A 72,089-nucleotide genomic window follows, 5' to 3' on the forward strand; every position below is an offset into this window, starting at 1 on the left:
CTCGTCCTTATATAACTTCCACTGCGATTTGTAGCCCGGTTTAAATATTTCACATAATATAAAAATGCGAGGATCTCGTCCTAAACTCTGAATCACAAGTATTTTGAACATTATGCCAACTGAAATTTCAATTTCTTTTCTTTCTTTTATTCAACAAATTTCGTAAATATTTTTCATAACACATAATGAACCCTTATACCGGTAGGGCATATAATTCATAAAATTGGAATCAATTATTCCGAAACACATAAAACCCATTGTAATGAATAATAAAAATTACTTTTGGACTTATAGCCCTCAATGGTGCCCAAAAATAAAAATGACAGGCACGGGGTCACATCTTCAAATCTCCCAACAGGGATAAACATATAAGTGGGTCACAAAATTACGGAGCTCACCCATAAGCGGAGCATAATAGGAGGACTCACCTCAATATTCAAATCCGAATCAAATTAAGAGAAAATATTCTTTTATAACAAATCGGGATCGTACCTGTAACGATACCATCTGCTGTATCGGCCTCAGCCAAATCATAGCGGTTATATCAACGGGTCGCCAGGGGCGACCCGACCAATTTCGTGGCCTAAAGCCAAACTTTATGAGGGGCCTTAACTTTTTTATTAATAAAATTATTTTATTTTTATTTGAAGTCTATTTTTCTAACATTGTTTAGATGCAAAGTTATTATTAATTTTTTATAATCAATTTCTCCTAATAAGTCTTTCTCAATTGACAATATAGCTAATTCATTTAATATCTTTGAGACATTGTTGATATTAGGTAAGGTTTTATCAATTTTAATTTTAAAATACTTTTTTTCGCTGAAGCAACGGTAATATGAGTTATTAACATTATTCTATAAGTAATATAGATATTTGGAAAATAATCAAACCTTTTTATTTGATTGAGTATATCAATTAAATTGTTATCTTCTAATTGTACTATTTTTCGTAATATTTTTTATTAAGAAAATAAATCTAAACTATCAATATCGGGTTGATTATTATGATTTAAGGAGCTTTCAAGATGAAGGTAATATGTTTTTCAAATTTCCATCAACTGGTGATCTCAGTTTGACCACTAAATAGAAAACCAAAAATATTTTCATATGCCTCTAATTGTTCAAATCTATTTTAAAGTGAAAAGATAACCTTGTCTAGTACTCTCTCCAGTCCATAATAAGTGATTTTTTTGCTTTTATTTTGGTCCAAAATAAGTGTCATTTTATATAATCTAGAAAGAATTAACTTTATTTTTCCAAACTTTGCCCTTATTTACATATCTCAATCTGTCAAGTTAACAACATATAAATTTTAATTAAGGATAATTCAGTCAAAATATATTTTTGTTCTAGGAGTTAGTATTTTCTTAAGGGGTACAACAAAGGTTAAAAAGTCATTTATTATGGACCCATGGGAGTATGTATAAAAAATAATCAACTCTAAAGGACTCTTCGGTAGATTTTGAGATTTCACTATTAACATTCTCCTCAAATTGTTTCTTCCTATATATTACATGTTTCTTATGAAATTCGGGTTCGATATTAATTTCAAATGTAATTTTCTTGGCAGAAATCAAAGCAGTTGCAAATCCTGCATCTCTTTATTTGTTAAATAAAGAAATCAAACTTTTTCACTTCACATATCTTTTTTTAAAAATTTATATATAGCCTATTAGGTATAAAAAAAATGGGGCCTCCACAAATGTGGGGCCTAAAGCAGTTGCTTTACCATCTTTATGGACGGGTCGCCCCTGCGGGTTGGGCCTCCACCTCTTAGGCGCCCTCTACCCGTCTGTCCTCCACCCCTAACTGGCTCTGTACGTAGAGTAGTAACTATATTGGGGCCCACAGCCTGAGTGTTCTGATGAAATACACCTCTCCCAAGTCTGGGACAATCTCTCATGATATGCCTAGTATCACCACACTCATAACAACCCCTCTTAGGTCGCGGCTGCTCGTACTGAGTCTGTGCCGGATAACTGGAATAACCATCGTAAGAATCTCGTGTCGGTAGTGCACTATAAGAACTTACTGGAGCAACTCGAGTAATCTGATGTGCGGACTGAGCTGGTCGACTGCTCGAGCCTCCGTCATAATGGGTCATAGCTAAAGAGTAAAATCCATTGAACCCTCCAGAGCTTCGAGACCTTTTGGCCTCCTTAGACTCCATTTCAGTACTATGGCTAACCTCAATCTTCCTCGCAATCTCCACTACTTGTTGAAATGGAGTATCAGTTTGCAACTCTCGAGCCATGCATATTTTAATATCATAATCGAGCCCCTCAATGAATCTGCGGACCCGCTCTCTGATTGTAGAAACCAAGATAGGTGCATGACGGGCTAACTCACTGAACCTGATAGCATATTCTGACACTGTCATAGTGCCCTGACGCAACCGTTCAAACTCTGTGCGCCATGCATCTCGGAAAGCTTGGGGAACAAACTCTTTCAAGAACATTTCCGAAAATTGAGCCCAAGTTGGTGGTGTTGCATCGACTGATCTACCTTCTTCATAGATTTGCCACCACTGATACGCTGTGCCTGACAGTTGAAATGTAGTAAAGGCAACTCCGCTTACTTCCACAATACCCATGGTGCGGAGAATACGGTGACAATTTTCTAGAAATTCTTGGGCATCCTCTGTAGTTGTGCCACTGAAAGTAGGTGGACTATACCTCTTAAACCTCTCAAGTATCTTTTGTTCTTCTTCTGATGCCTCTGGCCTGACCTCAGGCCGAACCAAAATAACAGGTTGTACCGGTACTACACTCGGAACCTGACCAACATGAACCTGCTCCTCTGGAGTCATGGTAGGAGTTTGAGCTACTCCCGTAATCTGCGAAATATTTGGTACAACAGAGATCAATCCCGCCCGAGTTAATATACCAAACATACTCAGGAACTGTGCTAAAGTCTCCTAAAGTCCGAGGGTAACAACGGGTGCTTCTGGTACCTGTCCCCTAACTGGAGCTATTGGCAGCTCCTCAACTGCTGCTCTGACAGGTGCTCCACTCGCAACATGTGCCCTTCTGCGGCCTCTACCTCGGCCCTGGCCTCTTGCAGCCCTAACAGTATATGCGGATACCTGCTCAGCTAATCCGGTAGCACGTGTCCTCACCATCTGTAAGAGAATAGAGATACAAAGGCTCAAAGTCCAAATTAACCAAATTCCGCATGACAGGAATGAAAGAAGTGGAAATTTATTAACAGTATTGTAGCCTCTCGAAGATAAGTACAGATGTCTCCGTATCGATCCGCAAGACTCTACTAGACTCATTTGTGACTCGTAGAACCTATGAACCTAGAGCTCTGATACCAACTTGTCACGACCCAAAATCCTACCTCAGGCGTCGTGATGGCACTTAGTCTCTAAGACTAAGTAAGCCGATTTCTATTACATTTCAAGCCATTTTATTTTATTTTATAAGTAATCAAAACTAACAGCGGAAACAAATATGAATACAACAACCAACCAAGATTGGTAATATTAAGTCACAAACTCTAACTGAATACATGGAATGATCTCAAGGATCGAATACTCAATACTGTTTGATTAATAATTAATAGTACAATAAAATGAAAAGATTTCAAGGGACTCCAACGACCAAGAAGCTCTACCTAGAATCCTTATAACCACACTTTAACTATGTCCGAGTCCAATAGCTCCAATACCTGGCTCTGCAAAAAAAATGTGCAGAAGTGTAGTATGAGTACACCACAGTGAGTACCCAATAAGTATCAAGACTAACCTCAGTGGAGTAGAGACGAGGTACAGTCAAGACACTCACTAGTCTAATAACCTGTGCAATATACAACAACAACAACAATAACCTAGTAAAATCCCACTAATGGGGTCTGGGAAGGGTAGTGTGTACACAGACCTTACCCCTACCCCGAAGGGTAGAGAGGATGTCTTCGAAAGACCCTTGGGTCAAGAAAACAAAAATACAAAAGGACAAAAGGAGACAATATTAGTATCACAACAGCAATCATAGGAAAAATAGGAACAACATGAAATCCAAATGAAAGATGCAAAGCAAAGCGATAGCTAGTAAATAGGTCATGCACTGAAAAGCGAAAAAGTAAGACACAACATTGCCAATAGCTATCTTAGACAAAAACCCTACCTAGCTAGTCCCACAATGGTACGAAGTAAGGCAAGACTCAACTACCTCCTAACCTACAACCCTAATACTCGACCTCCACATCTTCCTATCAAGTGTCATGTCCTCAAAAATCTGGAGCCTCACCATATCCTTCCTGATCACCTCTCCACAATACTTTTTAGGCCGCCATCTACCTCTTCTCCTTTGAACATGTCTGAACCATCTAAGCCTCGCTTCCCGCATCTTGTCATCAATGGGAGCCACGTGCACCTTCTCCCGAATATCATCATTCCTAATCTTATTTATCCTAGTGTGCCCGCACATCCACCTCAACATCCTCATCTCTGCTACTTTCATCTTCTGGATTCGTGAGTTCTTAACAAGTCAACACTCAGCCCCATACATCATGGCAGGTCTAACCACCATTTTATAGAACTTACCTTTGAGTATCGGTGACACTCTGTTGTCACACAGGACTCCAGATGCTAACCTCCACTTCATCCATCCTACCGCAATACGGTGTGTGGCATCCTCATCGATCTCCCCTCCCCCCTGGATAACCGAACCAAGGTACTTGAAGCTGCCTCTAGTTGGAATAACTTGTGATCCAAGCCTCACATCCATGCCCACTTCCCCCAGATCAGCGCTGAACTTACACTCCAAGTATTCCGTCTTCATCCTGCTCAGCTTGAAACCCTTAAACTTAAGAGACTGTCTCCAAACCTCCAGCCTCTCGTTAACTCCAGCTCGCGACTCATCAATCAGAACTATGTCATCGGCGAATATCATCCACCATGGTACCTCCCCTTAAATATGGTATATTAACGCGTCCATCACCAGGGCGAATAAGAACGAACTAAGCACAGAACCTTGGTGTAACCCCATTACAAACGAAAACTGCTCAAAGTCGCCTCCTACTGTCCTAACCCGAGTCTTAGCCCCATCATACATGTCCTTAATCGCCATAATATAAGAAACCGATACACCTTTTTCCTCCAGGCATCTCCAGAGAACTTCTCTAGGAACCTTGTCATACGCTTTCTTTAGGTCAATAAACACCATGTGCATATCCCTCTTCCTCTCTTTGTACAGTTCCACCAACCTTCTTATAAGGTGTATATCTTATGTGGTCGAACGTCCCGACATGAACCCGAACTGGTTGTTGGATACAGACAGTGTCATCCTCACCCTCGCTTCAACCACCCCCTCCCACACTTTCATGGTATGACTCAGTAATTTGATACCCCTATAATTGTTACAACTCTAGATATCACCTTTGTTCTTATACATTGGAACCACCGTAATCCAACTCCACTCATTCGGCATCCTCTTCGCCATAAAAATAACATTAAACAACCTAGTCAGCCACTCCAAACCTGATTTCCCCACACATTTCCAAAATTCCACCGGAATCTCATCTGGCCCGGTCACTCTGGCCCTACACATCTTACGCATAGCTCCCACGACCTCCTCAACCTCGATACGCCTGCAGTACCCAAAGTCACGGTGACTCTCGGAATGCTCCAATTTGCCTAGCACAATATCTCGATCCCCTTCTTCATTCAGAAGTTTATGAAAGTAAGTCTGACATCTCCTCTTAATCTGGGCATCTTCCATCAATACTCTACCATCTTCATCCTTGATGCATCTCACTTGGTCCAAACCCCGAGCCTTCCTCTCTCTCAACTTGGCCAGCCGGAATAACTTTTTCTCCTTGCCTTTTTTCCCTAGTTCCTCATACATATGACCACAAGCCGCAGTTTTAGCCTCCGTGACTGCCAGCTTAGCCTCTTTCCTAGCTACCTTATACCTGTCCATGCACGCTCTCCTCTCCTCCTCACCTATGCTCCCCACTAACTTTAGGTACGCCGCCTTCTTCGCTTCCACTTTACCTTGGACCACTTCATTCCACTACCAGTCTCCTTTGTGCCCACCAGAGATGCCCGTCGAGACCCCTAACACCTCTCTCGTAAACTCCCTAATGCAGTCTGTTGTCGCTGACCACATAGTGCTCGCGTCACCACTGCTCATCCATGCTCCCATAACCAACAACCGCCCCTCCAACTCTTGGGCTTTATCCTTAATTAAGGCTCGCCACCTGATTCTCGGTCTTCCTCGAGCAGACCTATTCCTCCTCTTTAACATAATACCAACGTCCATCACCAAGAGCCCATGCTGCGTCGCGATTATCTCACCCGGAATAACCTTACAATCCTTGCACAGCCCTCTATCACACCTCCTGAGGAGGAGATAGTCAATTTGAGTCTTCGCCACCACATTTTGAAAAGTAACCAAATGCCCCTCCCTCTTCGAAAAGCTAGAGTTCGCAATCACCAACAAAAAAGTCTTAGCGAAGTCAAACAGTAATGTACCTCCTCCGTTCCTCTCCCCAAAACCGAAGCCTCCATGCACCTTGCCATAACCACCTGTGGTCGACCCAATATGCCCATTGAAATCCCCTCCTATGAATAGCTTCTCAGCAGGCGGAACCTGGCACACAATCTCATCTAACCCCTCCCAGAAGCGCTGTTTAACCTCCTCATCTAGGCCCGCATGCGGCGCATAGGCGTTAACGGCGTTTAGGGTGCACTCTTCGACCACCAACTTAATAACCATGAATCTATCATTCACTCGTCTAACCTCAACAACAGACTCTCTAAGTTCCCTATCTACCAAGATGCCCACTCCATTCTTACCTTTCTGGACTCATGAGTACCAAATTTTATACCCGTCTACATCATTGGCCCTCGACCCTACCCGCCTTGTCTCCTGGACACATGCTATATTGACCCTCCTCTTTTGGAGGATCATCGCCAACTCTATAGACTTACCCGTCAATGTACCTACATTCCATGACCCAATTCTCAACCTACAGACACCCTTATTCCCTTTACCTCCCTTGCATCCTGCCCCACCCCCTAACCCCTGCCCTACCTCCTGCCCCACCCCCCGTTCCCCCTGAGAACATGACCTCACTCGACCATTCAAGACCACAGCCACTATATCTACGACAGAGTAAGGGAATCACTATCACACACAAGGCAACAGACCAAACTAGAAGAAGACAAGTTGCAACTACAGGCACACTAATACGGTGAATCAACTAATATGAACTAAGATGGCATTAATTTAACTAACACAACAAAGGGAAACTATAAAACGGGAGGTACCAACTCCCGCGAGTAGAACCTTGGAATTATCTTGGTATATACAACGATGTTGCAGCAACCTAGCACATTCGTGTCCAACTCCCGCCGCCCCTTGCTGACACTTGCCCGGGTTGTTCTTCAATGTTTGCACACGCACGTCGCTTTCGCCGCTAATTGCCACAGACCATGACCTGAAATACACACAAAACACCACCAAGCCAAAGAAAGAGGGAAGGGGTTGTCACTGCTACCACTGGTGAGGCCCCACCCGTAGCAAAGGAGCGCAAAAAAGGATGAAATAAAACCTTAAGTTGATTTTTAAAAAAATAGTCAATTCAAAATAATCACAAGAAAAATGACTAACCCGAAAGCTAAAAAAAATCATTAGAAAAAAGTTCATACACTTTTAGTTGTTAAGAAAATACAAAACTAATAAGCCCAGAAGATGTACAATTAATGAACCCTGATATTCTAATTTGTGTGAAATTTATCCTAAGTCCTAAGCTAGATCTATATTTACTCTATGTATGTTAAGAAGATATTTGGTCAGTACTATTAAGTAGGTAAATCAGGTAAATCTACATGTAAGTAAATCACAGATCTTCTAAAACAAATTATTTCAAAATCTAACAAACTATTCAGCTCAGTAAATCAATAACAGTAAATTTCCAAACTATATTGCACAAAACAGAGAAAATAAGATACAACTTTCACAAGGAAATCCACCAAAAAAGATAATTTTTCCCCGGTAAGTTTTGGTAGAAAAATCAAAACTTGATGATCGAAACCCACATACAAATTTAAAACACTATAGGCAGCAACACGCAATCCAACAACCTCGAATGAAAGGCCAAATTAATTCAAGCAAAGGGACTGAAATTGAAACCCTGAGATTGCGAAGAGCGGCGAGCAGTAGTCGCTCTAGAGCTTAAAAAGGCGATTAAATAAAGATAGGAGAGAATGGAGATTAGGTTCTTACCTGGGCTCGCCCGCAGTGGGGTGCGGCGGTGAAGAGGAAACGAAGAAGAAGATAAGGTGAGTTACCATTAGTTTGGAGAGAGAGAGAGAGAGAGGGAGGGAGGGAGAGGGAGAGGGAGAGAGAGAGAGAGAGAGAGAGAGAGAGAGAGAGAGAGAGAGAGAGAGAGAGAGAGAGAGAGAGAGAGAGAGAGAGAGAGAATTCAGAAGGTCCAACAACCTGTGCAGTTTAGTATACAAAAATAATAGGAAATAAATAACAATAAGGGCAACATAAATCAACTAGTGATATGCCCGGCATGGCAACAAGAACACTATTAATATTCCTCAATAAATAATAAATACAAGTACACCCAATTAAATCAAGTTCTTCAAATAAATATCTTTCACATATAATTCTTCCAAATAACTCTCTTTCAAATATAATTTTCTCAAATAAATATCTTTCAAATATAATTCTTTCAATAAATCTTTTTCAAATATAATTTTCTCAAATAAATATCTTTCAAATACTACTTTTTGAATAAAAATCCTTCCAAATAATTATTTTGAATATAATTCTTTCAATTAAAAGTCACCATGTGACACCTCATTTCATAATCATAAAAGTACGGGTTTCAGCCCTTTTCATATTTTCACGGCACTTCATGCCCATAATTAAATCATCATATTTTTCCGGCACCTCGTACCCATTTTTCATATCACATATGCACGGACAGTTCACGTGCGAATAATAAAACCATCATATTTTTCCTGACACTTCGTGCCCACGTTTCATATCTTAACTACACAGACAATTCACGTGCCAATATCATCGTTATTTACTCACGACACCTCGTGCCTATATTGCTTTTCATAATCCGCCTAGCAATAGCCACCGGCTCCCAATTTAAACATAAATCAGACTATTATCAATTTACCAACAAATACATAAATTGCACAAGGTAGAAAAATAAAACACAAGAAAAATCACAACATCACATAAAATCACCAGTGCAACTACTGCACATCATCACATATCATCCCTGACAATAACCACCCTTATCTCTCCTATAGCCACCCTTATCACTCCTATAATAGCCTCCCTTATCCCTCCGCCCTGACAATAATAATAGCTTCCCTTATTGCTCATATTGCCACCTTTATTTCTCCTATAGCCACCCTTATCACTCCGTCCAAATAATATTCCAACACACATAACAATAGTGAAATGCCACCCTTATACCCGCATGATATCGGCTGTGAAATGCCACCCTTATGTCCTCAAATAAATAACTCAAATAACACAATAATTTATACGGAATATTATCACGGCAACATACAAAATCAATTCATATCATGATTTTCCCAATGGTCACAACCAATTCCAAAGATATAACAAAATTAATTAATTTCACAACAAATAGCCCAAGGCTCCACACAATGTGTATAGAATCTCAAAAATAATCAACAGAGATAGAAATTAATCAGCCTAGGGCAACGCCTTTATTAATCTAAATTTTGCTAATTATATTAACACTTCTTCTTAAGCTTGTTTAATTAATTATTTGCATAGGAAAAATTCATAATGAAATTAAATTCGAAGAAATATCAAACCATCGAACTCACGGAATTCACATAAATATACAAGTAATAATTTCATCGAACTGTCATATAACAATAAGTTCAATAAATGTAATTCGAGGCATGGCAATTAGATGATTAAATATATGCCAATAATTATTCAATTTACTACACAATATGCCTATGACTTTAACTCAATAAAATTTGCACATATATGCCCGGGTACGTACTCATCACCTCACGTACATGGCTTTTCACATTTCATAAATGGCACATAAGATTCGATGCCTAAGGGGTAATTCCCCCACTCGAGGTTAGGCAAGACACTTACCTTTTTGAAGTTATGCCGATATTCCAAAAATCTCCTTCTTGCTTGAATTGACCACCGAACAGCTCAAATCTATCAAAATTAATTGTACAACTTCATTAATATTCATCGAAAATAATTTCGGATAATAAAACGTCGACTTAAAAATTTATTCCAAAAAGTCAACAAAAGTCAACGCGGGGCTCGCCTCTCAGAACCCGACATAATTTTCATGAAATCCGAACACCCATTCCGATACGAGTTCTACCATACCAATTTTATCAAATTCTGATAACAACTCGACCTCCAAATCTTAAATTAAACCAAGAGGATTTTCATAAATTTTCCAACTTAATTCACCGATTAAATGTTAAAAACAACTACGGATTCGGGTAATTTAACCAATATTGAGTTAAGAACACTTACCCCGTTATTTTCTATATCCCAAAAATCGCCTCTTCCCGAGCTCCAAATCAGTAAAAATTGTAAATGGGAAGAATTCCCATTTTCAGAACTTAAAGTCTCTGCCAGTGATTTCTTCTACGCGATCGCGAACTTCCTCACGCGATCGCGAAGCACAATTTCAACACTGTCAAAATTAAATCTACGCGATCGCAAAAAGTCTCACGCGATCGCGAAGCACTCACTCCGCAAACCTACGTGATCGCGAACCTTGTCATGTGATCGCGAAGCATTAAGCGTGCGTGGCCCAGCTCCTCCCTCCGTTCCTCTTCGCGAACGCGGCCTTAGCCACGTGTTCGCATAGCACAGCTCGCTCAAACCTACGTGATCGCATAGAATAAATTTCCAGCTGCCCCATTAAACCTACGCGATCACAACCCCATTCACGTGATCGCGTAGAACAAATTTGCCTCTGCCCAAATTACCCTATGCGATCGCAGACGGACTTGATCTCGTATAAGGAAATCAAAAGAAAATACCAGCAGCTATCAGCAATCTCCCAAAAGCCAAAAATGATTCGTTAGCCATCTGAAACTCACCCGAGCCCCTCGGGACCTCAACCAAATATACCGACAAGTCCTAAAATATCATACGAGCTTAGTTGAATCCTCAAATCACCTCAAACAATACTAAAACCACAAATCATACCCCAATTCTAGCCTAATGAATTTTAAAACTTTCAATTTCTACAAATAACTCCGAAACCTATCAAATCACGTCCGATTGACCTCAAATTACGCACACAAGACATAAATCACGTAATGGAGCTATTCCAATTTCCGGAATCGAAATCCTACCTCGTTATCAAAAATTCAACCTTCAGCTGGACTTTCCAAAAATCTTCTATTTTTCAACTTTCGCCAAAATGCAACGAATTGTCCTACGGACTTCCAAATCCAAATCCGAACATACGCCTAAGTCTGAAATTATTATACAAAACTATTTCCATCATCAAAATTCTATTCCGGGGTCGTTTGCTCAAAAGTCAACTCTCCGATCAACTCTTTCCATTTAACCTTCTAAATAAGAATTGTTCTTTTAATTAAATTCTGAATTCTCCGAAAATCAAACTCGACCACACCCGCAGGTCATAATACATATTACAAAGTTGCTCGTACCTTAAGTCGCTGAACGGGGCATTAATTTTTAAAATAACAAGTCGGGTCGTTACAGTACCAAGTTCAGAACCGAGGTACCTATCGAGATCGAGGTTAGTAGTGATCGAAGCCAAACGAGACAGACATCGAGCAAGATCAAAGATAGTGCAATAATAGAAAGACGAGATATCCGTGACTAGTCGAGGACACGGCATAAACCTCGGTGACTGGTCGAGGATCATGGCATAAATCTCGGAAAGAGTCAAATCAGAAACGGTTAATTAGCTAATCATGGGATTTTCTTCTGTAATTAGAATTATACCATAAGTAGAACTCCTCTACTATATAAAGGGGAGTACTAACCATTTGTAAGACGCATTGTTCTCGCATAAAAATGTCAATATAACTCTCTCTCTCTCTCTCTCTCTCTCTCTTTAGCTTATACTCTCTTGTCCATCAGCTTGCTTTATTCTTAACTATTTTGGTATCAATCAATTTGAGGGCCTCCTAGCTTGAGGGTCAAATTCCATTTCAACATTGATTCGCTTTACTTTATAGTTCATTTCTGTCATTAATCTTCATATTTATCTATTGGTATTAAGTGAAATCACATAAACTTAGAACCTCATTATAAGTTTAATTGTTATCCAATTTTAAGGGTAAACATAAGTCTTGAATTTCAAATATAAAAAATTAGTTTAAATCAAGTGGATATTGTTGGAAAAGCTAGAAACATTAAAAGTGATGAAGATTGGCTTATAAACTACTTTCAGTTTGCCATATTATCAATGTCTTTGATATTTCGTACAAGAGGAAAAAGAATATTTGAGAGACGCTATGAGATTCCTGAAGTTCTGCTTGAACTTCATGCAAAATATTTAAAGCTTGCCTAGATTCAAATTATCTGAAGTTGGGCTTTACCAAGCCAAACTTTAGACAATCAAGTATGTCTGAACTTCAAATTCGTACATCTGAATTTGATTTAAAGAGGATAAACTTACAAAAACTAAGCAATTTCATCTATGACTTAAATGAAGGTCTTACAATCTGCTAATTGTGCACTTCGTCCGTTAGTTTTGAAGCTTCACTTCCTATTTGAAATTAATAGTACTTTTAACTATTTTAAAATAATGTCCGCCATATCTTACCTTTTTTTAAAAAATTATATTGAAAATTTGCGAAATAATGTCAAATGATACAGCTGATGACCAAAAGGTATCTCCATCAACGAGGGCAATAGGTGGAGGGGTGGAGGGGGGAAGGGGTTGGTTCTTGAATTTATGTACAAAGGCTATCATGATAAATTATTGTATTGATTAAAAGTATCAGAAAGCGAGAATTACATTAGTGTTTTTAACGCCCATAACAAAGATTTTGGGGAATAAGTCTAGTGCTAGATCTTTAAGTAAGCTCGCTTCTAGCAAGTTATGGTAATTGTCAGGTTCTACGGAAAAATATTGATGGTCACCAAGTCATAATACTGAAAATATATGGTGATTGTCAAAACTTTGCCTCAAATCTTGATGGACAATCAAAAGATTTCGACATTATAGTAGAATTCCTAGTGCTTCAAATTCTAACGATTGTGAGATCACTTTCCAATATTCTGACCAGCGTGCTTCAAATTCTGGCCGGAAGCTATTTTTCCAAGATTTTTCTTAACGATGTCAAAATTTAAATGGTGTTCCTAAAAAGTCCATCCACCATAATATTTTGGAAATTTTACACCCTATAGCTAAATACTACACCATATATATTATAAACCAAAATACTTTAAAAATATTATTATTTATAGCTGATTTTTATATTTTATAGCAAAATATAAATATATACAACTGATCCCTCAATTTTTCCCTCAACCCTCTCTCTCTTCTCCCTCAAATCTCTCTCCCTTTTCCATCACTCTTCGGCAAGGTCTCCATCTTCTCCAGCGAGTCTCTATCATGGCCAGATTTGTTCGTATTTTCAGTGACTCTGCTTCAGATTTCCTTCTTCTCGGGCTACTCATCATCAGATTTCCAAAAGCTCAATCCGTAACCATGGGCTAATCTGTTCTCCTACTCCCTCTTCGCTTCAAATGTATTCTCTTCGCTTCAGATCTATCCATGGCGCGATGGAAGATTTGATACACTGTATCCAATTTACTCAAAACTAAAAGTTTCAGATCTATGTATCATTTGAAAAGTCAGAGGCGCGATGGAAGATTTGAGGGCCGGATTTTTGTTCGTGTCCATATTTAGTTCTAATACAATGTATACAGTATATTGCTTGGTGATAAGTGGGGCTTTTAACTAATTATTAGCGCCTTTTAGCTTTTTTTTTATAGTCTAAAAGGCATTGAATTGTGTTTCCGAAACTGATAATATGTGCAAAATTGCACGAATGTTGGCAGTTGGACTCCCGAGATGAAATCCGACTCAAAAAGGAGTAATCTAAACACAAGGCGATAAAAGGCACAGAAGCTTAAAAAGTATGAACTGCAGAATTCCATATGTGGCCGCAAAGAACGAAGGAAATCCAGCAGGCTTTCTAGCAAACTACGGACCGCATAGGAATTGTGTGGCCGCAAAATAAGAGCTTGAGATCAACTTCAGAGGATGTGCAAATTTTCAATTTTGAAGTCCCTCAGAATTACCGACCACACAAGAATTGACGAGTTTCACAAAATTAGGTCAACCTTTGACATCAGCAAGTCCTATAGCCGATTTTCTTTGCCTCTTTTGGAAGTTTTCTATATTTTGGAGTATTTTACTATAGCTTTTATCATTTTAACTTTACAATATGAGTTTAATTAGTATTTATTCTTCTATTTCTTCAATTTCAAGCATGAGTAGCAAAACGTTTACTAGGGTTGTGACCCAACCCTAGTGTGTAAACCTTATGGGTATCTAATTTAGTGCTTGTTTTTGATTAAGTGTTTATTATTTAGCCTTGTTCATGCTTTAATTTGTAGAATTAATGGTTGCAAATATTAGTTCATGCCTATTTGACTTAGTCTCTACTTGAGAAAGAGAGACTTAGTATAGGAAAAGTTGGCTAACAAGAAATTGGGTCAATCGAGAGATTGATTAACCCAATTAAAGGGCTCAACTAGAGATAGTAATAACCCGACTTGAGCTTTTATCAACCATTTTGTATGATACCCATTTGGACTTGGGAAAGCCAAATTGGACAAAATCACTCTCTGACCGAGAGGTATTGAGTAGGTAATTGAGAGTTGATAGCTATAATACACCCCGATCAGCAAAACAAGCATTAAGGTTTTTATCCCATTAGGTGAACACCTAGGTGATGGTCATAGCCCTAGGCTTTTTACAAACTTGAAAAAACAACAAAAATAATTATCCTAGTCTTATTTCTTTACTTTGCAATCTTTAGCCTTAAAATAGAAATAGCAACAAAACCATTTTGTGGAAGTAAAAATTAAGATAGCTCAAATTCACGCATTAGAATATATACTCCTAACTCCCATCTAGCTCCCTGTGGATTCGATCCCGACTCTTCATTGGGTTAATATAATTTCAATCGACCGTTTCATACCTTGTTTTGAGGTGTGCATTATGTGCGATAGCCAATTTTTGGCACCGTTGCCGGGGATTGAACCAGGGTAACCCTTGTGACAGGCGGGAATGTGTTAGCTATATATTTGGTGTGTTTTTGGAATATCTTCTTTTCTTTTCGTGTTACTAATGTGTTGGGAAATTGTAGGTGCAACCATGGCAAACAATGAGCTCAGAAATATTGCTTTGGGGGATGTAGAGATTGACGATGATCAAGTGGATGAGGTTCCTCTATAACCTCAAGCCAATAGAAGAGGCCGAGTGCCTCATGACAATGTGCTTGTTCCACCCCCATCTCCACCAAGAGCGACTCCATACCAGGTGTTACCCAATAAAGGATATGCAAGAGCAATAGTCCCTCCCCATATTAGGGCGGGAAGCTTTCCAATAACCAATGTGATGCTCACTTTTCTAGAGCAACGAGGCTTCTTTATCAATGCTCCAGGTCAAAATGCATACAGATATTTGAAGGTGTTTGTGGACACGTGTTGGGGGAGTAAACAAACAAATGTCTCTAAAGATGCTTTGAGGCTAAGGCTTTTTCCCTTCTCTTTAAGGGGGAAAGCTTTATATAGGTTGTAATATTTGCTGAACCATTCCATTCACACTTGGGATGACTTGGCAGAAAAGTTTATTTCTAAGTACTTCTCTCCGGGGCACATGGCTACCCTTAGAGATGAGATTCTAGCATTCAAGAAAGAGCCCAATGAACCACTACAAGAGATATGGGAGCGATATAGAACAATGGTTAAAGAATTTCCCAACAACGATATGATGGAGAACATGATTCAACAAACTTTCTATCATGGGATCAACATGACCAACCAATGTATAGTGAATCAACTTATCGGTAAGAACTTCATGGCTATGCCTTATGCAGAGGCTTGTGAGATCTTAAATGAAATGGCAAACACATCATCGGTATGGAAATCTCGTGCTAATATTCCACAAGGTGATCCTAACGTAATTCACCTCCACAAAGAGTTGCATTACCATAGGCAAGCCATAGCCGAATTGACTACCACCATGAATCAACTACCAAAGGCTCAACTTCAACAAGTGCAAAATCCTAGGTAAGTCAATGCTATAGAGAGAGTAAACTTGATGGTGAACAAACGGAAAACCAAGGGTGCACAAGTGCAAAATTGAGTGAAGAATTATGTGCAAGAGGATAGTGGTTTTCATCAAGATGATTCTTACAATGAACAAGAAGAGGAGGTGCAATATGTGAACAACTTTCAAGGGCAAAGAAACAACTTCCAAGGCCCAAACAAACAATAATGGCGACCTCAAAAAAATCAAGGCAATTGGAATTCTAACAACCAAGAAAATTGGAGTGGTGGCAACAATCAAGGGAATTGGCATAACAACAAAAATCAAGGGAATTGAAATGGCAATAATCAAGGTAATTGGGGAGGTAACAATCAAGGTGGATGGAACAATAATCAAGGCAATCGGGGGTCGGGTTTTAAAGGCCCCCCATGTATCAACAACCGAGCAATCCGCCTCCTTATCCTTCCCATGTTCCTAGTTCTTCCAACAATGAAATGGGGCATATTGAGAGCATGTTCAAGCAAATGATGGAGAAGAATGCGGATTCTGATGCTCAACTTGCCTCCCACTACACATCGATCAACAACTTAGAAGTTCAAATGGGGCAAATCTCTCAAGCTCTAAATTCTCGTCCTAAGGGGGCACTACCAAGTGACACGGTGGTGAATCCAAATGGTGTAAACAAGACAAGGAATGCCATGGTCGTTACTACAAAAAGTGGAAGAGGTGGGAAAGCACCCACCTCAAGTCAAAGACAACTTGTGGATGATGAGAAAGTGATACAAGAAGAAGAGGTCCCGAGCATTGGGATGCAATCAAATAATGAAGTTCGGATTGATATTGATGACAATGTGGAAGACACTCAAGAGAAATTGAACCCGTCTAGGGATCATGTTATTGACATACCGGAACTGGTAGTGTAAAAGGCTAAGGCACCATTACCTAAGCCTCCTCCTCTATATCTTTAAATGCTTGCCAAGCAAAATGGCGAGAATCAATTCAAAAAGTTCATTGACATGATGAAGAGTCTCTCAATCAATGTGCCATTAGTTGAAGCTTTGGAATAAATTCTCGGTTATGCAAAGTTTATGACGGATTTTTTGACAAAGAAGCGGTCAATGAATTTTAAAACTATCAAAGTAACTCATCAAGTGAGTGTAATTGTGCATTCAATGGCCCTTAAATTGGAAGATCCCGGCGCTTTTACAATCCCTTGTACCATTGGAAGTGCCGAGTTTGCTAAAGCTCTTTGTGATCTTGGGGCAAGTATCAATTTGATGCCCTATTTGGTTTTCAAAACTTTGGGAATTGGGCAACCAAGACCCACATGTATGGGATTACAAATAGCCAATCATACCATGAAGAGACTGTTGGGAGTGATTGAAGATGTATTGGTTAGTGTTGATAAATTCTTTCTTCCGGTGAATTTTGTCATTCTTGATTGTGAAGTGGACTATGATGTGTCGATTATTCTTGGAAGACCTTTACTTGCTACGGGGAAGGCTCTTGTTGATGTGGAAACCCTAGAACTCACTTTCTGGGTGGGTGATGAAAAGGTGGTATTTCACGTATGTCAAATCTATGCGGCAACCTAATAGAAATGAAGTGTGTTCTTTTGTGGACTTGGTGGCCGATGTGATTGTTGATGATACAAGTGCCACGATCAATGTGGGTGATATGTTGGAGGCCGTCTTACTCAACTTTGATGATGATAAAATGGATGGCTTCATGGAATGTGTGAATTCTTTGCAGGGAATGGGGTCGTACAACTATGCACCCCGGAAACTCTCCTTGGATCTTGAAAATAGGAAAACTCCTCCTACAAAGACTTCAATTGAAGAGCATCCGACCTTGGAGTTGAAGCCATTGCCTCAACATTTTCGGTATAAATATCTTGGCCCTTGTTCTACTTTACCGGTTATTCTTTCATGCTGTTTGATTGACATGCAAGTTGACCCTACATTTGCGGTGCTACATAGGAGGAGGAAGGCTATTGGATGGACATTGGCATATATTCAGGGGAATAAGCCCCAAACTTTTGCATGCACAACATAAACTTGGAGGAAGATGCCAAACCATCTATTGAACATCAAAGGAGACTCAATGAGGCTATGCAAGAAGTGGTCAAAAAGGAGATCATCAAGTGGTTGGATGTCGGGGTTGTCTACCCCATTTCCGATAGTTCGTGGACTTCTCTGGTGCAATGTGTCCCAAAGAAAGAGGGCATGACGATGGTCACCAATAATAAGAATGAGTTGATTCCTACAAGAACGGTGACCGGGTGGAGAGTGTGTATGGACTATCGCAAGCTCAACAAAGTCACAAGGAAGGATCATTTTCCACTTTCCTTCCTTGACCAAATGCTTGATAGGTTGGCCGGCCGTGCTTTCTATTGCTTTCTAGATGGATATTTGGGCTACAACCAAATCCTTATTCCTCTGGAAGATCAAGAGAAAATAACTTTTACATGTCCTTATGGTTTATGTAATGCACCGACGACTTTTCAAAGGTGTATGATGGCCATCTTTACGGATATGGTGAAGGACGATCTTGAAGTTTTCATGGATGACTTCTCAATGGTTGGGGATTCCGTTTATGATTGCTTTGCAAATTTGGATAAAGTATGGGAAAGATGTGAAGAAATGAAGTTGGTGCTAAATTGGGAGAAGTGTCATTTCATGGTTTAGAAAGGCATTGTACTTGGCTATAAGATATCAAAGAATGGCATTGAAGTCGACAAGGCAAATATTGAGGTGATTTCTAAACTTCCACCTCCATCTTTGGTGAAAGACGTGCGGAGTTCGTTAGGCCACGCGGGATTTTACCGGCGTTTCATCAAGGATTTCCCTAAAGTGGTGAACCCGTTGTGCAAGATTTTAGAGATAGATGCCAAGTTCACTTCAATGATGATTGCATGAGATCCTTTTAATTGTTAAAGTTCAAGTTGACAACCACTCCCATTATCACCGCTCCTAATTGGAGAAGCCCTTTTGAGCTCATGTGCGATACTAGTGACGTATTGGTTGGAGCTATTTTGGGGAAATGCATCAAAAAGATTTTTTATCCGGTCTACAATGCTAGTAAGACCATGAATGGTGCCCAAGTCAACTACACATTTACGGAGAAAGAGCTCCTATCCATTTCGTTCGCAATTGAGAAGTTTCGCCCGTACTTGATGGGTGCGAAAGTTATTGTCCACACGAATCATGCGACACTTCGCTATCTTATGAGCAAGAAAGATTCCAAAGCTCGGTTGATGAGATGGGTGCTTTTGTTGCAAGAGTTTGATATTGACATCCAAGATTGAAGAGGGAGTGAAAATCAAGTGGCGAACCACTTGTCTCGTTTGGAGGAGGAGGGGAGGTCGTATGATGGCCTTGAAATCAATGACTCCTTCCCCGATAAGCAACTCTTGGCTATTTCAATGAAGGAGGTGCCATGGTTCGTGGATCTAGAAAATGTCCTTGTGTGTGGAATTATCCTGGATGAGTTCTCTTCCAACCAAAGGAAGAAGCTCAAATGGGATTATCAACACTATTATTGGGATGAGCCATACCTTTTCCGCATTTGTACAAAAGGGTTAATTAGAAGATGTGTACCGGAAGAAGAGCAAAGTGATATTCTTGGGGCTTGTCATTCTTTGCCATATGGTGGTCATCATGGTGGAGCAAGAACGGCGTCCAAAGTGCTAAGTTACGGTTTCATTGGCCCACTCATTACAAAAGATACAAGTGATGTAGTTAAAAGATGTGATGAATGTCAAAGGGCCGGTGCAATCTCGAAGAAGAATGAAATGCCTCTCACTACTATTTTAGAGATTGATATCTTTGATGTGTGGGGTATTGACTTCATGGGTCCTTTTGTGAGTTCTTGTGGAAACACCTACATCTTGGTCGCAGTTTATTATGTGTCTAAATGGGTTGAGGCCAGTGCTCTACCCAACAATGAAGCGAGAAGTGTGGTGGAATTCTTGAAGAAGAATATTTTCACAAGGTTTGGTACTCCGCGGGCTATCATAACCGATGGGGGGTCATATTTTTGCAACAAGGCTTTTGACACTTTACTTAGCAAGTATGGTATTAATCATAAAGTTACGACTCCCTATCATCCACAAGCTAGCGGTCAAGTGGAAGTCTCCAACCGGGAAATAAAGAGTATCTTGTCCAAAACAGAGAATGCTAACCGGACGGATTGGTCCAAGAAGCTCGATGATGCATTATGGGCTTATCGTACGGCTTACAAAACACCAATCGGAATGTCTCCATACCTATTGGTGTTCAGAAAATCTTGTCATCTTCCGGTGGAACTTGAGCACAAAGCCATGTGGGCTCTAAAGAAGTTGAATCTTGATTGGGATGTAGCCGCTAATTTGACGGTTGCACATTTGAATGAATTGGATGGGCTCCGGTACCATGCTTATACAAGTTTGTCCTTGTACAAAGAAAAGATGAAATATCTGCATGACCAATACATTTGGAGCAAAGAGTTCAAGGTGGGCGATCTTGTTTTCCTGTTCAACTCACGATTGAGGATGTTTTTCGGAAAGCTAAAGTCTAAATGGAGTGGTCCCATTGAAATTGTGGGTGTGATGCCACTTGGTGCATTGGACTTGAAGAACAAAAACAATGAGGTATTTCGAGTCAATGGTCACCGGGTGAAGCACTATTTGGGAATTGTTGGTGATGGCCACGTTGTGGTAGTGATTGATTTCAAACCATGGTAATCTACGTCGTGCCGCGACGTTAAATCATGCGCTTCTTGGGAGGTAACCCATGTTTCTTTTTCTTTTCTTTTCTTCTTTTGTAGTTAGGTCTTATTTTTGTGCTAACTGGATATGAAGTGTGTTGCAGGGATGAGTGTACTTTACAGGATATGTGCCCAGAACATTGGTTAAGTGTGGGAAGAATTGCGGACTGCAATTCTACTGTGCGGACCGCACAATTATGGTTGCTACAGCAAAAGGTGCTTTCCGGTCGCACAATTACATTGTGAGCCGCACAAATTGAAGGTGAAAAATGACAACTCTCTGATGTTGCTCTATCAGAAAAATGGCCAATCTGCGGCCACAAGACAAATTTTGCTGTCCGCAACAAAATTTGCGGCCGCACACCAAATTCTGCGTACCACAAAACGCAAGGGCAACTAGGCCCTTCGGTAACAGAGAGCGGACAGCAATTGAAATTTTGCGGCCGCACTCACGTCTCTTTCCTTTGGCATAAACTGTTGGGTATAAATAGAGGGGCTAAGGCACTGTTACCCTTTTCCCTTTCTGCTCACAAGCCTAGCAACTATTGATCACTCATTCACATCTGGTATGCTTCATCATCTTGATTATTTCTTTTAATTTTTAGATTTTTAGTGAAGATTTAGACCATCTGTCTGTTGAATCTATTTGAACAACTATGTGGGGTAAATATGTAGTGGGTAGACTGGAAAAGTGCTTTAAGGGGACTGGGTAAATCAATTTTCTTGCTTAGATGTAGTTTCCATGTCAAAATTGTGCAAAATTTTCAAGCCCTAGTAAGCATTACCGTATGTTCGTAATTGGTTGGAATTTGCAACCGCACAAGAAATTGTGCGGTCCGCAGAAGTTAAAGTCTAGGGTACTTTAGTAAGGCATGGTTCTGCGGCCGCAATGAAAAATGTACGGACCGCATAAATCCCATTGCGGCTGCAGAACAACTTAATTCCTATGATCAGAGAGTTGTCAAATTGGTGTCTCTCAAGTGCAACCACAAGACAATTTGTGCGGATCACGGAAACCTTGTTGTGGCCATAAAATAACCAATTCTCTGTTATCAGAGAGTTTTCATGTTGGTGGTATCTGAATTGCGGTCGCAATGAGAAATGTGAGGATCGCAATACAATTCTGCAACCGCAAAGGATAATTATGCGGTCCGCAAGGCCCATTCTGCGGCCGCAACGAAAATTCCATGGACCGCAACTCCCTACCCTGCAAGCATGTTTCTACTGTGTTTCTCATAGTATCTTCTGGTGTGTCCCTGCATTCATTTTGTGTGTGAACTTGCATTTCAACTAACAATAGAAAATGGTTCGATCTAGAGGTCGAGGCGACACTTCGAAAGGAAGGGGTGACCCTTCTCAGGGACTAGGGAATAGACCTTTGCCTAGTACCTAACAACATGAAATCAGAAAGAAGAGAGAAGCCGACAGAGGGAGATGTGTAGACATTTCTGAGACCAATTCTTATGCCCCATCTAGGGAAGCATCAGAGGGCAACTCAGCCTATGTACATGTGCAGCCAGTTGTCCAGTCAAGGACGCCAGAGAGGTATCAGCTCATGGACGAGTCATCCACATCACACAGCACTTCTGAGGGTTTTGAGAGTGCCATTCAGGCTTATGAGCCTTATACTACCCCTGTCCACTAGGCACCACAGACATCAATTCAGGACATTTCCGATGATGGCAGAGGGGGAGATGCTACACTTGCCGGCCTTGCGCGGTCGAAGAAGAAAGAGGTATGGGAGGATCGGTTTGTCAGTTTGGCTGCTTTTTTCTTTTCTTCTCGCAAATTCCATGGCCGAAGAATCCCTTCTCATAGTACTCACTGATAGATGCACACAACCATAAGAAAAAGGGTCAACTGTCTACCACCACAGGCCAGTCTGATGAGCCACCGGTGGTAGTTGCAGAGGCAGTTGATATTCCATCCACTTTAGCCGAGCCTTCATCTAGTGCTACAGCCATGCCTCCACCACCATCCTCAGTTCCCATAATAGTTCTTGGCACATGTTCCGCCTCGGCTTTGAAGCCGGTGCCCATGACTACTACTCCATTCTCTATGCTGCGAGTCTCCTAGACATTAGCGAGCCTCCATAACTGGATGCAGACAGTCACTGCAAAGCTGTCTGACTTATCCAGTACTATTACAGCACAATTCTCTATGTCGACACCTCAGATGCCCCCATTAGTGGAATACATTCTGAAAAAGCTCCTAGACAACAAGAACACTATCATGGCTACATTGGTACAGCATGGGTCAGTGATCGAAGAGCTGGAAAAAGAAGTTAAGAAAATGAGAAAGTCCCAAGCCTCTAAGAAGTCAGTGGACAAGCTCCGAAGATAGGTCACTAATCTTGCAGCAACCGGAGATATTCCATTTGATATGCTGATAGACCCACACCATCCAGGCCTAGATTCTACAGCACCTACAGCACCAGCTGGCCAGTCTGAGGAGCCAGACTATGCCGCTAACACTGCTGAGGCAGCGCATCAGATTTTCACCATCCCAGTCACTCCCAGAGTTGAGGATGACGAGATCTAGTTAGAGGAGACTTAGGGTGATGACGTTGTTGTGGACACAGAGATGGCCAAGGAGCCATAGGGAGTTTTCTTCACTCTTACCCTTCCTTTACTCTTATTTTGTCAAGTATTAGGGACAATGGTTATTTTTACTCCGGGGGGGGGGGTGGAGTTTATTTGATTATATTTGATGATTCTGAGACAATTGGTTTGTAATAACTTGATAATATTTTCTTCTATTTCCTTATTCTGTATATATTCTATCTTCTTCTCTCATTGTGTATATATCTTCTCATTCTCCCTCATTATGTATATTCGTTATGCTTTAAATAGTTTTTGCTTTGTAGCTTCTTTATGTTTGTTTTCTTATTAGTTAGTGTTTAAGTGAGTAGCTTCTAGCTTTTTTTTTTGAATTAGTAGTTTCTTTTTGAATGAGTAGCTCCTTATTGATTTAGTAGCTTCTTTTTATGTTTTTGTAGACAATAAGCCTTTAGTTTTCTTAATGTCACGGTTCTTTCCAAAGGTAGTTTTTGTGTGAACCGGGTGATTCTTCCCAACAATGGATGGAATGACAACCTTCTTAAGGGACTGAGTCAGTTTTGGTGTTTAGGTAATAGTAGTAGTAGTAGTAGTAGCAGCAGCAGCAGTAGTAGTAGTAGTAGTAGTAATGAATAAAAAGACCTAATTAAGCCATGCTTGAAGAGTCAAACATGATTCACTTGGTACCAACACACTTAACTGCGTGCTTATGGTTAGAAATAAGGTTTTTGAAAAGAAATAGCTCTAGTTAGTGACGTTGTGACTCTTGTGTTGACTTAGGCTCATCGAGTGGTTTAATCGAACCATAGTGATTTTCAATCTTGAATGTGGTCGTTGTGGGCCCTCGACTCTATCCTCTTTAACAATCCAGTTATGTAAGGGGTGAGATGTTTTGTTGTTAGTCCAAGTACCCGTGCGAAAGGTCTAGAACTTTTCGAATATGGTTCAAGTGTAATCTTAAGTTTTGCTTGGCTTGAGAAGTGATTGTAGGCTTTCCTTGACCCGCTTGAATTTTCCATTTCCTAACAATGTTGTCATCCCTAGTCAACCCATTTGAGCCTCGAGCCATTCTCATTTTATAACCATCTTACAAGCTTTTACCCGTTTTGTTGTGACCCTCTCTTGGCACCCGAGCTTTCCTTAATACTCTTGTGAAACAATTAGATAAAAATGTAAGTTTGGAGGAGAGATGAGGAACTTGAAAGAGTTATCAAGGCGCAAACAAAAGAGCGAAAAGAAATGATGAGAAGGAAAGGCAAGAAAAGAAAAATGCAAAAAAGAAATCTATAAGTGGAAGAGTTGAAGGGATTCAAAGAAAGGTAATGATCCAAAACATGGAGAAACCAAAGAGGGAGAAAATGAATGTCATGATCAAGAAAGAGTGATGTTAAGTCTCTCCAGTTCCTCAAGGAAAAGAAAGTGCCTCAAAGAATTGGCAAATCATGAGCCGAGAACAAAAAAACAAATGGAGTGCTTAAGGAAAGGTGAACCCACTCAACCATAGTGTATCCAACCTTAGTCCAAAATCATTCATTACATCCCGAAAAAGACCTACTTGATTTCAAGCCGAGTGATCTTACATCAGTGACAATCTACATGAGGGGCAAGCCTATGGTACTTGAAGTCGTACTTGCGATATTCTCGTGAGAGAGATGAGTGAACCTTTCACAAATCTTTGGATTGAGTGCTAAAATTCTTAAGTAAGCTACGCAAATGGAGAGTAGAGGAGGAGGAGTTTGGGATCCACAATGACCTACATGAGAGAGCGAGCTTCCTTGATGAATAAAGTAAACTCTTGGTGCTCAAGTATCACATTAGAACTATATGTGCATAAATGCTTAACTTGTCACCTTGTTAATAATACATAAGTAGTGTGGGTTGCTGTTGGTCCCAACTGATGTGTGAATAGCTCACCTTTGACTTTCTAGCAAACTACGGACCGTACAAAAATTGTGCGGCCGCAAAATAAGAGCTTGAGATCAACTTCAAAGGGTGTGCAAATTTTCAAGTTCCAAGTCTTTTAGAATTGCGGACCGCACAAAAAGTGCCTTGCGGCCGCATATGTAAAGGTTGCGGCCGCAGTACTAAATCTGTGGACCGCAGAAATATTGCCTCGCAACCGCAGTTCATAATTGTGCGGTCGCAAAATCCCAGCTCCTGCAAGATGAAGAATTATGCGGACCCCACATGGAATTGAGCGGCCGCAGAACCTCCCGAATAGTATTTTTGTCCGAAATTTCCAGCCTTGTATAAATAGATGAATTTCACAAATCAACTTTTGACATCAGGAAGTCCTGTAGCCGTTTTTCTTTGCCTCTTTTGGAAGTTTTCTATATTTTGGAGTATTTTACTATAGATTTTTTCATTTTAACTTTACAATATGAGTTTAATTAGTATTTATTCTTCTATTTCTTCAATTTCAAGCATGAGTAGCAAAACGTTTACTAGGGTTGTGACCTAACCCTAGTGTGTAAACCTTATGGGTATCTAATTTAGTGCTTGTTTTTGATTGAGTGTTTATTATTTAGCCTTGTTCATGCTTTAATTTGTGAAATTAATGGTTGCAAATATTAGTTCATGCCTATATAACTTAGTATCTACTTGAGAAAAAGAGACTTAGTCTAGGAAAACTTGGCTAACAAGAACTCAGGTCAATCGAGAGATTGATTAACCCAATAAAAGGGTTCAACCTAGAGATAGTAATAACCCGACTTGAGCTTTTATCAACCGTTTTGTGTGATACCCATTTGGACTTGAGAAAGCCAAATTGGGCAAAACCACTCTCTGACCGAGAGGTATTGAGTGGGTAATTGAGAGTTGATAGCTATAATACACCCCGATCAGCAAAACAAGCATTAAGGTTTTTATCCCATTAGGCGAACACCTAGGTGATGGTCATAGCCCTAGGTTTTTTACAAACTTGAAAAAACAACAAAAATAATTATCCTAGTCTTATGTCTTTACTTTGCAATCGTTATCTTTAAAATATAAATAGCAACAAAACCATTTTGTGAAAGTACAAATTAAGATAGTTCAAATTCACGCATTAGAATATATACTCCTAACTCCCATCTAGTTCCTTGTGGATTCGATCTCGACTCTTTGTTGGGTTGCTATAATTGCAATCGACCATTTCATTCATTGTTTTGAGGTGTGCATTGTGCGCGATAGTCACTTGGCGGGAAGACGTCATCTCCGGCGAACTTTCTTCTCTTTTTTATAATTCAGTCATTTACAATGGATACAAATACATTGTATTCTGCATAAATGCACTCAAATACATCGTATTTCTATGCAAATACATCCTCTCTTTTTTTTTGAATACAACTAAATTCAATATAGTGAAATTGAATACAATTCAATATTGCATTTTTCATTATTAAACACTTATAATCCCTATTTTTAGGCGGATTATATCACTGTATTTATAAGAACAGTCGCGCGAATACATGGACTACGGAATTAAACAGGTGTAATCCCTATTTTTAAGCAGATTACCTCACTGTATTTATAAATATAGTCGCGCGAATACATGGAATACAAAATTAAACAGTTGTTATACTATTTTTTAGGCAGATTATCTCATTGTATTTATAAATGCAATCGCGTGAATACATGGAAACAGAATTAAACAGCTGTAATCCCTATTTTTTAGACGGATTACCTCACTGTATTTATAAATACAGTCGTGCGAATACATGTAATACAACACAATAGCAACGAAATTTATAGCTACGACTAGTAAATATGAATATTGGAGCTCTAGCACGTTAATAGCCACTTAACCATAGTGATTTTTGAAAATTTTTCTAATTTTTTATATAAAAATGAGTTGTTCTCCTTATGGCATTGTTATCGGCCGGGCCATTTCAATTACAGGCGGCCAAAATGTGAAGTCAAATAGTTGGGATAATTTGTGCTACATAGCCTCTTTTTAGGCAATTCTATAAACTCTATCACATCTAGTTCAGCGAGCTATCTAGCCTTTAAAACTAAGCGGATGAATATTTTCTTGAGAGAATTACATAAATAAGTCACAAATAAATAGTTAAATACTATTTACCAACAATTAGCCATTAAATCATGCTACCAAAAAGATAGAAAAAATTACTAATAATATACAATATTCAGAAAACCTAAATAAAAAAGGATTTTGTTTTAATGGGTATGATTGAGGTTTAGTTAAAAATATTGAGGTAATATACAAAATTTGAGGAAGAAAAAGGATAAATTGTATTGGTTTAGAGTTAAAATTTATTATTAATAATATATAACATTAAAATATTTAGGCAAAAAGAATTTTTTATTTCAATGAATATGATTGGAATTCATTGAAAATACATCGATGAGGCAATGTAAAAAATTCGAGGAAGATTGGAGGTGATTTGGACTAGTTTGGAGTCAAAATTAGTAGTTGAAATCGGGTTTAAAAATTTCTCTGCAACACATATATCTCACACACACATAAAGGATACATATTTGATTCATATCTGATACACAAATGATATACGAGGGTACACATGAATACACTTCTCATCTTTTACTTTAAATTTGGCTCAAATTTCAATTCAAACCACCTCAAATCTCCACCAAATAGTCCAAAAATTAAGATTCAAACTCCTTGAGATGCATCCAATTTATTCTAACATTCACTTTAAATAATTTCAATTTCGGAAACCCAAAGGTTCAAACCAAATCTAAGCAAGCTTCAATGCATGTTAGTAAACCAGCACGACTACAAAAGAAAATTGCTCTCATGAAAAAACCCAACATATAACACATTGTTTCTTTCCTAATAAGTGTTTATCCGAAAAATCAATATCATACAACTTAAATATAATTTTTATACAATATTGTTCAACTTTCATACAATATATATATATATATATATATATATATATATATATATATATATATATATATATATATATATATATATATATATATATATACACACACACACACACGTAATACAAAGCAATATACTGTCTTTCTTCTGATTTTTAATATTTAGTTATTCTGTTCATATACTAGCAAATTCTTCACTTGGTTTAAGGGTGATCTGATTCGAGGGTCAAGGCTAATTGATTCATTTGGGTTGCATTTATTTCGTTTACAGTTAATTATGATATATATAAATGAAATAAATGCAACCCAAATGAATCAATTAGCCTTGGCCCTCGAATCAGATCACCCTTAAACCAAGTGAAGAATTTGCTAGTATATGAACAGAATAACTAAATATTAAAAACTAGAAGAAAGGCAGTATATTGCTTTGTATTACGTGAATGTATCTGTCCCCCTTCTACAAATGATCAGACCCCATTTATATAATAGGGAATTCCTACCCTCAATGTAATTCTAAATACAGTAAGGAATCCCATGATAGTTTAAATAATTGGCCTCTCCTTGATATGCACCCGAATTTCTGCCGAGATTCTCGCCCAATTGCGGATATTCGATTTTCTATTTTTTGGCTCGATAAGCTTTCCTCGATATTGGCCGATCTCGATCTTGATTGGTCTCTATTTTGCTCGATCTCGATCTTGGCCGATCTCGATCTAGACCAGTCTCTGGGTCACGAGCCCGAAAATCTAACTTCGTATCATGGCTCGATATCACATGAGGTTGAACCTTGGTCTATCATGTTTCAGTCTCCATTAGTCATACGAAGGGCAATCTCGGTTTTGACCGTATACAGATAGTCCCCTCGTTTCTCGGAAAGAAAATAGCGATAAAAGATATGAATTTTCGAACTCCGACTCGATGGGTAATGACGTCAGTGACGAGCCCGATTATGATGTATATGACGAAACGTCCCGTCGATCCAGTTACCAAGGCATTAAATATTTGTCAGTTGCTGGTCGGCCATTACCTGTTCCTAACCGTCGCGAGCAACCTATATGAACCCTAGCTTTTCTCATTCAAACTTTACACTCAAAGCTCTTTATAATCTTGCTTCTTCTTCAGAAAATCCCTTTGTTTCATAATTTTCAAGCCCAAATTTCTAGAACTCTAATCAAACCGCATACCATCCTAATTATCTTTTCCCTTGTTCATCAATGGCAAAAACCTCCAATACCATGCCGCAAAAAGAGGTCGCTTCTTCATCACGACCCGCCGGTGGTGAGGATGCAGGCGAGCCCCACCCTGAAGAATTCGTTCCAGTAGGGTTCCCAACCATTATTGACTTTAAGGTCGAAAAGGGCTCCTCGTTACTGGGCCGATGTGAGCCGATCTCTTGGTACATGTGCTCAATCACCGAGAAAATCCTCGACAAAGTGAAAGAGGAATGCAACTGGGGCAAAATGCATGTGGTAGTCCCATCGCCCGAGGAATCGATTACTACCCACATGGAGGGGTTCCTAAGTGTTTATACTTACTCTTTCATGTTGGGTAACTTAGATCCTGTCATCGCTGCCTTCTGTAAGAGATACGACGTGACCCTCGGCCAGATCCATCCTTCCTTTTGGAGAATAGTGATTCTTCTCCGATTCTTCACAAGCAAAATCAAGGGGTGTCTTTTCACCCTCGATCACCTTATGCGCCTTTATAATCCCCGACTCTATCGAAGAGGGCTGATCAATCTTGCTCGCCGAGACAATAAAGCCTCGTTCTCAAGTATAGATGAAACTTGTGATCGAGGTTCGATGGGCCGATTTGTCCGAATAAGGACTTCGGACCTAATCCTTGCTGAAAACTTGTCATTTCCTGAGAAAGGGAACATGAATCGTGAGTAGTATTGCCCTTTGAACGTTCAATTTTGCTATTTTACTTCTTATCATCTTTCCTTATCTATGTTTTTTGGGGTTGCTATTATGGCCCAGATGCCAGAACCGATTCCAGAACTCAATCAATGGGTTGAGGGCCTGGTGCCACAGAAAACATACTCCGAGCGTGCTTGGGTGGAGTTATCAAATGGTCGATGGGAGGCCCGCAATCATGGTGAGTTTCACTCTTGGAATGGTTATCGTTTGAGCTTCTTCTCTTGCTTACTCTCCTTTTCTCCTTTGTAGTCCTCGATAAGGATGCTTTGATGAGGCCCCCATCTGGTGACGAAGAAGTCCTCCCATCTTCTCCGAAGCATGCCAAAGAAAAGAAGAGAAAAGGGGCTCTGAGTTCCCTGGGCTCGGAAAATAAAAAACTAACGAGGAAGTCTCTCAAGCCCAAGGGGAACACTGGTGCTATACCTTTGGACTTAATCTGTAGATTAAGGGATGAGTCTAAAGAGGAAGATAATTCCAAACTAGTGGCCTGTGTGCGGGATGGGGTTTCGACACAAAAGTCCTCCAAATCGGCGGAGGTTGATAAGGGAGCTTTTTCCATAGTTCCTGAACCAGAAAGAGTTGAGGCCACTCCGTCCCAAGATGAGAAGGTCGAGAGAGAGAGACTTGGGTTGAGGCTTCCCGGGCAGTGGAAGATATCCCGAGAGATGAGCTCGGAGTGATCGATATTTCTAGATCCCCTCATATTTCGGACGCTATGATCCGCAAGGCCAATATATTGGAAGGTCATTCTTACGAATGTATTCAGGGGGTGACCGATATCCATGGCTTCTTGGATGGGTTTGAATCCACTTCCTTGGAGGATGCCACTGGGTTTGGTGTTTTACCGGTACCAAAACATGTGTCGTCATCGGGCGCTACCGGTTCTTCATTGAACCCAAAATGGGTGGACCGATTCCCAGCCCCAAGTGTTAACCCCGACCGCAGGCGGAATATAGTACTTTCTATCCCGAAGGATGCCCGAATTTTCTCTGCCCCCGGGAATTGCTAGCTACCTTAGGTACTTGGTGACCGAGGACGACCAAGTCGTGATGAATGCGGTGGGTCCGTTTGCCTTTTTAATGAGGCCCAACATGCTTTGAATCGGGTAACATCGAGGGTCTCTCCAATATTTTTTTTAAACTCGGAGTTTTAGATAGTTCTAACATCTTCTTCCTTGTTTGCAGGCTTCGGTGTTGCATCATGCGGCCTTCCTCCAAATCCGGGAGGAGCACAAGGCTGAGGTTCAGGGCCTCACTGAGAAAAATGATACTTACAAGCTTCTCAGTGAGAAGCTTCAGGCCGATTTAGTGACGGCTCAAGATGAGCATGTCGAGATGGCCGAGCAGGTATTCCGGATTCTTCACGATAATGAAGATGAATTGGAGATAACTACTAACGATCTTATTTTGCAGGTTTGGCAGAGGCTCGAACAAATCGGACGGCTCCAGACACAGGTAGATGCGATACAGGCCGAGGCGGAAGAATTCAAAAAGAACATGGACATCCTAGCCTCGAAAAAGGAAATTGTCCAAGCGCAACTGGAGTCGGTCGAGACCCAGCTCCAAGCTGCAAAAGAGAATGCCTCGGTACAGGTCGAGAAGATCAAGGAGTTTCAGTCTCGGTTGGATTTGGCCATTTTTGATAAGGAAGGTTTTGCCAATGAACTCGAAGTGGCCAGTTCTGAGGTGGTCGTGGCCATATCTGAGGTGACTGTGGCCAACACAAAAGTTGATGCTAAAGTGGCCCAATTTAGCGTCGACGTCGAGGCCATCCAGGCCAAGGCCAAGGGCATGGTAGATCATGCAAAATGGCAAGCTCGAAGGGAAGCCCTCGAGGGAGTTAATGCCCAGGATATCGACTAAGATCGAAAATGCCAAATTAAAGGAAGCCAGGGCCCGGAGGCTGGCCTTCCCTGAGGAAGACTCCGAGAGCTCTAGTGAATCCAAAGATGGAGAAAATCCCGAGGCTGGAGATGTAACCTCCGATGAACACCAGGCCATTTAAGATTTTTTGTTTATCTTTTGTATTTTTTTCTGACGTCGTTTTTGGCAGTTGTAAATTTTTGTATTAGGCCGATTTGGCCTTTGTAAAAAACTTATGTATATAAATATAAGGCTTTTTCTTTCCCTTTCAGCTCTCATACTTTTCCTTTGCTTTGTCATTTATATTTACAATGGTTAAAAATACCTTAGCATGAAATAAGGTTTTGTTCGAGGGTTCGAACAAACCTTACCTTTACTGTCTTTCTGGGTTAAGGCGTTATTGGGGTACGATGTTACCAAAATATTTCCCCGAAAACATCTTAAGTTTGAGACTTTTGCCGAGGGTAGCCTTTACAACTGGTTGTGAAAGAATATTCTCTTTTTTGAAGGCCTATTTTTGTTACGAATTTCGGACATCTCCAAACAGTGTTAAATTGGTCGTAGCCTTTTAGTTCGGGAGCTACCCATTAGGATTCTTTTCCCATTTTATCCGGGCTTTCCTGAGATAATAGTCACCGAGTAGGGTAGTCATGACCTTTAGAAATTCAGGAGTTGCCTATTAGGTCTTTTGCTCCTGAGGCCCGATGACTTGGGATGTTTGAGTCGGACGGCAGTCCCCCAGTGAGGGAGCGATCATTCATATTCCGGTTGAGTATTGACCTTGGGCTAGTTACTTTCGGAAGTACGGAGTTTATTAAGAGATGTAAAGAGAGAAGATTTAAAGAAATGTTTGTAAAGAATAAGATGTTTTTAAGGAAGGTACTTCTCTTTATTCTCGATCAAAACAGGGCTCGAGCAATATACGCGAACACGGTTCGTTTTGACCGTTTGACCCTTACAATAAATCCTATCTATCGATACCCTCTCTTTATGTTGTAGTTTCCTCTCTAGAGTTGATTATTCTAAGATAACGCATGTCCGAGGGTAGCCCCCCAGTATTCGAGGTTGATTGTAAAGGAACCTCAGATATTTTTGAATGGATCTTCGATGTCGATTCGTAATCGGGCTTGACTCTATGTTAGCACGATTCATTGTTGCCTCATTAAAAACCTCACCGAAAAAAATCCATTTGGGACAAAATCGTTCTGTGGGAAAAAGAGTGCAACGCTTGCTTTCAGATCTAAAGACTTCGTGTCGTTTGCTAAAAATATCCATCGTCGTTTCTTGTCAACCACCTGCAAGTGTTAATCCTAAATAGAAAAGGAATGAAATAGGGGCATACCTTAGCAGTAGTATCGTTTTAGGTGAGATATGTTCCAATTGCTCGGTAGTTGTTCCCCATTCATCGTTCAATCTTGTAGGAGCCTTTTCCGGTGACCTCGAGAATTTGGTACGGTCCTTCCCAATTTGGACTCAATTTTCCTTCATTGGGATTTTGGGTGTTTAGGGTGACTTTTCTTAGCACTAAGTCCCTGATATTAAAATATTGAAGATTAGCTCTTCGATTGTAGTATCTCTAGATCCGCTACTTTTGGGCGGCCAATCGGACGAGGGCAATTTCATGCCTTTCATCCTATAGTTCTAGGCTCGAATTCATGGCCTCGTTATTTGATTACTTTGTTGCATATCGGAACCGAATACTCGGTTCTCCGACTGGTATTAGAGCTTTGGCTCTATAAACTAACGAGAATGGGGTAGCCCCGGCACTGGACTTTGAGTTTGTGCGGTATGCCCAAAGAACTTCGGGCATAATTTCCTTCCACTTTCCTTTAGTGTTGGTTAGCCTCTTCTTAAGGTTTTGGATGATGGTTTTGTTAGTCGATTCGGCTTGTCCGTTCCCGCTATGATGATAAGGTGTTGATAGGATTATTTTGATCTTATAATATTCGAGGAATTTGGTCACTTTGCTGCCGATGAACTGTTTCCCATTATCACACACAATTTCGGATGGAATCCTGAATCGACATATGATGTGATCCCAAATGAATTCAATGACTTCCTTCTCCCTAACTTTCTCGAAGGCTTGCGCTTCAACCCACTTAGAAAAATAGTCAGTCATAAAAAAATAAATCTATCTTTACCTCGTGCCCATGGAAGAGGGCCAACGATGTCCATTCCCCACTTCATGAATGGCCATGGTGATAAGATCGAATGGAGCAGCTCCCCGGGTTGGTGAATCATTAGTGCATGCCTTTGGCATTTCTCACATTTTTTAACAAACTCTTTCGCATCTTTTTCCATGTTGATCAAGTAATAGCTAGCTCTAAGTACCTTTTGAACCAGTGACTCAGCACCGGAGTAAATTTCTGCAACTGCCCTCGTGAACTTCCCTTAGAACATACTCAGTATCTCCCGGTCCCGACATATCACTAGTGGACCATCGAACATTATAAGGTTCCATCTTTGGACAAAATGAATTGTGCTGCCTTCGTGCGCAGGGCCCTCGATTCTTTTGGATCTGAGGGAAGCTATCCGGTTTTCAAATACTTTATGTACTTATTTCTCTAATCCTAGGTCGAGCTTGTGAAATTTATCTTGGCGTGGACTTCTTCGACTACTGACCTTATGATTTGCACAACGGCCGCCGAATTGCGCATGTTGTCCTCGACCGATGACCCTAAGTTTGCGAGGGCGTCGGCCTCACTATTCTGATCTCGAGGCACATATAGAAAATTCCATTCTATAAATCGATGCAAAGTTACTTGTAACTTATCTAGGTATCTTTGCATTCATTTTTCCCTAACCCCGAAGGTTTTGTTAACCTGATTCACCACGAGGAGGGAGTCGCATTTGGCTTCGATCACCTCCGCTCCCAAACCTTTGGCTAGTTTGAGACCTGCAATGTTGTCCTCATATTCTGCCTCATTGTTAGTCAATTTCATAGTTCTAATAGATTGTATAACTACATTGCATGTGGATGGTTTAAATATGATGCTGAGTCTGTACCCTCTTGCGTTCGAAGCACCGTCCGTGAAGAGGGTCCAGATTCCTGAGGACATATCGGATTTTATCAACAGCTCTCTTTCGAGCTCAGGTACTAGGGTCAGCGTGAAGTCAGCTACGAAGTCTGCCAAAATTTGAGACTTAACAGTTGTTCGGGGTCGATATTCAATATCATACCCGCTGATTTCTATGGTCCATTTGGCCAACCGTCCCGAAAGCTCAGGTTTATGCAAAATATTTCGAAATGGATAAGTTGCTACAACACATATGAGGTGACTTTAAAAGTATGGTTTTAGTTTCCTAGAGGCGCTTATCAAAGAGAGCGCCAATTTTTCTAGGTGGGGATATCTAGTTCCGGCCTCACCTAAGGTCCGGCTGACATAATAAATAGGAAATTGCATACCTCGTTCTTCTCGGATGAGGACTCTACTTACCACTACCTTTGATACTGCCAAATACAAGTAAAGATGTTTGTCTTCCCTCAACGTGTGAAGCAGTGGCGGGCTCAATAAGTACCGTTTAAGCTCTTCTAAGGCCTGCTGACATTCTGGGGTCCATGTGAAGTTTTTTTTCTTCTTTAGCGGCAAGAAAAATCGGTGACCCTTATCGGAGGACCTCGAGATGAGTCACCCCAGGGCGGCCATGCGCCCGGTTAAACTCTGTACTGCCTTTACACTGTCTACTACCGTGATGCCATCGATAGCTTCGATTTTGTCATGATTAATATCGATTCCTCGGTTGGATATCATGAATCTGAGAAATTTGCCTGACCCAACCCCGAAAGGGCATTTTTCTAGGTTCAACTTCATGTTGTATCTCTTTAATATACTGAGAGTTTCTTGCAAGTGCTTCAAATGGTTTTCTGCTCGCAGGGACTTAACTAGCATGTCATCAATGTAAACATCCATAGATTTCCCTATTTGTTCTTTGAACATCCGATTTACTAGGCGTTGATAAGTGGCACCAGCATTTTTTAATCCAAATGGAATTACCATATAGAAATAGGTACCATATTTAGTGATGAACGAAGTCTTTTCCTGATCACACGGGTTCATCTGTATTTGGTTGTACCCGGAATAGGCATCGAGAAAACTGAGGATCTCGTGGCCAACTATGGCATCGATCATGCGATTGATATTAGGCAAAAGAAAATAATCCTTGGGGCATGCTTTATTGAGATCTTTGTAATCTACACAAATTCTAAGTTTGTTTCCTTTCTTAAAGACTACTACTACATTTGCTAACCATTTGGGGTATTTTACTTCACGGATGGACCCTATTTTAAGAATCTTGGTTACCTCGTCTTTGACGAAAGCATGTTTGACCTCAGACTGGTGTCTTCTTTTTTGCTTCATCGGATGGAACTTCGGGTCCAAGCTTAGTTTATGGGTGGTGATTTCCAGTGGGATCCCTGTCATATCGAGATGGGACCAAGAAAAACAATCCATGTTAGCTATAAGAAATTGAATAAGCTCTTTTCTGATCTCGGGATTTAGTGTCGTGCCTAGGTATACCTTTTATTTGGGGAGATATTCGATTAGTATGATTTGTTCTAGCTCTTCGACCATTGACTTGGTAGCATCGGAGTCATCGGGGACTATGAAGAATCGAGGGACCCCATATTCATCATCTTCGCCAGTCTCCTATTTCTCTAGTTGGGTCGAGACCTGTGTTTGTGATTGCTATTTGGCCTCCTATTTTCCCTTCGAATTTGACCCCTTAGTCGTTGAGCGTGACGATATCGGAATCACTTCTTCAACGACAAACATTTCCTTTATGGAGGGTTGCTCCCCATATATTGTTTTGATTCCCTCTTGTGTTGGGAATTTTAGAACTTGGTGAAGGGCCGAGGGCACTGCTCTCATGTTGTGGATCCATGGTCTCCCGAACAGGGCGTTATACCTCATATCGCCCTCGATCATATGGGACTTCGTCTCTTCGATTGTCCCGGCCACATTTACTGGCAAAGTTATATCGCCCTTAGTAATTTCACATGCCATATTGAATCCTTTTAGCACTAGGGTCGCGGGCACAACCCAGTCTTGTAGGCTGAGTTGTTCTACAACCCTCGATCGAATGATATTGGCCGAACTACCTGGATCAATTAACACACTTTTAACTTGAGTCTTATTCATGAGTACATTACCAGCGCATCGTTAAGGGGCTGCATGATTCCTTCTGCGTCTTCGTCGTTGAAGGACAAGGTTCCTTTTGGTATGTAATCCTGAGCCCGAGATCGCTTCTCCGTATGATAAACACCTTTGTGCGTTTTAACACTGGACCTCGGGGAACATCGATCCCTCTGACAATCATGTGAATAACGTGTTGCGGTTCTTCCTGCTCGTTTTGTCTATTGAACTCTCTATTTTTAAAATGATTCTTGGCCCGATCACTTAGAAACCCCCGAAGGTGCCCTTCATTGAATAACCGGGCTACTTCTTCTCTCAACTGCCTACAATCTTCCGTTCTGTGGCCATGGGTGCCATGATACTTGCATACTTGATTAAGATTTCTTTGGACTGGATCGGTCTGCAGAGGTCGAGGCCATTTAGTTTCCTTGATGCGTCCGATAGCCGATACGATGGCGGATACATCAACATTGAAGTTATATTCCGACAATCACGGTTCTTCCTTAGGTCTGGTATGCATGTAGAAACCATTCTTTCTTATGAGCCCTCGAGAGCTCTGGCCTCGATCATTCCTCCTTTAACCTCGTACGGAGTTGTGCCCAGGTCCGTTGCCCCTACGATCTTTATTATACGACTGGTACCTATCCTTGTTCAACCTTGGTTCTCGATCGACATCCCTTTTGGTAACGGACTCGGAAGGAGCCCCCAGCTAGTCATCTTCGACTCTAATCTTCGATTGATATCGATTATGTATATCATCCCAGGTAACAGCCAGGTACTCAATCAACTTCTACTTCAACTGTTGTGAAACCACTGAGCTTCGTTCATTTAGTCCTTGGATGAAAGCTTGAACGGCTCAATCATTGGTGACCGGTGGTAGATCCATTCGTTCCATTTGAAAATGAGACACAAACTCTCTGAGCATCTCGTTATCTTTCTGCTTCACCTTAAAAAGATCTAACTTCCTAGTCTCGATTTTTATGGCTCCGGCCTGTGCTTTTACGAAAGAATCTGCAAGCATAGCAAAAGAATCAATAGAGTTAGGTGGTAAATTATGGTACCATATCATTTCTCCCTTTGACAGGGTTTCTCCAAATTTCTTTAGTAACACGGATTCAATCTCGTCGTCCTTTAGATCATTCCCTTTAATGGCACACGTGTAAGAGGTGACATGCTCGTTGGGGTCAGTCGTTCCATTATACTTAGGAATCTCGGGCATAAGGAACTTCTTGGGGATCGGTTTGGGAGCCGCGCTCGAGGGGAAGGGCTTTTGTACTAACTTTTTGGAATCCAAACCCTTCAATATTGGTGGTGCTCCTGGGATATGATCAACCCTGGAGTTATAAGTTTCCACCTTCTCGTCGTTTGCTTCGATCTTCTTTTCCCCTGACTCTATCCTCTATATCAGTTCCTCAAGCATTTTTATAATTTTGGGGTTAGTCCCCGATTCTTGTTCATTTGACCTCACCACGGCTGGCCCCGTTATGTGGGTGACTTCTTGAGGTGGATCGGGCTCAGCCCTGCTCGATGCCTCGGTTTGGCTCTGCAACTGAGCAATTGTCACCTGTTGAGCTTGCAGCATTTCGAATATCATACTTAGGTTGATCACGTCTTCTCCGATATTTTAGGTATTTCGAACTGCAGATCGAGTTTCACTATGGACACTATTTTTGGGACCAATATGTCGGTCCGCGTCAATGGCCATATGTGAATTAACGTCAATCGAATCTGCGGCCTGAGTCCCCACGGGGTCAGCGGGTGGCCTTACATCACCGGGAGTCACGTTGTTATTCTCACCTTGATGTCCAGATCCGTTGTCGATATGCAGGGGCAGTAATTGAGAGTTCGTCATTTATAGCCAAAATCAAAGATACTTCAAAGAGAAAGTGTAAATTTGTGTGTTTTATAGAGATTTGTATCAAATAACCACTATTATCCTTAGCCCCACGATGGGCGCCAAACTGTTTACCCGAAAAATGGATAACAATTGAATTTATACGTGGCTCTAAGGATACGTGATATAACTTGATAAAAACTGAGAAAATATATATTTATCTGTACTGAAATTAACTATAAAGGGACAAATGCAAACCAAACGAATCAATTAGCTTTGGCCTTCGATTTCGATCACCCTCGAAACAGATCACCCTCAAACCAAGTGAAGAATTTTCTAGTAAATGAACAGAGTAACTAAATAGTAAAAATCAGAAGAAAGGAAGTATATTGCTTTATATTACTTGAATGTATTTGTCCCCCTTATGCAAATGATCAGGCCCCATTTATATAGTAGGAAGTCCTACCCTCAATGTAATTCTAAATACAGTAAGGAATCCCATGATAGATTAATTAATTGGCCTCTCCTTGATATGCGCCAGAATTTCCGCCGAGATTCTCGCCCAATTGCGGATATTCCGACTTTCTATTTTTTTGGATTGATAAGCTTTCCTCGATCTTGGCATACCTCGATCTCGATCGGTCTCTATTTTGCTCGATTTCGATCTTGGCCGATCTCGATCTTGATCGATCTCTATTTTGCTCGATCTCGATCTTGGTCGATCTCGATCTTGACCGATCTCTGGGTCACGAGTCCGGCAATCTAACTTCGCATCATGGCTCGATATCATACGAGGTTGAACCTTGATCTATCATGTTCCAGTCTCGATTAGTCATACGAAGAGCGAGTTCGATTTTGACCGTATACCATAAGTAGTATGGGAACTTCATTAAACTACTTTAAGATAGATATGTACAACCAAAGGACTTTGTACTCTTCTTTAGAGGCAAAGAAAAACAAAACAAAAAAAGGTATTTTGCATAAACCTGCAATAAATGAAAGGAAAGAAGTTATAACATTTACGAAAAGAAAAATAAAAAATGAGTGCCTTTATCTTTCGTTTTAAAGATGTTAGCTCGAGAAGGGTGCCAAATAAGGAGCGGGGTATAAAGAAGAAATTTGAGAAAATGATATTATATAGCGGCTCTTAAAATAATAGTCGAAAAATATGTGTGTGTGTGTATATATATATATATATATATATATATATATATATATATATATATATATATATATATATATATATATATTTTGTATGTTATATATAAAATTATACAAATTTTATACACTTTTTCGGTTACAGAAAATAAATAGTTTCTGGTGCGGGCTAAAAGTGATAATATCCCAAAAAATTTTGGTTTTTTTTGCCAATTGGCTACGTGAGGAAGGAGGAGGAGAGAGGGCGAAGGTAGAATAAAGAGATGGCAAAAAATATAAATGGTTAATTGGGCTAATAATGGTAGTATTTATGAATAATAGGGTAATATTGGTAGTATTTTATGAATTGACTAATACTAATAGTACTTTTGCTCTGAAAGGCTAAACTCAGTATTTTTCTCTATTGTCTTTTTGTAGACATTCAGCCCAATGAGCTAGCAATGACAGAATTTAAATAGAGACCTAAAAAAAGCCATTTGTGCAAATGCCCCCAAATAGTTACGTTAGTAACTTAGAAGCATAAAATAATTGTTCTGCAACTTTGGTTTGAGCAGTCATCATATTTGTTTTCAAATACTTTGTGTAATGTACTTTAGTTATATATCATTTGTTTGGGCTGTATCATTAGAACCCGAATATTTTTGGATTATTTCCTCTGTATGGGCTAGTTTATCCTTATTGGGCTTTAATTTCTATAAGGAACTGTATTTGTGACACAGTTTTCTATATTAGCGAAACAGTGAAATTAAAAAGACAAAATATTTTTTGAAAGTATCTCTGAATAAAAACAGAGAACAACAACAACTCAATAAAATCTCACAAGTAAGCTATGGGGAGGATAGCGTGTATGCAGACCTTATCCCTACCATGGAGGGCAGAGAGATTGTTTCCAATAGACTCTCGACTTAAGTAGTTGAAAACAAACAATAGAACAGTAACAACAACAAAGACCAGAAAGATAGTACCAACAACCTAAGAACCAGAAAAATAGGTAGAAAAAGCAATAACAATAGTCCGTAACAATGGCAAGATATTAGGAAGCCAGAGCAGAAGCATAGTATGAAAACAACATGTACTACTAGCAGTCTAAGACAATATACTATCAGCCTTACCCTACACCCAGGGAATGAAAAAATGCTCGACTACCTACTAACCTTCCAACATAATACTCGACCTACACACTTTCCTATCAAGGGTCATATCCTCGGTAAGCTGAAGTCGCTCCATGTCCTGCCTGATCACCTCTCCCCAATACTTCTTAGGTCGCCCCTACCTCTTCTCATACCCGCCAAAGCCAATTGCTAAGACCTCCTTACCAGGCATCTAAGCTTCTTCTCTGCATGTGCCTGAACCGTCTAAGCCTCGCTTCCCGCATTTTGTCTTCCATGGGGACCACGCCCACCTTCACTCGAATATCTTCATTCTTAATCTTATCCAACCTAGTAAGCCCACACATCCATCTCAACATCCTCGTTTATGCTACTTTCATCTTCTGGATATGGGAATTCATGATTGGCCAACACTCTACCCATACAATATGGCCGGTCAAACCACCGCTCTATAGAACTTACCTTTAAGTTTTGATGGCAAATTATTGTCACACAAGATGCCAAATGCTAACCTCTATTTCATCCACCATGCCCTATACGGTGCGTGACATCCTCGTCAACTTCCTACTTCACATCGTTGAACTTGCACTCCAAATATTCTGTATTAGTCCTGCTCAATTTAAAATCTTTAGACTCAAGAGTCTATCTCCAAACCTCCAACCTCACGTTAACATCGTCTCAAGTCTCATAAATCAGAACTATATCAACAGCGAATAACATACACCATGGCACCTCCCTTGAATATGGTGTGTTAGTGCGTCTGTCGCCAAGGCAAATAATAATAGGCTACGCGAAGATACTTGGTGTAACCCCATAACAATCGAAAAATGCTCTGAGTCTCTCCCATTGTCCTAACGCGAGTCTTAGCCCCATCATACATGTCCTTAATCACTCCAGTGTATGCTACCGTAACACTTTTAACCCAGGAGCGGCTCTAAGGCTAGGCCAGTGAGGCCGTTGCCTTAGGCCCCCAAAATTGGAAGGCCCAAAAGTTACTTTAAACTATTATTATTATTGTTGCACCTTATTTTTCACTAGTCAAGATAGGATTTAACTTGAGGTTTCTCTGTTGTTGATGAGAGAGAGTCGCCACCTAATATTTAAAAGTATACTAGGGTACCTATTTTATTAATAAGTCATGTTCTTTATTAGTCTTCTAACCGGTGAGATTATGGGTAAGGGTTCTTGTTCTTCTAAGGGGAAGGTGTTAGGCACCCCTTAAAATCTACCTAAGATAGCTCCATAGGATTTAGACTAAGTTTGGGATCAATTATTTATAAAATGCTTTGATTAATAATAAGAAAGGCTGCTTACTGTACGCCTAAGGATGATATTGATAGAAAGAATGTGGAGTCTTAAAGGGATATGAATTTATGAAAGGGGTTCACAAGAAATGTTAAGAGAGTTGTGAAATTGGCACATAAGTGGTCTAAATTTTATAAGTTTATAAAGGAGATCGAGTTATGAAAGCACTTTGATTAGGGGGATGGTTGTTTACATAATGAAAAAAGGATGTTTGAGAGAAAGCATATCTAAAACTTAGATTCGAAGGATTTTCAAAGAAAGGGTCATTTGCTGGAAATCTCTTAAAGGCGACGATTATCTGAAGTTCTGATTTCTTTTGAGAAAAATGAAGGTTGAAATATGATTTTTTTTTTTCTTTAGAAATAGAGTAGCTTTTCACTAAGTTCTGGATTTCAAAATCTTTTAAAGAAGAGAAGGGTGAGTGAAAAAACATAATAATTTGAGTTCATCAAGAACTCAGAGGCCCAAATAGATGTACATGTGAAAAAATAAGAAGGTTATTATTTATATATATATATATATATATATATATATATATATATATATATATATCTCCAAATCATCTAACATATTCCAACTACAAAACATTTTTGATGTACATGACAAATACATAAACAGTTAATTAAAGCAAGAACAATATTAATATGGTAGAAGAAATTATATATTAACATGGTGGCTATACTTAGCAAACAATTCTCTTTGGATCCCCCGACACTTCAAAGTTTCCAAGGGACTCAAGGCTCAGGGCAATGCTTGTGCTAGGGAGGGCAGCCCAACCTTGAGCCGAACTCCGCTCCCAAATACCCTTAATCACTAACGACATATTTTTATTATGGGTTAAAGTGCCAATGAGGCCCTTCCAATATGAACTAAATACTAAAGTATTACCTACCACACCATAATATTTTCCTCTTAATGAAATTAACACGAGAGAATACAGATGGTTATTATACTAACTGGAGGACTTCATGTAAGGGAAACCTAAGGGGAGAGGGGCTAAGTTCAGAATATACATAGATACAAAGAGGTTTTATAATCACACCATTGCAGGGATGCAATACTAAGGCATGACATATTCAAACAGGTATTAACAATCATCACTTGGCGACTTAAAGACATCAAGGCAAATTCAAACCAACAATCATAGTCAACACTTGTTACAGAGAAAGTACCAAGGTTATGGGATTGAACTCTCATCATGAGTACCAAAACATGGCACCCCTAAGATCTAAAACGATCATGCTTCTAACAATATTAACAAGTCAATGTATTCAAATAATATCAACAAATGAACCTCAATAAGGTTTGAGAGCCAAGTCCAGCTTCAGGTTAACAATAAAAGAGGAGGGCTAGGCATAACTCAAGGTAGAACATGGTATTGCAGAGTTAAAGAAGGGACACTAGTAACATTCAATCAACTATACATGGGCAAGATGAATGAAACAATGATCTCACGTAAGCTGAGGGACTTTACACATTACAGAACCATACCAACATGTTGATAAAGAGAAGATATAGAAGATATTGTATCAAAACAAGTTCAAATTCAGACATAGATCTAGTTCAGAATATAGGTATGAAGTGATTATGTTTCGGTTAAAACTGTTAGTTGACTCTAATAGTATGTCAAAATCCTACTTTCATGGAAGATAAGCTAATGATGGATGCATGTAGACTATACAAAACTTCAACAGGGGTACAAAGAGATTAAGGACAAGGATGTATTGCACATATGTGTGAAGATCTCAAATAGATTGGGGAATAAACAAACTTAGTTATGCAGCAATTATTAGGTGACCTTATCCAAACAAAGTCATGACTCACACTAAGAAGAGAAAAATAGTTTGATCTTATAGAATATATATGCAGTAAAGATTCGTGAGAACAAAACAGCTTGATGCAAATAAGATAGTTTTCCTATGCATATAACAATTGAGCATGATCATGTGAAAGTCCTAATGACAACTCATATCTCTCTCTTAGAGTTAACAGGTACAAATACAAAGAAGAAAATATATGAACACTCAAATTCCTTTCAACTTAGTTAAATGGCAAGGACATGTGTAATATCAGTTAAGATTACCAGATAATAAACTTGATTATGAACATGTAGAATGCAGGGAAATAATATGCAGAGGTGGGCATTATAATAGTATCACTGGTGAAAGGGAAACATGAACATGATTGGTTTATCAAATGATGGTAATCAAATAGAATAAAGACCTTAGTGATAATTCAGAGGCAGTTTAACAAACACAGGCAGACAAGAAAATACTTGAACATTGTAAGTTCAAACTTAAGGTTAAGGGACGGGGATAAAATTCTTGAACAAATTCAGGTTTCAATAACTACCAAGTAGCACACTTAGCTTTTAAACTCATAAAATTTCAGATGTGTGATAAAACAAGAATGAGTTCATTGTAAGTCATTAAGAACTATGAAGTTTACATTGAACATAAACATATAGAATTTAGGCATGGAGACTGTAAGAAAGCTCAGAACAAAGATCAATAATTATCATTCAACTAATCGATTATCACTTAAGGATTCATAAAAGAACAAGCTAATCATAAAGGATTATTATACTAGCAAAACATAACTATCAAATATGGCCAACACATAAAACATAATTATAATCTACAGATCTTAACATTAGCATATCTAAATCATTTAGAGAGACGAACAAAAGAAAAGGGAAAGAAAGGTGCTGACCTTCTTAAGGGCAGCAGACCAAACAAATTCCTTTTGTCGCTCAAAGTTACCAGAACTTTCAAACTCGGATCAGCAAAAGAAACTAGAAAAAAGAGAGAAATCAGTAAGAAACCTAATGTCAGGAACCCTGATTTTTAGTGTTTGTGATTGTTCAATGTTTGGATTGCTCTCTTTTGTGTATTAGATTGTCTATTGGTAAGAACATTAAAGACCTTTTTTATATAGTGGCATTCAATGCTCTAGGGCTTCACAAATTCAAAATTAGTAGTGGAGAGTGACGCATGATAGATGATGATAGCTAATAGAGTCAAAATAATAAGACAGGGGGGGGAATCCAGTAATGATTTTACCTGTGTACTAGAGTGGAGTGATTCGTTGAACGTTGAAGCACAAGAAACCATCGTTCAGAACCCTAATACGTAGAGGTCATTGCATTTGACCTTTGGGTGTCGAATATTGATGATGAAGCCAGCTAACACCTCCTGCTTGCTTTGATTTGAAAGAATGACAGAAGAAACATGTGAGTTTGAAGTTTCACCTTTGGGTCTGATTTCTTCAACTAGGGTTTTGTAATCGAAAGGAGAAAATAGAAAGAACGACGGGACTGAGAGTGCATGAATAAAAGGAACAAACATGCATGCCATGGATTTGAAAGGTCAGTAACGATTTGAAGTTTCATCTCTGAGATTAGGGTTCAGAGTTTGGGAGATTTGATTTTGGTGATGAAATAGGCAAAAGTTCACCAGGAATCCTGGATATAGGAGACAGATGAGATGATTTGAGGTCGATTTCACAACCTTGCACCAATTTGTGCAAGGTCTGTTGATTGATGGGGTTTAGGGCAGATGAGAGAAAGAGAGAAGAAGAGTAAAGAAAGGCGGTTGGGCGGGTAGGAAATGAATTAGGGTTTGGGGAATGATACCAGTTGGTCTCTAAGTTAAAACAGTGGGAAATGAACTGGGCCGTTGGATCTATGTGATCCAACGATGAGATAATTTCTGATAATGGGTCGAGATTAAATGGAAAATAGGGATAATACGTGATCGTTGATGATTCGAATAAAAAGTTCAGATCGCTTTTGTTTGTTTTGTGATTGGGATTAACGGGTGACGTGTCAAACGTTGATTGGTGCGAATAGAGTTACTTGGATTGCCAAGTTGGAAAATGATAGGGTGTTTGGACCGAGTTGTTTTCCGGATTGGGCTGTACATTTAGGCTAAAGTAATTTAATAAATAGCCATTTTGTACTTGGTTAAGGAATTGCAATTTTCGCCTTTTTGTTTTAAAAATTCTGTTAAAATCAATTTAAATAAACTTAACAATTTCAAATATGTGGTAAAATTATAATTACTATATGTTACTAATTATTTTAATTAATTATATATAAATGACACATATTTCAAATTATAGCACTAATTTTAAAATATTAATAAAGTAACCTAATTTACTTGAAATTAAAGAGTAATTCTGTCAAATTATAAAACGTATGTAATGTATATACAAAAGTTATTTTATAATAGTAAATTTATTTGTAATTACACAATATTAGTACTATGTAATTAATTTTGAAACTAATATTTAATTAATATATAAAAAATAGATATTCATTAATAGAAAAATATTTTTAAAGAATTTATTGTAAATTGTTAAGCGTAAATAAATTAATTTTAAAAAGGAGGGTCAAAATTGGCCGTCAACAGCTGCCCCTCTTTGGCCGGAAATGATGAAAAAGTTTTCAGGCAAAGAAATTGAACCAAAGCCAATTTCGTCCCGACTTTAGGCACGCATTGCAAGAATTGCATGAAAGTTATGAATTGAGGAAGAATCTAGGAAAGTTTGGGAATAGTGTGTCGAATTCTCGTTTTGAATTGCTTACATTCATCGGGCTTAACGAGGATCAGGCCTCAGGTAATTCTGTAGTAGGGACTTTGGGGAAGCGGCACTCGCTGGAATTTCCCCAGTATCGTATTGTGACGATACGACGAGACTGAAGATTGGTCACTTATGATGGCTTGGATTTTGCGGCCTGATTTGAATGATTCGAAATTTGAGCTCGCTGGTCATTTTGAGCCGGGATCTTGAGCCCGCTACTGGGTTGACTCTCCCCATAGCATTGTAGTTCGGTCTATTGCTAAGAAGTAGTTCCACGTTGCGGTGTTTGCTCATGCAAAACAAAATGAAATACACGTATACCAACATATTGTAATACAGAATATATTAAGATACAATGTAAATGATGCAGGAATGATGATGCCTGGCTGCCGGCAAGCCGTTATTTGGGATTGGGATGATAAGATACTTGATCCTGACTCGATTTGTTAGTCGGGCTTGGTACCGTTTCGCAGCTGTCGGAGCATTTGAAAATTGTCTGTGCTTGTTGGGAGAGCTTGATTGGCAAAGTGAGTCTCCGCTTGCTGGGAGAGCTTTGCACTGAGAAATGTCTCTACTTGTTAGGAGAGCTTAATATGTAGAGTGCGTCTCCGCTTATTGGGAGAGCTTTGCACTGAAATGTAAAGTAGTACCTTCTTGGGAACGATTGAAATCATGCCTAAAGTTGCACGAACAAAATGTTAAACATTCAAGGTAACAGCAAAATGAAATATAAGCATGCCCAAGAGATACTGTTGACTGCAAAGCTAAGTTGCGGCCATCGATTGGCAGAACGTTGGTGACGAGGTTCGCGATTGTCTATTCTGGCATTCGTGATTGACGGAGCAGTATTGCGGATTACCTTTTTGTTGGTGAAATTTGCAGTTTGCTATATACAAGGGTCCAGTTGGCGAAGCTGACGTTCGTTTGTACAAGGCGCTTCGATTGATTGAGCTGATAATTTACCATATACAGGGCTTCGATTGGTGAAGCTTACGTGCAATTTGTACAGGGTGCTTCGATGGATTGAGAAGGCGGTTTGCTATTTATAGGACTTCGTTTGGCCAAGCCGGCGTTCGTTTTGTACAATATGCTCCGATCAAGTGAGCAAATAGTTTGCCATTTACAGATTTCTGTATCAGCTATCTGATTCCGAGGCACTTCCGAAGAATTCAAGAGTTAGCTTTAGCTGTGCTTGAAAATTTAAGTAAGAGGAAGGAGAGATAATCTTAGGCAAGTGGCGGGTCCGTCATTTTCCCCAGTGTGGTTTCAACGATTCTTTACTCCCTGTTGACCCTGCACTCAAATAAAACTTCTTAGTAGGGAGGGGGGGTTTGTATTGACCCTGGTGTTGATTTGTCCCAGCCTTTGACATGACTGCGCCACAGAGTTTGGTAGATGGAACAGATTACTTTATATATTTATATATTTATAAATATTTCAAAAATACTTGTTCTTTTAAGGAAAATGTCGTCGTCCCAGATTATGACATATTACGAAAGGTTCTCCGCACGCGAACGCATTTCTCTGAGAACTTCGTCCTGTTGATGTCGATCTTCCATGATATCTCTGACAACGTGACTACTGGCCATTGCGACTGTGTCCTAATTATAACTAATGCATTACAGAGTTTTCCTAAGGTTATGATCTAACCCTTTCAGGTTGCCTATGTATCCAAAATAGAATTAGGTCTGAACATAGTTCGTGGGATAATTATGAAATATGATGAATCGACCGAGCCTGACTCAGGCAGCCTACGTATCCAAAATAGAATCAGGTCATGATGTAGTTCGATTACAACAGATGCAAGATGATGAGATTAAGAGATGAAAATGGCCAAGTCTGACTCAGACAGCCTATGTATCCAGTGGAATCAGGCCATAACGTAGTTCAAGTACAAAAGACAACTGAATCCGATGAGGATTGCCTACGTATTCCTTTATGTGGAATCAAGACGGCATAGTTCCTAAACAACATTCAAAATGACATTTGGTTTTTCTATTACAAGAGAAAGGGGGAGAAACCAAACCCTACATGGGTTACCTACGTATCCCTCCGTGGGAAGTCAGGTTGAACATAGTTCTGTTACATCAAAATCCTAACTATATCTGTCCTCAGACGTAATATCTTGATTGCATCCAAGTTGATCGGCTTCGTGCTGACTCTTCCATCCATTTCTTCTAAGATTTGAGCTCCACTATACAGTGCTATATAGACCACGTAAGGACCTTGCCAGTTCGGTGCAAACCTCCCTTTAGCTTCTTCTTGATGGGGAAAGATTTTCTTCAGAACCAACTGCCCTGGTGCGAATTGGCGGGGCCTCACTCTTTTGTTAAATGCACTAGCCATCCTGTTCTGGTATAGTTGTCCATGACATATTACGTTCATTCTTTTCTCGTCAATGAGCATGAGTTGTTCTTGCCTGACCTGTATCTACTCTACGTCAGCCAATTTTGCTTCTTGAATGACTCTTAAGGACGGAATTTTGACTTCTGCGGGTATCACTACTTCGGTGTTGTCTACAAAAATGTACGACGTTGCCCCAATAGATGTTCTCATGGTAGTCCGATAACCCAATAAAGTGAAGGGTAGCATCTTGTGCCATTGTCTGTGATTGTCCACTATCTTTTGCAGAATCCTCTTGATATTCTTGTTACCTGCCTCAAATTCCCCATTCATTTGTGGTCGGTAAGCTATGGAATTGCGGTGGACGATTCTGAACTTCTCGCAGACTTTTCTCATGAGGTAGCTATTGAGGTTTGCGGCGTCGTCAGTGATGATAGACTCTAGTATCCCAAATCTGCAAACGATGTTGTTCCGAACAAAATCTGCCACTACCTTCTTCGTGACGGCTTTGTAAGTAGGTGCCTCGACCCATTTAGTGAAATAGTCGATGGCTACTAAAATAAAAAGATGTCTGCTTGGTGCTGCTTGCTCTATGGGTCCTATCACGTCTACATTTAACTCATTTGGTGGAACCCGGATGAAGTCTCCGTGAAGCTGGCACTGGTTATATTTCTGTACATAGCAAATGTTGTCGCTTTCCATGGTCATCCAAAAGTATCCAGCTCTCAAAATCTTCTCGGATAACGTGAATCCATTCATGTGGGATCCGCACGTCCCCGCATGTATTTCTTCCAACAGTCTGGTTGCTTCGGTGGCATCTACACATCTCAACAAACCAAATTCTGGGGTCCTCCTATACAAGATTTCCCCGTTGAGGAAAAGGTGGTTTGCCAACCTCCTGAAGGCTCGCTTTTGTTCATTAGTAGCATTTTCTGGGTACTCCTGGGTCACGAGGAACTTCTTGATGTCGTGATACCAAGGTTTACCATCTGGTTCTTCATTCACATGGAAGCAATAGGCATGTTGATCCTTGATTTCTATCTCAATGGGGTCAGTGTAGTTCTTGTCTGGATGCTGAATCATAGATAATAAGGTTGCAAGGGCGTCGACGAACTCGTTTTGAATTCTGGGGACATGCATGAACTCTATCTTCGTGAACTTCTTGCACAGTTCTTTCACACAGTGCAAGTATGGCAGTATATTGACTTTCTTAGTCGACCATTCTCCTTGGACCTGGTGTATTAGCAAATCAAAATCTCCTATGACAAAAAGTTTTTTGATGTTCATGTCGATTTCTATTCTGATTCCAAGGATGCATGTCTCGTATTCAGCCATATTATTCGTACACGAGAATCTTATCTTTGCCGATGCTAGATAGTGTTGTCCAGATTCTGAAATCAGGACTGCCTCAATCCCAACTCCATTGAAGTTTGCTGCTCCATCGGAGAACATCCTCCATCCAGGGTATGATTCTGTGATGTCTTCCCCAGCAAATAGTACTTCTTCATCGGCAAAATACGTGGTAAGCGGTTTATAATCCCCATCTACTGCATTCTCGGCGAGATGGTCGGCTAAATATTGTACTTTGATAGCCTTCTGAGTTATATCAAAGCCGAGATATCAAATGTGTGGTGTATGTTGACATGTAATGCCTTAGCTTCTAAGCATTCCAGGTCAGAGCACAACAAGTGCGTTCTATCAAAGTATACTTGGCCTCGCATGGTGTGAACTTCTTGCTTAAGTAGTAAATGGCCTACTCATTTCTCCTAGTTTCGTCGTGTTGCCCCAACACATAGTTGAAGGCATTGTCCAAGCCTAACAAATAGAGCAACAATGGTTTCCCTAGTTCAGGGGGAACTAGCACTGGCGGGTTTGAAAGATACTCTTTGATTCTATCGAAGGCTTTCTAGCATTCATCCGTCCATAAGATGGGTTCATAGATTATTATGGACTAGGCTATGAAGAGACTGATGTAATTCAATCTTCCCAAAAACGTCATGTCATCTTTTATGCTTTTTGGTGGCGGTAATTCTTGGATGGCCTTGATTTTTGATGGTTCCAATTCTATCCCTTTCCTGCTTATAATAAAACCCAATAGTTTTCCAGCTGGGACTCCGAGCGCGCACTTTGCAAGATTCAGCTTCAAATCATACCTTCGTAGGCATTCGATAATGTCTCTCGACCTCGAGGAGCACGACCGTCATTCAACAGAGATAACCCGGACGAGCAAGCTTGTACAAATACTTTCTACCCAAACTCACCCATGAATATAGAGATGATCTATTTCATTAATTAGGCCAGGAGAAGATCATGTGAGCAACACCAATTCATTGCCACTAGTTACAACATTAACAAGTCATAACATATATACACTTTCGTAGTTTGAAGTGGGACATGTGATACAAATATAACATTACTAGTTTGACTTTTCCAACACCAATGTATAACTCACAATATGTCTACGGAGCCTCTAAGTACAACTGAAGAGTAGTATGAAAGTGCCGGCAACAAGGCCCCGGCTATACCTCAAAACACAAAGTACAACATTAAGTGACATCAGGCCCATAATAAAGTAGGGCTCACCAAAACCTGCTGAATAGGGAGTAACTGCTAACGAGGATCGAAGCTGCCCACTGATGAACCACCTGCATCCATTGAAGATACAGCGCCCCCGGCAAAAAGAACGTTAGTACATATGGAATAGTGCTAGTATGTAAAGCTAATTGTCCTCTATAGAAATAGAATGTCAATATAAGAAAGGGAAGACCATGGAAACAGCAAGCAACGATCAAAGATATCCAAATGCCAAGTTAAAACATAACAATTTTAAAAATACGAAGATAATACCGTGAAGATGATAATCAAAATATGAAGATAATATTATTTTTGGTTGGGAGATCTTAGTACCGATATACCACCGTGAATTTAGCACGGAGTCTATTCACAGCTCGATTGGCTAAGTTGTCTCACCAGAGACATCTAATCACAATACCACCATTTTATCATGGAGTCCGATCTCAGCCTGACCGGCTGAGCCATCTCACCAGAGACATCCAGTCACAATACTACCGTAATTTTAGCACGGAGTCCGATCTCAGTCAGATCGGCTAATCCCTCTCATCAGAGACATTCAATTACAATACCATAATCTTTATACAAAGTGGCTTTGCCGACTCACACCAATGTATGCGGGTGGAGGTGTAATCAGAATATCACAATCTCCACCATGTGCACGATATGGCATCCCATCTCGGCCCGATCGGCTAAGCCATCTCACCACAATGTCGTGTGGGTCGACATCACATTCCACTAGCAATCATCTCATCCCAAATAAAGGGAATAATCTCATCACATCAATCTTATCCCAATGAAGGGGAATAATTTTATCATATCAATATGGGGATTTACCCCTCAATCACTCCTACACTGGCACGTGTAGTTTCTGGGTTAGGTTGTTTCCACCTACCCTTACTCGGTGACTAACAATACTCCCAAAAATATTTTTGATTTGCATACAAGGAAAATAGAAATACAATTGCATTTACCTTATAACCTTTCACACCGTATATAGCTTCATTAGTACTCTTGACCACTTACAATATCATTATTTCATTGTCTCTCTTGGCCATATATATGATTCTTCATTCACGGCATGATGACCGTATTACATATTCCACACTTTCATATCTTTACTTTCCAGGATCATCATCATAAGCATCAACATATAGAATATTCCGAAAATCATAACTTTAAGTTCATTAGTAATGAAGGCTTTAAACACAATAGATTCATTTCCAAAGAAATGGAGCAAGATGATTAGCAATATAAGCATAAGTTAAAATCATAAACGAGTGACACACCATTTTTTCTTGAAAAACTTTTGCCCAAAAAGGGCAATGCACAATTTCAACTTATGAGTATGTAAGAACTCAAATCACATTGGAAATTTTTATAAAGAGAGCATGGTGAGTAACAATTGAAACAGGGATTCAAATTATAGGCATTAGTTAAAACAGCCATATTAGGGCATGACTTGAGGACATAAGCTTTTTGGCAAATATGTTTTTGAAGTCAATTTGGAACAGTTGAATCAAGGTTCATTTCATAACCTTTCTTACATCATTTTATTTCATTGGCATCATTGGCCACAAGTATAATTTTCATTCTTGGCACGTTGGCCACACTTTATATCTCCAACCCACTTCTTTCACTTTCAAACATCTTTATAGATTATCAACAATATGAACATTAGAAATCAAGACCTTAAGTATATATATGAGAAATAGGAGTTTTAGACGCATTGTGTATTCTTTACAGTTATGCATAATGGACTTTCATTTTGAAACATGAATTGAAGTTATAATGCTTTAACCCATAAACCATACTTGGACACATTCCCAAAGGAGATCATGATGAGATAGGAGTAATTGGAACATGTTTGAGCACATATATCTTTCGACACTTTTCTTACTCGGGACAATCGAATTTATAGGTAACAACTCGAAACATGGGAATAAGGAACTTGAGCCAACCATACTTGAAACTTACGGGAACATCATGGAATTCAATCATAGGATTTAAGTTTAGCCAACATACCTTGCTTGAGCTTTTCATAAGTTACTACAATGTTATGGAAATCCTAGCAACTTCAATCTATTTAGAAACATGACAAAATTAAACCATAATTAGGAAGATATTCGTGGGTTCACCTCATTTAGGTATTTCATCAAATACTAGATGTGAAAATTTGACTACAAGGTTCTTCTACAAGATTTCCTTCACCCCACAACCAATTCAATACCAAGAGTTTACTCATATTAACTCAATTACCTTCCCACCATCTTCATAGCTACATGCATGCATAAATAACAACTCTCATACCCAAGAATCAAATTTCTCATTACCTACTTTCCGTCCAAATCCCAAAATTTAGGGCTAGGGAGTAGAACCTTACATATTAGATAAAGATATTGTGGATTTCTCCCTTGAATCCCCAAAGCTTGAGCAAGAATTTGAAGCATGAAAATTTTGGTGCCCTTCCTTCTCTCTCTAGAATAGCTCTCTCCTCACTCTAAAATATCATATTTTATCTTGTAAAATGACCCCCTAAGGCCTTATATCAAAATAGGTTCGGATAAGAAAATTTCCAAAAATAACCCCCGAAGTCAATTATGTGATAGCAGAATCGATATGTGGCCAGTAGAATGGCCACAAAATTGGTATATCAATTCCGCGATGCAATTTCGCGGTAGCATAATCATTTTCAAAACTTGCCCCTTTTTCTGTTCCACTCTGCGGCCGATCTGCGGCCCACAAAGTGGTTCTGCGGTCTCATAGTGGACCGCAGAAATGCCATCTACTGCAAAAATAATATCTTCAACTCCCTGACACACAGTAGTACCCAAAAAGTTCGTATCGCGGTTCTACAACCCTTGTACACATTAGTCTACCCCGGCATCACAAAACTTTACATTTGCTGTCAAACTTTTATGGAGCCTTACAGAAAAATTTCCTCAAGTCGTCTAAGTGCTCCTAACTCCTTTGAGATTTTAGGACGACATCATCCACATACACTTCGATCTCCTTATGAATCATGTCGTGAAAGAGGATCATCATGGCCCTCATGTAGGTGACGCCGACATACTTGAGACCGAACGGCATGACCCTATAACATTAGACTCCCCAAGGAGTGGTGAAATTTGTCTTCTCTGTGCCTTTCTCGTGCATTAGGATTTGGTGGTATTCAGCGAGACAATACACAAATGACTGTAGTTCATGCTTCGCATAGTTGTTGATGAGAATATGGATATTTGGCAAGGGGAAATCGTCCTTTAGGCTAGCTTTGTTGAGATCCCTGTAATCCACACATATTCTGATATTTCTGTCCTTTTTGGGAACTGGGACGATATTTTCCAACCAGCTTGGATAATTGGTGACCATTACTACATTTGCCTCTATCTGTTTGGTCACCTCCTCTTTTATCCTCAGACTTAAATCAGGTTTGAATTTCCTAGGCTTCTACTTGATCGGTGGTCTGGTAGGGTAAGTGGGTAGTCGATGTGAGACAATGTCGATGCTTAATCCTAGAATGTCATCATAAGATCATGCGAACACGTCGACGTACTATCGGAGGAGCTCAATTATTTTTTCCTTCTGCTCGGCTTCTAGGTGAATGTAGATTCTGGTTTCTTTCATGTCTTCTTCACTTCCAAGATTGCCTACTTCTGTTTCTTCGAGGTTGGTCTTCTTCTGACTCTCCAGATGTTCGATCTCCTGTGGGGGATTATCCGGCATCATACTCTCATCATATTCTTCGTAATCCGGGTCGTTGCGCTTAGCAGTTTCATTACATACCATAATCGCGAAATGCGGTTTTTTATCGGTTTGATTACTAAAAAAACAAAGCTAGGTATAAATAAAGCAGTAAAATAAATTGCGATTTTTAGAAAAAGATTCTTTTTATTTCCTCAAAAGGGGAACGTCTTAAGCATTCAGAAGAGGCAAATGACAAATAGGTACAGACATGGTACATGCCTCAATTGACCGTGTTCTTTCAAAAGAAAACTTTTACAGTTCCATACTACCAAGACTCACGGTGAACCAAAGATGGACTGGCTGTCCAATTCTGCAGCTCCTCCCCTGGTTTGGCATCCCTGATAGTCTGTGTCTTGAGGTCAGTTCCTTCACAATATTATTCAATCATATTTACGAGCAGCTTTCCCATCTCGTCGATGATTGAACTCTGTCCCGAACTTGAAACATGCTTTGGCATAAAAACCTTTTTCCCGGAGCTAACGGTGCGAGTTTTCCCTTCTTGGGGCTCATATCCTATGCCAGCCCTTCCTTTCTGCCCATTGTGCTCAATTGTTTCTATGATCCCATCTGACTGGGCTCCCAACCCTGTTCCTGGCCTGTATCCATATTTCATCATCTCCCTCATGGCCTTCTTGGACCTGTACGGCGATTGCATTCCTAGATTATGTTCAGTCTTCTCCTCTTCAGTAGTTTGCATGATTTCTACAGCGTGGAAGGTAAACTCTGTCTAGTCCTTCAACGAATGGAACATCATACTCCAAATAGGCGGAGTGACCCCACTTGCCATAGACCATGATCTTTAGGCATCCCCACTCGAATTTTATGCATTGGTGCAAGGTAGACGGTACAACCTCTGCCATATGTATCCAGGGCCTACCCAACAGCAAATTGTAAGAAGAGGAAATGTCCATAACTTGAAATAATATTGGAAAGTCGACCGTCCCGATCTGCAAGGCTAGATAAATTTCCCTAATAACATCCTTTTGTGAACCCTCAAAGGCCCTTACCCTTACCCTCAAATGAATGCCCAACTCCCGCAAGGTGGAGAGCGGGCAAATGTTGACTCCTGATCCCCCGTCGACCAGCACTCAAGATACCACTTTGTCCCCACATTTGAAAGTGATGTGAAAAGTCTTGTTGTGACTTGTGCCTTTGACAGGAAGTTTGTCTCTTCTGAAAGTGATCATGTTTGCCTCTACCATTTTCCCAATCGTCACGGCCAATGCCTCGCTGGTGGTGTTACTTGGCACACTTACCCTGCTTAGCACTTTCAAAAAGCGTCCTTATGGCTATCCGAACTCATCAATAGATCCATGATGGATATCTGCGCAAGAATTTTCTTTAACTGTTTTTCCATAGAATACTCTTTACTCAACATCCCTTTCCAAAACTCTGCGGCTTCTCGGTCTGTTATGTTTCTCCTTGGAATTTACTCTCTCCCTGGATTTCCTTGATTGACCTCTTCAGGGCGTAGCATCTCCCAGACCTAGCCATACCATAGGCTGCGGCAAATTTTGTCATTTTGGATTTTCCCTTTTACTGATAGGTCCATGGGACGGTTTTGTATTACCGATCTTCTTCACCCTAAGTAGCGTCGGTGGGTTGCTTCATATAAGTTTGAACTGTCACTGTAGGCTTTAGTTATACTGTAATGATAGGAGCCTTTTGAGGAGGCATCCTTGCGGATTCTGTATTTCCGATAGTGACAATTGTTCCCTTCAGGTCATATTCTTCATCTAGCGTGATCATGTTGGCTCCCTGGTTTTGATGATTTGGCAATGGGTTGTGATTCACATTAGGTGGTGCTGGCGTGCACTGAATGGTTCTGCTCTTAATCAGGGTTTCAATTTTAGTTTTTAACTTGAAACAGTCTTCAGTATCGTGCCCCGGTATATTCGACAGGAAGTTCATCTCTTCTGAAAGTGATCATGTTTTCCTCTACCATTTTACTAATTGTCACGGCCAATGCCTCGCTAGTGGTGTTACTTGGTACACTTAACTTGCTTAGCACTTTCAACAAAGTGTCCTTATGGCTATCCGAACTCATCAATAGATCCATGATGGATATATGCACAAGAGTTTTCTTTAACTATTCTTCCATAGAATACTCTTTACTCGACATCTTTTTCCAAAACTCTGCGGCTTCTCGGTCTGTTATCTTTCTACTTGGAATTTGTTCTCTCCCTGGATTTCCTTGATTGACCTCTTCAGGGCGTAGCATCTCCCAGACCTAGCCATACCATGGGATGCGACATAGTTTATCATTTTGGATTTTCCCTTTTGCTACTTGGTCCATGGGACAATTTTGTATTACCGATCTTCTTCACCTTGAGTAGCATCGGCGGGTTACTACGGATAAGTTTGAACTGTCACTGTAGGCTTTAGTTGTAATGTAATAATAGGATCCTTTTGAGGAGGCATCCTTGCAGATTCTGTATTTCCGATAGTGATAATTGTTCATTTCAGGTCATATTCTTCATCTAGCGTGATCATGTTGGCTCCCTGGTTTTGATAATTTGGCAATGGATTGCGATTCACATTAGGTGGTTCTGGCGTGCTTCTCTCTTGATCAGGGTTTCAATTTCATTTTTTAACTTGAAACGATCTTCAATATCGTGCCCCAGTACATTCGACAGGAAGTTCGTCAATTATGAAATTGATCATGTTTGCCTTTACCATTTTCACAATTTTCTCGGCCAATGCCTCGCTGGTGGTGTTACTTGGTACACTTACCCCGCTTAGCACTTTCAACAAAGCGTCCTTATGGCTATCCAAACTCATCAATAGATCCATGATGGATATCTGCGCAAGAGTTTTCTTTTAACTCTTCTTCCATAGAATACTCTTTACTCGACATCCTTTTCCAAAACTCTGCGGCTTCTCGGTCTGTTATATTTCTCCTTGGAATTTGTTCTCTCCATGGATTTTGTTGATTGACCTCTTCAGGGGCGTAGCATCTCTCGGACCTAGCCATACCATGGGCTGCGGCAGAGTTTGTCATTTTGGATTTTCCCTTTTGCTGATAGGTTCGTGGGACGGTTTTGTATTCCTGATCTTCTTCACCCTGAATAGCATCAACGGGTTGCTGCGGATAAGTTTGAACTATCACTGTAGGCTTTAGTTGTACTGTAATGATAGGAGCTTTTTGAGGAGGGATCCTTGCGGCTTCTATATTTTCGATAGTGATAATTGTTCCCATCATGTCATATTCTTTATCTAGCATGATCATGTTGGCTCCTTGGTTTTGATGATTTGGCAATGGGTTGCGATTCACATTAGGTGGAGCTGGCATGCACTGAATGGCTCTGCTCTTGATCAGGGTTTCAATTTGATTTTTCAACTAGAAATAGTCTTCAGTATCGTGCCCTGGTACATTGGAATGATACACGCATCTCTTAGTTGCATCAAAATATTTGGAGGGATGTTCAGGAACCCTTCCCTCGATTGGGTTTATCAATCATGCTCTTCTTAATCTTTTAAATAATTGGTCCAGAGGTTCGGCAATCGGGATACAAGTTCTGGGACCCCTCACTTCGAAGTTGGGATGAGGACGTGGTGCATACACTAGTCGGTTTTAGTGAGTAGTGGTTTGGACATGAGCATATGGTCATTGTGGATTTTGGCTATTGTTGGCTTGAGGAGGGTTGTATTATGGTTGAGGGTGGTAGTATGGTTTGGTGTTATAGATTGGAGCATAGGTGGGTGGTGATGAGTGGTTGTTTGGGGAGTACGAGGTGCTTCCAAGAGATGGGTTAGTTTGATAGTAGGGGACGACTGCTGATATCTCTTCTTTCTTTGTCTTTCCGCTACCGATCGATCTTGACTGGATGGCCTTGCTGGCCGCTTGTAGTGCTGCCATAGATTGCACCTTACCAGATTTTATGCCCTCTTCTAGGAAATCTCCCATCTTAACCAGCTCGGGGAACTTTTGACCCATCATTCCTATCATCTTTTCAAAGTATATTCCCTCATGGGCTCGGATGAAATACTTGGTTAGTTCACTGTCGTCTAGTGAAGGTTGTGTCCTAGCAGCTTTCGTCCTCCACCGTCGTGCATATTCTTAAAATGACTCAGATAGGTTTTCTGTAGGTTCACCAGCGCGAACCAATCATGAGTGATTTCCGTAATGAATCGAAAACGGTTCATGAAATCCTCTGCCATATCTTACCAAGTTCTCCAATTTCGCGGGTCCTGTCGGGTATACCAGGTGAATACTTCTCCCGTCAGACTCCTTATAAAAATTTTATTCTCAGTTTCTCATTTCTCCCCACTCCGTCCAACTTGTCGCAATAAGCCCTTAAATGTGCGTGAGGGTCCCCTGTCTCATCGAAAGTATCGAACTTTGGTGGTTAGTACCCTATTGGCATATCTACATCTGGGTGAATACACAGGTCTTTCATAATCCAGGCTTTCACTTTCTCGGGCAACTTCATTTGCCTTCTTAACATTTGAAACTGTTCAGATACCGACTCTTTTTCCTTACACCTGGCCTCTCTCTCCATCTCAGCGTACTAATCGATCTCATATGGCACCCTGACCGTGATGGGTGCTGTAAAGGTAGGTTTGGTAACGGCATATACAGGGGGAACGTACCACCCATGAGCAACGACATGTGCCACAAGTATGTGCTGGTTGGTGGTCAAAGTGACTCCATCACGAGGAGGGGTAGTTTCATTAGTGGTAATAGGCGGGTTTTGTGATGTCTGAGGATATTGTGGTATGTAGGGAGTGTGAACAGGGGGATTTGGTCGGTTAGCAAGAGTTACTGGAGGTATAACTTGAGTAGTGGGGGTTGAGGTTGGAGTGTTGTTGTTTTGGCGCGAGGTTGAAGTAAAATGATCTGGAAGTGAATGTAAAGAAGGGAATATGGGAGGTTGAGGAAGTGTTGTCACGGCCAGGTGTGCCAATTCTCTTATATATTGTACCTCTTCTATTAAGGATTCCATTTCTTGAGCCATCCTGGCCACGTAACCATCATTCTTAGTACTGTCCTTTTCCCCTGATCACCCCGGGCTATCGGCTAGAACCAGAGCATGTTCAGTTGAGTCTTCTGCAGCTGACATCTTTCCCTTAGACCTTAGACTGTATGGTGGCTTTGCCAGTTTTAGTCGACGCAAACCAACTTTCTTTTATTTTTGGGGGTAATAATAAAGCCAAAGATAAAATAAGAGGAAAGAAAAGAAAAATAGTAAGAGTCAGTTTCTTCATTTATGCGAGCAAGAAATCACATAGAGCAGGTAATTCGTGCATTACAGCTAGCGCATTCCTAGAATTCGCATGGACCTCTCATTGACGGAGGTAGGCCTAATTCGCGGATGGTTGACAGACATTTAGACTTGACACATTTAGATCCGAAGCGATTTATTTTCATTGATAATTTGGACTGATACAAGCGGGAACAAGGATTATATCACAAAGTTACATGGGCTTAGACAGTTTCCCTTTTAGAAAGTAAAAGAGAGAACTAGGGATAAAGTTACAAAGTAGGGAAAGGAGGGGAAATTAACCAATTCTAATAATCATCCCCTGAGTCGCTTCCTGGGCCCTTCTCTTCTTCTGGATCCTCTTCTGGATCCTCCTCCGGGTCTTCCTCAAACTTCTCCTCATCATCATTGAACACAGACTCCTCTTATGGATCTTCTTCTGGTTATGTGCTTGACTCTATCTGGATGCATTCTATTACCCGATCATCCTCTTCAGTCGGTGGCAACATATGGTCAATGGATCCGGGGACCACCTGACGATGGATTGATGTGGTCACAAGATAGTGTGGAAGGATCTCATGGTAAATCTATAAGGTAACCACCGCGTCCTCTAACCAAGTTATGCCCTCTCTGCTCGGGCGGGCTAGTTCTTCTTCTTCGTTAATCCAGACGTAGTACTCGGGGGTGCACCATGAATTTTGACCCATAGGCATTGTTACCATGTTATTCCATTCTTCTTGCAGTTTCCTTATCATGTGAGTTGGGATCTGGCCATTTTGGTCATCCTTGTATAGCGTCGTTCTTTTCCACAGCGGCATATCTTGGATCATACCAAATTGTCTGAGGACCCGCAGAGGTGAGTACGATTGAATGCCTTCTAATTCGATCAACTCAATGAAGTACCTTTGGGGAGTCCTCAAGATTGCTCTTCCACCTAACCAAGAGAGTTTCCAGTTGATCCATTCTCCTGTCAGATTTGTCAGTGTTTCCCTCCATTCTTCTTGCCCATGTGGGGAAATCCAGTGCCTCATTTTTTCATTGTGGTTGCAGATCATATTAGTGACACCTATGAAGTAGTCGATAGTAGCTTCCCATTGGAAAAAATGTTCAGTATCCCAAATCTGCAGCAACAAGTTGTATCCTTTGAAATTATCGTATCCCCGTGCATAGGCGGATAAGGCTCTCAGCATTTCGGCTAACACCATCGGCACTAAAGTAGCTTGAAGATTATCGCGGAAGGTTTCCAGGACCACTGGTAACAGGTTGATGTTGATGCGGCCCTTCACTATGGGAAGACCAATGATCCTAATAGTGTCATTGCAAAAGTGATAGGCTTGAGGCTCTCCCGTGTCGCATGGTCATATTGGAATTCCCCTAAATACCACTCGTAGCTTTCTCGGTGCCCAAACCTGTCGAACATCTGGTCGAGGCTCACCTACCCATCCTCGATAATTCTGAGACTTCTACTATTAATAAGACATAGAGCATCCAAGAATCGATATTCGGGCATAGTAACTGGCAGCACTGGCTTTCTTCCATTGAATGACAGCTCCGTAAAACTTGTGACTTTCTCCAATGTCGGTACCAGCTCACAGTCGGCAAATTTGAACACCACTTTGGTTGGGTCCCAAAATTCTATCAACAGGCAAGTGAGCACTTTGTCTGCTCGGATGTTCATCAATGCAGTTAATGCCCCTAGGTGCATCCGAACTTCGTCTCCGTGTTCCCGATGAATATTCTTCCACCGTTGTTTCAACTTATGTAGTGGTCCCATTATCATGCTAATTTCAGGGATGTTCTGGTTGATTTCCATTTTCTGAGGTAGGTAGAAGAAAGATATTTGGGTAAGTATTTGCTTCGGATCCTAAGTATCTTGTCATGTTTGTTTGTCGTTCCACAGAGATTCTCTCATTGGGTGCATGACCCGTTGACACCAGGGTGGCTTCACTAATTGTGTGTTAGTTCCAGGGACCAACTCACCTAAGGTTTATGCAGTATGACATATTTTACTAGAGTTGAGTGCTTCCTACTTTTGAATTGGACTGAGAACTGCGAGAAGTTATGTTAGTTGACATGACAAGGCCATTCTCTAAAACTTGAGAATTTTGAAAAGAAGGTTAGGAGGGATGTAAAAGACAACCCTCGCATGCCATTGTGTGTGATAGTGTACGGCCATGACTCGATTGGAAGAGATGTGATGACAGTATATATATATATATATATATATATATATATATATATATATATATATATATATATATATATATATATAAAGCAGTAACAAACAAGGGTGTAGCAGTAATAAGCAAGGTGATCATAGAGAGCAGATAATTGTAAAGAGCAAATAAGGCACGTAAGCATGTAATTTCAATTTTGATCATAATCAAAACAAAGTACAAATAAATCTAGAAGCAAAATTAGTCTAAATCTGCTAAGGTCAGAACCTAAGTATGATATCCCCAGCAGAGTCGCCATATTGTTGCACCCTATTTTACAAAGACAAGATTCAATTTGTGGTTTCTCTGTTGTTGATGAAAGAGAGTCGCCGCTTAATATTTAAAGGTATACTAGGGTACCTATTTTATTTCTAAGTCATGTTATTTATTGGTCTTCTAACCGGTGAGATTATGGGTAAGAATTCTTGTTCTTCTAAGGGGAAGGTGTTTGGCACCCCTTAAAATCTATCTAAGGTAGCTCCATAGGATTTAGACTAAGTTTGGGATCAATTATTTATAAAATGCTTTGATTAATAATAAGAAAGGCTGCTTACTGTACGCCTAAGGATGATATTGATAGAAAGAATGTGGAGTCTTAAAGGGATATGAATTTATGAAAGGGGTTCACAAGAGATGTTAAGAGAGTTTTGAAATTGGCACATAAGTGGTCTAAATTGTATAAGTTTATAAAGGAGATCGAGTTATGAAAGCACATTGATTAGGGGGATGGTTGTTTACCTAATGATAAAAGGATGTTTGATAGAAAACATATCTAAAACTTAGATTCGAAGGATTTTTAAAGAAAGGGTCATTTGCTGGAAATCTCTTAAAGGCGACGATTTTCTGAAGTTATGATTTCTTTTGAGAAAAACGAAGGTTGAAATATGATTTTTTCTTCAGAAATAGAGTTGTTTTTCACTAAGTTCTAGATTTCAAAATCTTTTAAAGAAGAGAAGGGTGAGTGAAAAAACATAATAATTAGCGAGCATATTACAACTAGCGAACTAAGGATCTACTGTTAGCTAATTTTTTCTTTTTTAAATATCCTATATTGTTTAAGGCTCGCCTAATTTTATATGATACTAAAGTATAAAAAAAAGCATGTGTTCTAATATATGAGTGTTATATACATGAGAGATAAAATAACAATAAAGACACAACATATGCAACTAACATTAAACTAGTAGAGGCAGTAAACTAAATTAATGAGGCAGTAATAATGATAAAAGGAGTTTAGGGAAAGAGGACTGGACTCTGGGGATTGGGCCTCAAGAAGATAAGACCAACAGAAAAGAAGAGCGAGCACAACTAACTTTGGACCCCTGGACGCGGTGCAATAGAACTAGAATTGGGCCTGAGTTCATCAAGAACTCAGAGGCCCAAACATATGTACATATGAAAAAGTAAGAACGACATTATATATATATATCCAATTCATTTAACACATTCCAACTACAGAATATTTTTGATGTACATGACAAATACATAAACAGTTAATTAAAGAAAAAATAATATTAATATGGTAGAGGAAATTATATATTAACATGGTGGCTTTACTTAGCAAATAATTCTCATTGGAAACTTTTCTTTGTCATTAAACATTAAACCCTTAAAAGGACTGGATGTGTCAATGAATTAAGAGCTAAGGAAGGAACCTCACTCAAAGTTGATGCTTCCTTTGGATCCCCCGACACTTCAAAGTTCCCAAAGGACTCAAGGCCCAGGGCAATGCTTGTGCCGGGGAGGGCAGCCCAACTTAGAGTCGAACTCCACTCCAAAATACCTTTAATTACTAACGACATATTTTTCTTATGGGTTTAAAACCCAATGAGGCCCTTTCAATGTGAACTAAATACTAAAGTATTACCTACCACAACATATATATTTTCCTCTTAATGAAATTAGCACGAGAGAATACAGATGGTTATTATACTAACTGGAGGACTTCATGTAAGGGAAACCTAAGGGGAGAGGGGCTAAGTTTAGAATATGCATAGATACAAAGAGGTTTTATAATCACATCATTGCACGGATGCACCACTAAGGCATGACGTATTCAAACAGGTATTAACAATCATCACTTGGAGACTTAAAGACATCAAGGCAAATTCAAACTAACAGTCATAGTCAGCACTTGTTACAGAGAGAGTACCAAGGTTATGGGACTGAACTCTCATCGTAAGTACCAAAACATGGCACCCCTAAGATATGAAAAGGTCATGCTTCTAATAGTATTAACAAGTCAATGTATTCAGATAATATCAACAAATGAACCTCAATAAGGTTTGAGAGCCAAGTCCAACTTCAAGTTAACAATAAAATAGGAGGGCTAGGCATAACTCAAGGTAGAACATGGTATTGCAAAGTTAATGCAGGAACACTAGTAACATTCAATCAACTATACATGGGCAAGATGAATGAAACAATGATATCACGTAAGTTGGGGACTTTACACATTACAGAACCATACCAACATGTTTATAAAGAGAAGATATGGAAGACATTGTATCAAAACAAGTTCAAATTCAAACATAGATCTAGTTCAGCATATAGGTATGAAGTGATCATGTGTCAGTTAAAACTGTTAGTTGACTCTAATAGTATGTCTAAATCCTACTTTCATGGAAGATAAGCTAATGATGGATGCATGCAGACTTTACATAAATTCAGCAGGGGTTCAAAGAGATTAAGGACAGGGATGTATTGCACATATGTATGAAGATCTCAAACAGATTGGGGAACAAACAAATTTAGTTGTTCAGCAGTTATTAGCTTACCTTATCCAAACAAATTCATGACTCACACTAAGAAGAGGAAAATAGTTTGATCTTACAAAATATATATGCAATAAAGATTCATGAGAAGAAAACAGCTTGATGCAAATAAGATAGCTTTCCTATGCATATAACAGTTGAGCATGATCATAGGAAAGTCCTAATAACAGCTCAGATATCTCTCTTAGAGTTAACGGGTACAGATACAAAGAAGAAAATATCTGAACACTCAAATTCCTTTCAACTTAGTTAAATGACATGGACATGTGGAATATTAGTTAAGATTACCAGATAATGAACCTGATCATGAACATGTAGAATGCAGGGAAATAATATGCAAAGGTGGGCATTATAACAGTATCACTAGTGAAAGGGAAACATGAAACATGAACATGATTGGTTTATCAAATGATAGTAATCAAACAGAATAAGGACCATAGTGATAATTCAGAGACAATTTAACAAACACAGGCAGGCAAGAAATTACTTAAACATTATAAGTTCAAACTTAAGGTTAAGGGGCAGGGATACAAGTCTTGAACATATTCAGGTTTCAATAACTACCAAGTAGCACACTTAGCTTCTAAACTCATAAAATTTCAGATGTTTGATAAAACAAGAATGAGTTCATTGTAAGTCATTGAGAACTATGAAGTTTACATAGAACATAAACATATAGAATTTAGGCATGGAGACTGTAAGAAAGCTCAGAACAAAGATCAATAATTATCATTCAACTAATCAATTATCACTTAAGGAATCGTAGAAGAACAGGCTAATCATAAAGGATTATTATACTAACAAAACATAACTATCAAACATGGCCAACACATACAGATATTTATAATCTACAGATCTTAACATTGACATATCTAAAATTTTTAGAGAGACGAACAAAAAAAAGGGAAAGAAATGTGCTGACCTTCTTAAGGGAAGCAGACCAAACGAATTCCTTTTGTCGCTCAAAGATCCCAGAACTTTCAAACTCGAACCAGCAAAAGGAACTCGGCAAAAGAGAGAAAACAGTAAGAACCCTAATGTCAGGAACCCTAATTTTTAGTGTTTGTGATTGTTCAGTGTTTAGATTGCTCTCGTTTGTGTATTATATTGTCTGTTGGTAAGAACATTAAAGACCCCTTTTTATAGTGGCATTCAATGCTCTAGGGCTTCACGAATTCAAAATCAGTAGTAGAGAGTGACACATGGTAGATGATGATAGCTAATCGAGTGAAAATCAAAAGACGGAGGCAGGAATCCAATAATAAGTTTACCTGTGTACTGGAGTGGAGTGAGTCGTTGAATGTTGAAGCACAAGAAACCTTCGGTCAGAACCCTAATACCCAGAGGTCATTGCATTTAACCTCTGGGTGTCGAATATTGATGATGAAGCCAGCTAACACCTCCTGCTCTCTTTGATTTGAAAGAACGACGGAAGAAACAGGTGAGGTTGAAGTTTCACCTTTGGGGTCTGATTTCTTCGACTAGGGTTTTGAAATCGAAAGGCGAAAATGGAAAGAACGGCGGGACTGAGAGTGCAGGAACAAAAGGAACAATCATGCATGCCATGGATTTGAAAGGTCAGTAACGATTTGAAATTCCATCTCTCAGATTAGGGTTCAGATTTTGGGAGATTTGATTTTGGTGATAAAATAGGCAACAATTCACCGGGAATCCTGGATATGGGAGACAAATGAGATGATTTGAGGTCGATTTCACGACCTTGCACCAATTTGTGCAAGGTCTGTTAATTGATGGGTTTTAGGGAAAATGAGACAAAGAGAGAAGAAGAGGAAAGAAAGGCGGTTGGGCGAGTAGGAAATGAATTAGGGTTTAGGGAATGAGACCAGTTGGTCTCTGAGTTAAAACGGGGGAGGGGGGAAGATCTGGGCCGTTGGATCATTTGATCAATGGTCCTGATAAATCGGGGTGTTACTTATTTAAGAAAAATAATTTTAGGAAAATATGGGGACCCTTGGATCTATGTGATCCAACGGCCGAGATAATTTCTGATAGTGGGTCGAGATTAAACGAAAAATAGGGATAATTCGTGACCGTTAATGATTTGAATCAACGGTTCAGATCACTTGTGTTTGTTTTGTGAGTGGGATTAACGGGTGACGTGTCAAACGCTGATTGGTGCGAATAGAGTTACTTGGATTGCCAAGTTGGAAGGGGATGTGGTGTTTGGATCGGGTTGTTTTCCGGATTGGGCTGTACATTTGGGCTAAAGTAATTTAATAAATAGCTATTTTGTACTTGGTTAAGGAATTGCAATCGTAGCCTTTTAGTTTTAAAAACCTTTTTAAAATCAATTTAAATAAACTTAACAATTTCAAAAATGTGATAAAATTATAATTACTATATGTTACTAATTATTTTAATTAATTATCTATAAATGATACATATTTCAAATTGTATCACTAATTTCAAAATTTTAATAAAGTAACCTAATTTACTGGAAATTAAAGAGTAATTTTATCAAATTATAAAACATATATAATGTATATACAAAAGTTGTTTTTTAATAGTAAATATATTTGTAATTACATAATATTAGTATTATGTAATTCATTTTGAAACTAATACTTAATTAATTTATAAAAAAAATAGATATTCATTAATAGAAAAATACTTTTAAAGAATTTATTGTAAATTGTTAAGCGTAAATAAATTAATTTTAAAAGGAAGGATCAAAATTTAATAATAATAATAATAATAATAATAATAATAATAATAATAATAATAATAATAATAATAATAATAATAATTATTATTATTATTATTATTATTATTATTATTATTATTATTATTATTATTATTATTATTATTATTATTATTATTTAATATATTGCGAATTGGACTAACACTTGCAGGCAACAGCCAAAGGATGTTGTAGTTGTTAGGCCTGAAAGCACGCGTTAAACTCTTTTTCCCTTGAACCGGTTTAGTCCCAAATGGGTTTTCCGACAAGGTTTTTAGAATGAACTACAATTATTGTTTAAATTGATCAAAATGTGTAAATATTTTTAACACTGTCAATACTCAAAACTTAAACTATTACATTATGTACGTTCATTTTTTTTCTTATTTGTGATGATAGCCAAATCAAAATTTTTATTTTGAGTTCCGGACATCACCATCCGATAATCCACCACTCTATTCTTTGTGCTCTTTTTTTTTTTTTTGAAATTTGATACTTTTATCTTAAATGATTAATTTGTTATTTAGGAAGCAATTTTTTTTTATTAGTGTATAAATTTAATAAAATAAATTTAAGGGTCTCTCAATATGGTTTGGCTTTAGGCCACGAGATCCTTTGAACCGCCCATACTTTAACCTCAAAACATTTCCAAATGACTTCCCTAGGATCCTTATCATAAGTTTTTTTTTATGTTAATAAATATTATATGCAAGTCCCTCTTTCTATTCTTGTAGTGTTCTACCGACCTCCTAATAAGATGAATAAAAACAGGGAAAAAGTTTGAAAATGTTCGAGGCATCACAGAACTTGCTGGCAAGTGAGTTGGGATGGGCCCATTTCTCAGACCATCGCCATAATCTTGGACAAATCCTAGCATGTAAGTAGCATCTTTCTGAAGTCCAATTGTCAGAGAACTGGGCCCATTCTGACTCAGCCTTGATGGAACTTGTCAAGTAAATAATATATTCTGTTCAACTTCTTTTCTTTAATCTTAACAACAATGTTCCGCCTTTTCCAATTACTTAATTACGGTCAGCAAGAAAAGTTACCAATTTACTAGATCATCTGGTTGACGTATTAGTTTTGGAAGAAAATACAAAATATTATTTACGGTGAATGACAATGTAGAGATTATTATGCGATAATTTCTTACTTTAAGAACCTTTTCTTCTTTTATCTTTAGTTACTTTTATCTATTTATTGCTAATACAATCATTCTTATTTTACATTTTATATATCCTTCATAAGATAATTAGGCACAAATTCTCACATAACATAAGCTGATATTAGCAACACGTAATTTAATAAGGTCACCACGGCATAAAATTGACTTATATGACGATTAGTTTCTCTTGTATGGCCAATCAAATATTATATAATTTATATGAAACTCTATGTTAGGATTAATTTTATACTGGTTAAAACAAAGTCAACTAGCTCCTTTTTCCACCGGGGCAAGAAAATTCGGTCAGTTGATATTTTCTAACATGCTATACATTGGATGAAATCAACCGATCGAATGACATAATATGATAATATAATAACGAGGAAACAAAAGAAACCCAGAATATTAAACAAGAATAGTATGGACATAGTTGGATAAAGTAAATAATATAACGGGTTACCACCAAGGGTTGTGTTTGACGGATATGATCTTCTTATTTTTAAATTAAGGTATTGGTTTCGAGTTTTAAGAAATGAAAAAAATCATGATAGAAAACTCTTCCTTTTTAACGAGTATTAAAGGGTGCGAATCATGGATAATGCATTTCTTTCAGACACAAGACATAAGTGAAAAAGTGAGCAAATGGTCCCCAAACTCCCATCTTCAAATTTCAATCAAGAAAACAAAATCTTGAAAAAGCAAAAAAGAAAACTAATGGTCCCCTGAACTACTTGCTAGCTTTGTTGTGATCTTTTATTCGCATTTATCTTTAACTTTGGAACAATCCTTTAGTATGTTTCATTAAAAGAAACAATCTGGTATATCGATCTTCTATGCACGAACACAGAGCTTCCCATGTCTCCATGTTTAGTACAGGCAGGAGAGATTTCTATGTCCACGTGTCATCAGCCCGTGAGGCAAACCTTTCATCTCCTACATTCCTTTTTAAAATAATTTTTCTTAGAGAAAGGGGTGAATTGAATATTTGAACCTAACACCTAATTAGTAATCAAATTTGGTCATAAAAGTTATGAATTATATAGGAGTAGTATCTAGTTATTAATTTATTGCAACTCGAATCCGAGACCTATAATTACGAGCGAGAAAAATCTTATCTGGTTCATCACACCCATACATTCTCGTGTACATTATTTTAATAGTATATAATTTAGAGTTTGAGTTTGGTTTCGATTTAATGTGTTATTTTACAAATCCTTTTTTCGACAAACAATTTGGACAAAATATGGTGAAGTTTGGTCTAATATCAGGTAACTGGTTCGTTTAGATTACGGAATAAAGTTGTTTTTTGAGAAAATTTTTAAATTCAATCATTTTAAAATAGCAAATAAATTCGAAATCTAAACAAAACGAAACAAAACTTATTTTCTCGTTATACTCCTTATATTTTGATATATTTATCGTTTTGACCATCTTTTCGTAATGTTCTTGCTATTCTTCTATCTTATCCCCCTGTTATTACCGCAACTAATTTATAGCCTATTTGACTAAGTTTCTTTTCGGTTAACAATATTTTTTTTCCAAGTTAAGGTATGTAACCAAGCTTTTAGAAGGAAAATAATATTTTTGAGTAGAAGTAAAAATAGTTTTTGAGAAGAGAAAAAAAAGCTTGTCTCCAAAAACACTTTTAAAGAAAATACTTTTAAAAAAAATACGCTTAGAAGCACTTTTTAAAAGAATATCCAAATACAAATTGCTTTTCACAAAAATATTTTTTTGAAAAGTACTTTTCAGACAAATATTTTTTAAAATAAATTGATTTTAAAAGCTTGTCCAAATAAACTATTAGTCCGGGAAAGTCGCATCTTTTCTCTTGATGGTATACAAATACGTAGCAACATTTCAGATCTCTTTTTTTTTTTTCTCTTTCGAAACTACATATCATATCTTTATCTCGTGCAATTTTCCTAATCTTGTTGGAGAAAACTTTACTATAACCGGTGACGTACGCAAGAATTTTCATAAGCGGTATCAATATTTGAAGAAGTGAACAAATTAATAAATTATTGTAACGACAAACAATAT

The 72,089-nt window shown here is 39.2% G+C and overlaps 1 protein-coding gene across 1 annotated transcript; it reads right to left on the bottom strand.

The window, feature by feature from the left end:
• Nucleotides 1-49,758: 49,758 nt before the first annotated feature.
• LOC142177117 (uncharacterized) lies at nt 49,759-56,028 on the bottom strand. Its single transcript, XM_075245582.1, has 3 exons — nt 55,796-56,028; nt 54,502-54,520; nt 49,759-51,267 (listed from the first exon to the last, which is right to left on the bottom strand). The coding sequence occupies exons 1-3, from the start codon at nt 56,026-56,028 to the stop codon at nt 49,759-49,761; spliced, it is 1,761 nt and encodes a 586-aa protein (XP_075101683.1).
• Nucleotides 56,029-72,089: the final 16,061 nt, after the last annotated feature.

Source organism: Nicotiana tabacum, chromosome 23 (genome assembly GCF_000715075.1).
Source record: "Nicotiana tabacum cultivar K326 chromosome 23, ASM71507v2, whole genome shotgun sequence".
Classification (NCBI taxonomy): domain Eukaryota; kingdom Viridiplantae; phylum Streptophyta; class Magnoliopsida; order Solanales; family Solanaceae; genus Nicotiana; species Nicotiana tabacum.

Coding starts and splice junctions, on each gene's coding strand:
- LOC142177117 (XM_075245582.1), bottom strand. CDS start 56,028: ATGGTATGTAATGAAACTGCTAAGCGCAACGACCCGGATTACGAAGAA.